Raw genomic sequence first — 72,089 nt, forward strand, 5'->3', positions numbered from 1 at the left:
AGAAATTAGGATAGAAACTGATCTATAAACACCAGATGAAAAACTGACTTTCCCATGGATTTGGGGGGAGCCTTTTTATTTCTGCTTTAATCTGATAAAACTCACTCTGAATGAAGTTTGGTCTTTGCACAAGACAATACAAGATCCGGTCTCTGGGTAGCAATGTATTGTAGAGTTTCTACTGGCCAAACCCTGCTCTTTTCAGAAGATAAATCGGCTTGCAATGGGCCTGGGGCGGGGGGTGTGTGTGGTACAAGTTGGGCAGAGAGAGGACAGGCGTGAAAGAGAATTCATCCTCCCAGTTGCAGTGGAGAAACTGCAGAAAAAGCTAACAATTTTAGGCTGTTTTTTTATGCCTCACTCCTGTGATGACAGAGTACACTGACGGAGCCAGAGGAAGAGCTAACCCAGGAGCAATGAAGGGGCGTGTATCCTCCCAACACTTGTGTGCTGCAAGGGAAAGCCCTTCCTTTCTTCTCCCACCAGGAAACAGGCCAAACCTCTACGTCTCCATAAAAAGAACTTCTCGATGACTTCATCTCTCCAGAGCCTTTTCCACAGAGGAAGAGACCTAGCAGCCCTGTAATCTTGCCCCTACTCCTTCTTTTCCTATGTGGTAACTGCAGAGAAAGCAGATTAACTGAGCACTGGTATCTCCTCATCTGACAGAAGCACGGTCACGACACAAAACGGCAGAGCTGCCAAGGCGGCGGCAGTATTTAATCTCACAGCAAGCAGTATGCTTTTTGCAGTCACGTTGTGCTTACAGATACAAGTTGTGCGCGCACGCACGGATGCATGCATGCATGCACGCTCACGAAGCACACGCAGAAATACCCAGCTTAAAAAAATTAATAAAAGTAGAACGCTGTTTGCATCCCAATGTGCTATGGGCACAGGTAGCGCCGCGCTGGCTGCTCGGTAGCAGGTGAATCACGTCCCTACAGGAATGCCAGAGCCCCCACTGTCACCGCGGGTCGGTGGGGCAGGGCTGGACCGCAGCACTGCTCGGGGGGCAGGCGGCCCCCCAAACCGGCCGCCAAACCCGACACTGGATGCCGTCGTGCCATTGCCTTCAACCGGGCTGATCCTGTCCGAGCTGCGGGAAAGGGGGCTGTGCCTGAAAACAGCACCTTAAAACTGGGCTGCACTTGAGGGAGAATGACAACAGGCAGTGTGGTGTCATTTTTCTTTACCGGCATAATAGCCCCCAGCTGTAATAACTGAAAAAGTAAAAACAAATAAACCCTTTTAATTTCCACTCAAGATTATTCGAGTAATTTTTATTGAAAATATAAGATCTACAAAGCCATGGATACCCAGCGTGGAAGAACTCATTAAGTTAGCACATTCATCTTTAAAAGGAAAATTTCAGGTCGACCTAAGGTACAATAAGGTTCAATTTAAAATCTTGGTTTTCCTTCTTTAAGTTTCAAATCTCTTTTCATTAGGAGGTTCTGTGCAAGAGCTGCTTGTCATGAAAGGAAACACTTTACAATTCATGAATGTGTTCATTATATAATAAATGAACAGCAACAATATACTAGCCTTTTTTTTTTTCCTGTTAACAGTCGTGTGTTAAAGTAAACTCTTTTTTTTTTTTTTTCCATGATTTGGAAATTAGTTACATATGCACCAAAGGAGCTAGTAATTTCTGCTGCTTGTCAGCTACACACAATGAGTATATTGCTGTGTGCTTTCCCCAACAATGAGGATTTTAGTAATATGCAAGGTGTATAGAACGTAATACCAAAACCTGCATCACAGAAAAGGTTAATTGTTTTCTTATTCAGCTGCCAGAGTTTATAACCTTAGGCCCCCCCCCCAGAGCCAAAGTAGGGGTGGCCATCCATTAGGTTATGTAAATTAAACATATATGTTTTCCTTGTTGGCAAGTTCCAAGCAGTAAGCGAGAGTGCAAACAAGGATCTGTAAGCTGCCACAAAATGTATTCGTATTTCTACTCCGTGTTGTAAAAGCCAAAGGGAGGACACGTATGTCAGATGTTGAAAGAACAACTGAATCTTTGTTTTTGATCATTATGGTCAGTCTGTCATGAGGTCTTGTATCTGAATGCTAAAAATGGCACCACACTTGGACATCCCATAGCCTTACACAGTACGTTTGTGTTTCCCTAGCCACTGAGCACTGGTCTCACAGAGACCCTGACTTTATAAGCTAACAAAATATAGATTCGGGTGCTGAAGAATCCAAGGGAGGGCTTATACAAAGACAAATTAACCCTCGCACCAAAACCTAATTTTATGATTTTACTTAAAGCCACACTGAATCAGTTGTGAGAGGGTGAAGATATAAATACACCTCTCTGCTTCATCCATAAGAAGGTGGACAACTGACCATTCAAACAGAGGGTCTTGAAACAAAGCTTAGTTGTCCTTTAAACAATGAAAAGGAGAGGCATACATAAATGGTCACCAAGGCACAATATGACAAAGGTGAAGAGTCCCTGAGACTCTGGTCTGGGTCTGTACCATTCCCCTCCCTATACAAGTAAATGAGAACATTTAGGAAAATATAATACAAAATCTCTTACAGGAAATATAGACTACACTTGCTAAAATCACTTCCCTAAAAGTGTTTATAGCTTTTTTCTTTTTTTTTTCTTTTTTTCTTTTTTTTTTTCTTCTTTTTTTTTAAAAGACCTTCTTTAAACAGATAATGCAAAGACTGGTCCATTTTTTTCTTACCCGGCAAGCCAAGCTCTAATGACTTCACTAAGCAGAAGTTGTATTAAAATACACCTTCATAGTATTGCTACAATTTGGGTAAATATGTTCTGAACAGCTTGATGAGTACTAAATAAACTTTGCTGTTTTACAGCATACATTTTAATTTTTTTGCACTTTTTTTAAGAATAGAAAATGCAATTATAGTGTGCAAAAGAAAAAAAAAATTAATTATCTTCTAGCTGAATACTGTAATTTTAAGCCATGCCTTCCATAAAAAAATGTATTGACATGTGTAAATAGAAGAAAAGAAAAAAAATACAAGCAAACAGAGATTTCATTTCCTTGCAAGGAAAGATTAACTATCACAAACTGGATCACTTGTGTTCTGTATTCTTCAGACAAAGAAATGAAAAAAACAACCCAAAAAACCACTGAAATGCTTCAAATGTCATCCATTCCACGATAACAGGTTAAAATTGCAGTGTTGCTTTCTACTACTCCCATTAACACGGATAGAATGATTTGCTGCTGGTTGGATATTGAATACAAAAAAGCAAAAGAAAGTTGAGATCATCCCACATGAAGTCATTATTAGAGCTGGCTTTTCCCCCGTTTTGAAGTACAGTAGTGACTTTTAAATATGACCTTTTCTAAAGATCATCTGAGATTTGAAGATTTACCTGCCTGCTTCACCCAAACAAAGACTGCTGAAAGAATTTACTCTACAGAGCCCGCTACACAGCGTTCAAAATGTTTTGGGTTTTTTTTTCATGAAAAAATACCACAAAAAGTAGTTTTAGGCTTTTGTATCTCTGAATCACTAACACATTGTAGATTCCATTTATTCCTCCATGTTTGAAAATGGTTTCTGCAAAATCAAAATAACTGTCAAACTCCCTTACGCCATGCTTCCAACAGTTTGAATTTAATACTTCTTGAATGGAATGACATTATTTATTTTCTTTAATTTGCAGTATGGCTACATCAAGCTAGCTTTAAGTCACAACTGTACCTAACCACAGTTCTCTGCAGCAAACCCATGATTTACAATATCTAATATTGTGGTTACAGTGCAGGGAACCGTGGGTAAGAAACCTCCATGTCAGAGTACTGTGGTTGGGGTTTCCCGGAAGAGTGGCAGTTGACACCTCTGGAATATTCATATATAAGTGCTTCAGTCAGATGGTCCTGAGTTGAACGGGTAACTCAGGCACTATGAGAGCCTGGCATTCAGTCTGCGGGAATGTGTGTAACCTCCGTCACTCGAACCGCTTTGCAAACTGTAGTGGTCTTCAGCATCACTGGCACTTCCAATACTGTCCATTTCACCTGGAGTAAACTCCATTCCTTCAATGTCTACTTCTAAAGAAAACACAAGAAGGCACATTTTCAGAAAGGCAGCGGTTGTAGCAAGTAATCATGGGCCAGTGTCAACCAACATTCAGGTGAAACCTGAATCAGACTTCATTTTCTGTAATTAAAAACAAAGAACTGGAACAGTAATTCCTGAGGAAAGGATCATCTTGTCCACCTGAGAATTAAAATCCCTTCTGTCCTCATCCGCATAAATATACTGCATGACATCAATACCAAATGCTGTCCCAGAACTGTTCCAACCTGTGCATAGACACTGATTTTAAAAAAAACCCAACCCTCAAAGGCCATAATACTGCAGCACCGTTCATGGTAATTCCAACCTATACAGGTGTCGGCTAGTAGCGACCGTGGTGTAGCCATCTGTCCACCGGTAACTGCACCGTGACCGACAACTCATCTCCCATACGCACTGAAAAAGTCAGCCTGTGCAAGTGTTCAGGCACAGAAAAACTTCAAATGAGAAAATAAGAAATGGTGACAGGCAGCTTGAAGAGCTCTGTCTTAAATGAGAACCAAATGTAGAGAACACTTGGTGATCGTTACACAGAAAATATTTTAAAATTTCACAATAAATGATGTGGAATTAATTTATTCACACAAATGAATTAAGACCAATAAGATCTTTTTTTCCAAGAAGAAAATATTATGCCAGCCTTACCAATAATTACACTAAAAATTCAGAACATTAGATGCTAATTGTTTAAAAAACTGGCAAAAACACATGCAGTATAAATAGCTTTAAAAATACACACAGTATTAATAGCTTCAAAACTGATTAGAAAAAAAAGAATGTTTTTCAAATAATGTAAAAAAGATGCAGTAGTTTTGTCTTCTGCAAATCGCATAATGGAACAGTTTTGTCTGGGTTTTGTTGAAAGCTTGATTTTAGTTCTAAATAATGTTTTCTTGCTTCCCTACTTCCCTTTTCCTTCCTGCTCCTCCAACTCCCTTTGGGAAGCCCTCGTTCAATTACCTTGTTCAGAGTCAGTGGATATTGTTGATCCCATACTGTCAGTGCGGATACGCTCCATGCCCTGCACGGATAGCTGCTCCAATCTGCGTTTGAGGTAGCGGTGTTCCCGCTGTAATTGTTCTTTAATATTTAGAGCTTTTCGGTCCTGTTCTTCCAATTTCTTAAACGGAGAGAAAGATAGTAAACTGACAGTTTTTACTCATGTTAAAATATAAGTAACTTTAGATCTTCTCCTAAACAGTAATTTTAAAGCAATTTAAATAGTATAGTTAATTTAAAGTTAAATTTAAAATTTTAATATTTGTTACCATTCTACAGAGGTCAGTACAATTTAAGCAGGCTAGGCCAGAGCTGAATTTGTTTCACAATAAGATACATGGATATGGAGTTGGAAATCCCTCAGAGACTCTTCTGCCACTAGCAGACGTTCCTCAGCTAAGATCAAATTATTGTTGCCTTGGTTGTGGGGAACATTTAAATCATTTTGTCAGGCAAAACTGGCATCATCTTTGATAACTAGAGCGCAGCTCAGGTTTCAGTCAGAACGTAATGCCTCTTTAGGTGAAATAAGAGACTTATCACCATAAAGGAACCACTGCGAGCCTCCTGAATGCTACCGCAGGCCATGGAAATTTTGACCATTTAAAAAGCTTCATTAACAATAAGCAGTATTAATTATATATAGTAGGAGGAATTTACTAACAATTTTCTTTATTCTTGCTTTTTTTTTCCCTTGAACTTCTGCAGAGCAAATAGGATAATTCTGTGATAACCTCCTACAAAATCAGTGGTATTAATCCAAAACTTCTCAGCAAACAGCCTGTGAAAGGATTCTTCCACACATCTACCTAAAATCTCCCCTCTGCTTGAATAAAAGAAGGTATTAGTTTGGGGAATAAAAATAATACTTCACACCTGGTAAAATGTGCAGCACTGTTGGTCCAAATGCAGTAACAGAAATAATATGTTTTAAGATTTCAACTGAACCCTTTTCCAAATCACTGATAGCCATTTGAAAGAACTGACTGTATAATTAGGGAAGAAAGCGTAACAAGTATGATGGGATCAAAAGCAGGAAGGACACACAAATCAAAACATCTTATATTATTTAAAAAAATGATCTAACTGATGAAGTAAATTACAGGTTGTAGCAGTAAAAGCACTGATAAGAAAGGCCAAATTTCTCTGTGAGCTGTGTTTACATGACCACTGAGATTTAGGAGATGTGCAGGGAGTGAATACAGCTGCTGACAACTCCTCCCTACCATCTGAATGAACCTATGTTTCGTTTGCTGAGGAGAGCAGGGTGGGACAGTGCACAGCAAACCACAAGCAAAATGATTTCAGAGCTTTTGCTGTTCCAATGCAAGCCTGAAAGCAAAAGTATTTATCTCTGAAAAAATAATTCACACTATTGAATTGGGCAGTTTCCTGGCTGAATGAAATCTAACTTCTGCAGCCTCGTGTTAAGCTCCCTCCCAGGCAATACTCTACGTAGATATGCATCATACGTGGATACACAATGTTATAATAAGAAAAGGGATTGGTACATCCATGTACACAACAAACCAAATGTGCCCAATTGATCAGATTTCCTTTTCCTGTATTTTCCTGGCTGCAATCCTAAACTCTTAACAACTATTTTAGGCATGAACTCAGTGATTCATATCCAGGAGACTCAAAACCACCCAATCTTTCAAGGCAAGTTTCAATAGTGTGTGTGTGTGTGTGTGTGTGTGTGAAGTTCAAAACTAATGACTGTATTAGAAATGGCAGACAGGCATTGGCATGCTCTGGCAGTGCAGCAGGGAGGTAGCTGCCCTGACGAAGGGGAGCAATTAAGTGGCAACCCAGTTAGGGTAGGTTCAGTTAAAATCTTAAAAAGACAGTTAAACTTCAGTTTCAGTTTTCAGAAAATGAGTACTTGGTACCATGCACGATGGACTTGGGAAAGAATCTGTTCCTCATTTTTTTTATCAGCAGCTGAAATGGTAACTACATGGCTAATCTCTCACACTTGCCACTTGTAGAAACAGTTTTTCAATTTGTATGCATAAGCCCATGATAAGGGGGCAACCAAAGACAAAAACCACATGCAGTGCCTTTCACGCATGTTAGCCTGAATTATACACAAGAGGCCAAAATCTCAAATGGTAAAAACAGGGGTTGCCCGGCTGGAGTAAATGTGCTTGTAAGAGCTGAGGAAGTAGCTCAGTAAACTTGTTCACAAGAATGGTTTTGCTTAAATTAATCTTTAATTCTTCATATGAATTACACTGATTTCTGCAACTGCAGTGAATCTTAATGGTGTAAAACAGCAGGCTGTTCTCCAAAATATTCCAAGATTGCTGGCAGTGTTCAACCTCTCCTGACACTTTTCTTGACCTGTTTCCCTATAACACTGAAAAAATGCCAGATGAGTAATTACAGTCCTGGACACAGCAGCAGAAGCCTGTTCTTTAACTTTTACAATTGAATACCTGTTTGTCATATTTCTGCATATAACACCATTTCCCTGAAACCTACAACAGTGAAAATGGGAGTAAAAGTGTCTTTGGAGAGAGGAGGCCTGAAGAATAATTCCCTTTGAATTACCTGTGCAAAAGTATAACCTGCACTGCTGCTGGATCACAGGTGAGATTTTGGGTTGGTTTTTGTTTTAAATTTGTTACACCCATGAAACATGCAAGAAGAGCGGCAACTCACAGGAGATTGCATTTCATTTTTGGTTTCTTTTAAATGATTGTCAAATGCTCCAGGATCTGGTCATCAAGATGTGGGATGGGGATAAGGCTTACTAGTAGCTGGAAGCCCTTTGACTCCATTAGTTTTTTTGATCAAGAAGGCATCTGGCTTTTTACATCAAAATCAATGCAGTACAATGCTGCTTTGCTCAGTCCTTAAAAAATATATATATTAATCAAAGAACAGCTTTGATACATACATTTATGTTTGGGGCTTTTTTAAATACAATGTAAACCATTAGTAACTAAGCAGAAATCACAAAATCACCGTTTCATATATCTGAGACTGCAGGGTAAATTGCAAAACACAAAACCTTGATACTGTGACTGAAATCCTTGCAACTAATAAAGGCCAATATATCCAGAAGATCAGACATACGGATATGGATTTTGTGTGAAAATTAGTTTCCTCTCTATGGATAAACATTCTGGAAGATTCTGCTTTAAAAAAAATAAAAATATGGATGAATTTTTTTACCTTGATATGCATCTTAGCTCTTTTCAACAGACTTAGAGTGGTGTGTCTGGTGCTGTCCGGCCCGAGAGGCACAAGCTGTTTTAGCTGTTCCAAATATAGCCGGAGTTTAGCCCGCCTGAAATTATTAAAAGTGAAGAGCTCTGTAGTAAAGTTGCACCCGAACAGCATATCCTATATGCAAACACCATCTGTTTGCAGGATCTCTGTGCAGAACTCGATTCAACGGTGGCTTCCTTTCCCCTCCCTTTGGCAAAGTTTCAGACTGAAAGGTCACTTGAAATGCAGTAACACTGCTTGGCACATTCAGATATTAGTTTCATACCTATATTTCAAAGCAGTTTGCTCAGTCTGGGTAGTCCCATCTTAATGAAGGGGGGGGTACGCTCAGAGATCTGAGAAATACAGGCATGGCTGCACACTGAAACTATGGCTGGATAAGGAAGAAAAAACTGGGACTTCACTCCAACCCAGTGATTTTTGCAGGCAGAGGTGGAGCTGTGGGAGAGAGCAGATTCCCCTCTCCCCCATTAGCCCTGCCTGATAGGATAGGACACACTCCTGCTACACAAGGCAAGAGCACCCATGCAGCTCTGCACAGCTCAGAGCTGCTTCCAGCCGTGGTTTATCAATATAGTGTAACCAGGAGGTCCTGATGCCGCTTCTCCTGCCATCTACTGACCCACAGTCCCTCCGAGAAGGAGACATTCCTCCTCTCACTGTACAGCCAGGACAACCTTTACTATAAACACACAAGAGAAAATACTTCCAGCCATATTGGGTCCTGCCTTCTCTGCTACGCCTTTGCAAGTATCACTACTGCTGCTCTCAACAATCTCTCCTGTACTAATGACATTAAATCTATCAGTAAAAAGAGGATAAACAAAGTGGTATTTCTACAGATACTTGGTTTCCAAACTTTGTCTGTCTTTGAGAAAGAAGCTGGCAATACAATAGTCCATGAAACAGTTACTTCAACTATCCAAAACAAGGCAGTGGCAAACCAAAGAACAGTGTGTGAGTGTTTCTACAGTTAAATCCAGAAGAAAATCTCTCCTGGTTTTAATGCACAATTCTTCAACAGGAATCCATACAGTTTTGCAATGAGACACAAATGGATGCAGAAGCACTGACATGAGCAACATCTCTAATATTTTCCTTTCTGCCAGCCTGTTACAGATAGAACAAAGCGATGACCTGGAGCATGCCGACATCCCGCACAAAGCAGTAATAATAAGTGAAGCGGATCAGAAGTGTGAGATGAATAATCATCTTTTTCAAATCTGTTCGATGCTGCATGAAGGAAACAAACTTTGCAGGAAATGTAATGCTTCTGGTCAAGAATGAACTTTCTTTTGAACGATCAGTTCAAAACCAGAATTCAGCATCAGTTTTTGAAAAGCAGCTGAAGAGGATTTAATATCCACCAAATGACAAATTACACAAGTGTAATTGGAATGATTAGTGTAATGTGAAAACAACCTGAGAATTAATGGGGAAAAAACCCAAAGCAAAATAAAATCTAATTAAAATAGAATACAGTAATGACTACACACTCACACATTTAGTTCTGGCTGCCTCTAAATCAGCAATGTATTAGGTAGGAAATCAAAGAGCATTTCTATAAAATTGTTAATCCTTTCTTCAAGGCACTTAGGGAAAAAGGAATGTTGGTGAAAACGTGATTCTCAAGAGAAAACTGATGACAGATTTTTTGTTTTGGCCTGGGGTTTGTTTTTAAACACAAGGCTCTAAACTTAACCATCTAAATGCTTTTATTTAAACAACAGCAACAAAGACTAGGGTAAGTATTCACAAAAGTAGCCCCATCAGATCACAGAGTGCCCCTGTGGCTGCTAACTTCAACTGGGACATTGATCTTTAAAACAGTGAAATACCAGAATTAGGGACTACTGGTATTTATACAGAAAATCCTAATCAAGGAAATTTTTATTTCTGTGTCTGTAACCTCTAACAACTACCTAGCTGGTTTTGTGTTTTAAATAAAAAAACTTTCTTCAGGGACTAAACTAAAATAATCTTTTGGGTTTTTAAATGGCCTCTAAACACACATGCAATCATCTGCGTCACTCAGCACAACTTGGATGCAACTGTATTTAGACAGCTGACAAGAAAGTTGGGACTGAAGATAAAGGAGGATATAGCAAGAAAGAGGACAAAGAATAGTATCCAAGTAGTAAATAAAGAGTTAAATACATTGAAATGGAACAATCAATATACTTAAGAGTAATTAAAAGTCTGATAAGGAATATACAGCACTGTTGATCTGAGATCTGCTTAATATTAATCCTGGAAAATGTTAATGAAACCAGACTACATACTCAACTTATCTGCCGTTATTACTATTTGAAGAAAGTCTGCTTACAACAGGGAGAAAGTAAGAATTTAGTGCACTTCCTTACCATTAACTGGCGAGTTAAATGGACGATTACCAAGATCCAGAGGGCACAGCTGTGTGTCTTTTTAAAGCACTAATTTTTTTATGTTACCTGCCAACCAGGTAAAGCAGGACATTACAGAAGTGTCACAAAGGACACGGGACTGAAGCTAAGAAGAGTATTTTAACTGACCAATGAGAAGAATTAAAGAGCTAAATATTAAAAAAAATGCTTTAAGGCATTCTCAGCACTATCAATTGATATCACTAAATGTAATAAACAGATTTGTTAAAAGACCTGCTCTAACTTCACCTTTTTTTTTTAAAAAAGGGACTTTTTCTTTCATTTAATTACTCAGCACCTATGAATCCATTAAAGATTTTAAAGCATAAGCTTTACATAGTTCTTTACATAAATGCAGGCATGTTTATATGGCTAATTCATATATTATAACACAACAGCATAATCGATGGCATAGATTGTGAACGTAAAAAAAAGAAAACCATCCCACCACAATTCCTGTGGTACTGGAGTAAATATCCCCATGTTTTTCATTTTGTGCATCTTAGAAAAAACTGTAAGAATGTAAGAAAACATTTCAGGCATGTTATGTTAACAGATCACACCAGCAGGAACAAGGGACTCAAACTTCACAGCAGATAAATTGTCGCGTACAGACTCTGCCAGCACTAATTTCTCCCTTTTTCTGCAGGGATCTGACAGCTTTCGCTGTTCCTCGGCTGACTGTGACCGCCGGAGGAGGGAAAGGCACTTACAGAGGTAATCGCAGCCAGAGCTGCCTTGTGTTTTGCAGCTCATGCCTTAAATTCCACCTATAAAAGAAGAAAAAAAAAAAAAAAAAAAAAAGCAGCCTGGTCTCAGAGCAACAGAGTAACGATCTCTGTGTATGAAATGTGGTTGAAGTTGGGTAGTTATGCTCTGCTCCAGCTTCGAAACCCGACTGTTACACCTTCGCCCACACAAAGCATGATGTCAGGCCAGGACACCAGTGCCTACAGAAGCGGGCACTTTTCTCACCTCATGCGGATGCACAGAAATATCGCCCTCGTCACTGGTACTGAATTTATCAGGGAAGGTAAGGATCTAAAAAAAAACTATCCAAAATCTGAATCTTCAAGCCTGCAGCTCTCCGTTTTGGGTACAGCCCCATGCATGGAGAGAGGTACATGGGTGACCGGTCTCTGATTTACCACATTTTCCTTTATGCCAGATAATAAAGGGGTTTCAGATGTTCAAGACTTCAGTGTTTCTCCGTAAGCGAGCTCACAACACGGTCCTATAATCTGCATTATAGCTCTTCTAATGCTTAATAAACATGAATTACCAAGCCCACAGTCTTGGTCAGTGTTCCACAGCAGTGGCCATGTCCATGAGCAGTTGGGTGGTTCATCACGTTCACATAAAGGAAAAAGCAACTTGCTGACAACTAATGCAACAGCTACCAGCTAGAATTGCCTTGAACTGGTTTTGAATCCATGGAAGCCATGATTTGCAATATTGGCAGGTATTCCAGAACCGCTAACAAAATCAACCCTGGAGCCCCACAACTTGGAGGGACAAAGCAGCAAATCAGTGTTGTTTACAATTTCCCTGTAGTACAAGGACATCCACCAGAAGTCATTTGAAGACCACTCACTGACTCTAGTCCTCAGAGACTCCAGTTTGCTCCAGTGCTCGGCTATGAAAAGGCAGGAGCAATGCTGGCCAGAGGAGCTATGGTTCACCACTTCTCCAGAAAAGGCTGCCATGCAAAAGTAAATTAAGAGCTTTCACCCTAACCAATTTCGAAATTGTGTTAAATGAGTCTATTAAATAATGGCCAGTAAGCTTCCCCATATCTATGAAATCCCAGATGCAAATCCATTTTATAACACCAAGAAATGGAATACTAAGATGCAGAGAAAAAAAAAAAGAAACAAAAAAGCTTATTGTTCACACAGATAATCTTCATTCCAAGGAAACTGCAACAATTCCAAGATATTCCTACAACTACTTGATGGATAGTTGCAATGGGAACAAAACACTTCTCAGTAAGGCCAAATAATATAACAAGAGGCAATGGCTGTGAATTGGGAGGTTCAGGATGGACATTACAAAACAAATTTTTTACTAGGGCAGTGGTGCACAACCAGAAGAGGTTGCCCAGAAAGGCTGTAGAAGTCCGGTCCTTAGAGGTTTTTCAATATTTACCCAGACAAAGCCACTGACATTCGGAGGTCCCTCCAATCAACATTTCTATGAACGTATAAATCAAAGATTGCTTGTAACGCTGTAGCATTCAACTCACAGGATTGTTCCCATTCATTTAATAGCAAAACACCCCCAACTGTGCGACTTAAACCTGTGCCAGTCTGATTGATAGGGTACTGGTAGGTTTGTGGAGTGACCTGACCCACCTGTGGTTTTTCCACAGGGGCTCTCCAGGGCTTTTTTAGGTCCAGCACAGCAGACAGAAATGGCCTGCAGCTAGTCAGACAGCAGACAGTTGTTCAGGCAGTAGTTGCAGTTTTTTGACAGCAGCAAAGGTGTGTTTCCTAAACCATTCAAGTATACAACTAGAGACTTTATTTGGAGGCCACTGATCTGCACAAAGCCAGCTAGAAAGGCAAAGTGCACATCCAAAACAAGCTGCTTAGTCCTCAGCAGGGCATGCCTTAGCCAGGCCTTGGCAAAATTAAATGGCCATGGACGCTCATGATGCAGGGTGACAGTGTCCTGTTTGTGTGAAATGTGTGCTTGTCAATCCTGCCACGCTGGTTGGGCAACCCATGCAGACAAAGCTGCCAACGGCCTTCCATGCATTTATGGTAGGTAGCATGGGGTAGGCATTTTCTTGAAGCTGCACCTGAAGACAAAAACAACAGCTCCCACTGTTGACATCATGCTGCTGACTGCCAGAGACCACTTGCAGGAAGTGTCAAAGGGGCCATGCTCATCTGTTTCTCAGCAATTGTGGGCAAGAGCATAAAACTCACTAGGGAGAAGTCAAATTCATGACAGCGTTCACCTTGCACATCCTCAAGGTCTCAGTCCACAGCCTCCCCAAATTACAAGAATGACTCTCGCTCACATGTACCCATTCTTTGTTGACCCAAAGCTGGCTGTAGAAGGGAAGGAGCAACTCTATCAGAAAAGTTTGTCATCCTGTGGGAAGTCCCCGAACAGCTCTGTCTGGTCCACACCCACTCCCTCCTACCAGCAGATTGCCCAGTCAAGACATGGAGCTATCTTGGCCACACTGGGAGGCACCTTAGAGCTGCAGCATCTCCAGCTGATGGATGGCAAGGATCTGGAAGGCTAAGAAATGGGCAAAAAGCCACTAAATGTCCATGTTCCCATACCGCATGCTCTGAATTTCCCTTCATGCTGGCTCCAGCAGAACTTGGCTTCAACACCCACAGCCCTCCGTACCTCTCACACCATAGTGCATCACCAAAGCACGTATGGGCCCAAAACAATGCTTGCCTCACAAGAAGGCCTTAACTGTGCTTTCTGCAAGATCCTTCAACGCTAAAAATGCTTGCGTGGCTGAACATGTGTCTGTATTTCAGATGTCCCAAATTTAGCCTAGTAAACTAGCTCTGTGTACAGGAGGTTGACATACTCTCGAATCAACTGCTAAATATACTTGTTTGGTGATGTTCTGAAAAGAAAAGGACACTATAGATCAAACACTCAAATGACATTGAAAATGCAATCATTACAAGCTGCACTAGTGAGAACAACAGATATAACTGAAATAGATGCAAAAATTAAAAATTCGTCATTTCTGTACATTAACCATTTCAGTCCAAAAACCAGACAGCCTCAGACCCTATCACAAGGCAAATCCAGTACAAATTTAATACAAACAAAACCCCCACTTCCAAGAATATAAACCTATTTGAAATGAATCTAGAAGAAAACATATTATTACAAATTGGACAGAGTTACCGAAGCATTTCAGATTCCTTCTCTCATGTTTCACATTTTTTTCCACATTCAAACCTATCCTGGCCATGGTGCTGTGCAATGAAGTTAATACACAAAGGTTTAAATATAGAGCAGTTACTGAATTTTTCATTGTTGCATAATGACTATGTAATCTAGCTTAATAACACACATCGGATAAAGTCAGAGAAGAATCTCTGCACCAAGAATTCACTTCTGGAGTCAAATGTTCTCCAGGTACATAGTGAACCAAAGCAGTCTGGGTTGAGCCCACAACTCTGGGTCAGAGACGCCTCCGGTGAACTAATAGTTTTGTTTTCTCCCTAAAGAAAGGTGATTTTATCTCCCTACCAGGCATGAAATTCAGCATAAAATACAGAAGTGAGCTAACTGCCATTGTAAGACGCTCATGTTTTTACAGGAAGACTCTTCACAGTTTTATTTATGAAATGCAAATACCTGTGTACAGGGAGCACTCAAGTTTTAGAGAGAGTCAGCAAACACAGAAGCTCAGGATCCTTTGTGACATGCACTGGTCATGATGAACACAGACAGCATCATTATTCATAAACTTATCATTATTTCAAAGTTTTTAAGAAATGCAGATCAGCAGTAAAAACTTCCCCATTGCGACTTCAGGATTCACCCGCCAGCAAGGTAAAATCAGAGAGAGAAACTCTGCCTGCCTTCTGACTCCAATATCATCCCTTTCTTACTAGAGCTTGACACAGCAAGTCAAGATCTTTTAAGGGCTTCAGCTCTTTTTATTTTGTGCAGTCACACTCTTGAGCAATGACAGAATTTTGCTGCAAATGGCTTTAATGGTACTGAAAATTAAATGTGTTCATATTATTTTGTATATTCCTGGATATCATGGCCATACATATAATGTAGGTAGACACATAATTACATACCCAACTCTGCTTAGTAGCAGTTGCTACTCAAGCATACTTGCCTCACTCCTCCTTAAGCTAACACTTTTCTTAAAGTAAGTGTCAGGAATTATATATTTACAGCTCTACAATACTTTTTATAAGCTACCAACGATGATTCTGTACTAATTAAAACATATTTGTTTACAAAGGCATTTAAAGAGATTATATATAAACTTCAATCTTAAGAAATCATAGAAATTCAATCATATAAAAATGGTTCTAAAGAAACCTATTTATTAATGGTCCAGACAGAATTTAGCATATCTTCAGCAAAACTTTAAATACAATGGAAGATAACAACGCTCCACTGAAGTATAAAATCCTGTCTCTTCCATATTTATCTCAGTCAGAAACACTTTCAATACTTTCTACTCTACAAAGGATACCTCAAATACATTTTTTTTCCAAAAGAGGCTCTAGCTCATACTTGCGCTGCACAATCTATTTCAACTACGCAACAAATTTGCTTTAGTGAAAAGGAAAGAAAACCTCTTAGTATTAAAGCACTGTACCATAGCAAGGCACCCAGTGTGCTGATTGCTATGAGATGTGTGAAATGCTTGCTCACAGCTGAGTGCCTCAGAGTCAAAACCAGAAAATTCAGTAGCACCCTTACAGCAAACCTCTTGGCTTTTTATTATCCAAGAAAAGATGAGCCAAACAGCAGTGTTCTGCAATAGATGCCTTTTTTCCCCATATTAAGAACAAAATCCTGAAGTTTGTGCTGCAGGTGAAGATTCATCCAAGGTTTGTTCCACATGGCATGTTTTGCCTGTGTCTAATACCTTATAGAGGCCTCTGCAACTAAATTCAGCAGCAAAGCCCGGGAAGGCACTGGGGCAACTAACAGGCAGAAAAAGCTGCGAGTGCTTAATTGCAGTGATTGTTAGTGAATTAAATGCAACAGCCCTACAATCAGTGCAACCGCCCGCTTTATTTACTTTAGTGTTAACTAAGAGTTTCATCCTCTATATGCATTTTCAGTGTGCTGAATATTTTTGTGCATCTGTCTTGCTAAATTGAAACCAGCCAGATAGCTTTAGCAGCCAGGTAGCTGGTGGTCTTTGGGTACCTCTGAAGTATCCAAACACAAGACATCAACTGCCTACGAAGGCAATGGCTGCAAGTGCATCTTAACCACCACTAGCTTTCAAAGAGTCAGTGCTGCTATGAACTTAGTCATCTGCAAGTTTTCATGTGAATACAGCTCAGAAATGCTGCTCTTCCTAACGCTAAGGAAGACAGAAGAAAACCTCTGCTGCCTGTCATACAGCTTACCATTTCAATGTTTTGTGCATTTTATCACTCTGAAAAATATCTAAGTTCTCCATTTCACTATATATAAACGTACACTGCAGCACTGACTGTGCATTTTACTTACTTTCACTCAGCGCCACTTCAGCCCACTTGCTGAGCCAAGACTGCACACTTTGCCTTTTTACCCTCCAAAAGTTGCAGCTTGTTCACGTTTTAGAACATATGCATGAAACCAGAACTTATTCTGACATCCTTCAGCAAACCTAAGTTAAGGGAAGTATCTGCAGTGCCACAAATTATGCATTTTTGGTTAGCTAAGCCTCTTGGCAGCAGTGTGCAGAAAGCTAGCTGGGACACAAGCTGGGACAGGTGAATATCGGCTGGTATGCGAGAGGGAAGCTGCTGACTCCCAAGAGAGGGGATGCCTGGCAGACTTTGCTGCCCATGTTGCCCTCTTCCCCCCTCTCTCCTTTCCCCATCCCTCCAGTAGCTCCCTGCAGAGTGCAATGACAGCTGCCTGTCCTAAATTATGAGTACTGGGCTACATCAACATTTCTTCATCTCTCAAAATGCCTACAAGCCAACTTTAATGCTCCTCGCATTCTGGTTCCCACCAGAGGGTGAGCTGTGGTGGCCCATATACTGCCATAAGCCAGGGGCAGCAGCTAAGACAGGCAAATGACAGCAACTCCTGAGGCTCGCTTTGGGCTGGAATGACCCTGTAAAGCAACCTGGACAACAGCAGTGTGAGAGACCTGACTGGAGCCCCAGCAGCTGGTGGCTGGCCAGACTGCCCAAGTGCTGTCCCTTCAGGGGCACATCTGACAGCCAAAGCAGACAGACAGACTGATTAGGGTGCCAGAGTCACATTTGACTTTGGCCAGCAGAAGAAATAAAAGCCCTGTGGCACAGGTAGTGCCTGTTGCTGTATTGTTCCTCGACCTTCTTCCACTCAAGTTCTCCTCCTGCCTCAGAGAGCGAGCACGAGCTGTCAAGAGAGGTGTGCGAGGTGTGACACAGGCCTCTCCCCACCAGTGCCACCCCACCGCAGGCTCTTCCACGTGCCTAAACTGCCTGCAGACCAACCCAGCAAGACGACAAAACCAAATACAGTGGTCGGCTTCCAACCTCTCCTTTTCCTTCACGAGCTTGTGGCAGGCACTCAGAGGAGCACTTGTGCAAGGCAAGGCACAGGCAGGACCACAATGAGCAAGGACTCCGGGGCAGGCGGGACACCAGCAGCTCTGACTGGTATTGGTTTTAACTGCTGGGGAACCGTAGCTTCAGGCTCCACAGTATGAAGAGCTACAGGATTGGCATCTGACCACCCTCATCTCCTCTCCCTGTTTTTTTCCAGGCTCCTCCCTGCAGCCAGGCTTGATCTCACAGCTTTCCCCAGGCTTCAGCCATCCCACTGTCTTAAGCTGCTCTTATTTGAAGAGCAGCTGTCAAAGGTTTAACAGCCCTTCATTGTCTCAGGTCTCAGCGGTAAGTAACAGCAACATGCAGAAATTTGAGATGTGCTTCACAGGAAACGTCAATAGGAATTTACAAGCTATACAGGGATTCCCAAAACCATCACAAGCTGGATACCACTTGTCTTCCCTGGATGGTGATCATCTCAAATTTAAATGTATAGGATTTTCCATCCTTTGACCAGCGGCAATAAAATCTCTGACTTTGCAAGAATCTAAGGCAACAGAAATCAAACATTATGGAAACAGCTGAAATCCCCTGCAGTATGTTTTTGCCCTTGCATGGCTTTCTTTTCCTCTGCAAAAAAAACAAAGGAGATTCCGTTGTGTGTTTTAGCATTTCATCCTTCAGGTTGTGCTTATCTATGAGGAGCAGTTTTCTATATCTTAAACCTTCAAAGTCAGACAAATACAATTCTTACACCTATAGAAAAGGAATTTCTGTTTCAAGTGTCTTCTATTTTTAGCCCTGTTATCTACCGATTGCCTTTTAACATATACTTCTCAAATAATTTTAAGCAATAGCAAGAGAGGTATCACCTAGTACCACCAGCTCAGCATCACATAGTACCTACCTAATACAGGCAGATGAACAACAGTGTCTTGTGGGGAAATACACGAGTGATGGAAATACCATTCTACACACTTGAAAACGGAGTCCATAAAAAAATAATCAGCCATGCCTTTAATAAACTTATTTGATACTTCATTCATCCAGCCTTCTACCCATTTGTTTCACACATTAAAATGCACACATTGCAACTTAGTAGTCCTCCTAAATTAGACCTCTCAAACCCATCTGTCTTACTGGCACTCAAGTTTCTTAGATTACACTGCAGGGAGACTTAAGATTTTGTCTGTTACCTCTGAATAGTGTCAGACCCAATTAGATAAGGGAAGTGCCATTGCAAGATCATGCCATTCCAGTATCAAGCAGTTTTAATTCCCACTTGAAGTTACACTGGGGTACACAGGTACTTACACATGCTCCCCATAGAAACCCCAAGAGTCGATTAGGACTCGCCACCATTTACATGAGTGCGGTAATGCTTTGGTCCTTGCCGGCAGTGGAACACCACAAAGTGAATTTGCACAGCAAATCCAAACCCACAGCATCGGTCTGCAGTTCTGCAGCAGGTGTGTTTTCATTCGCCACCTTTCATGGTACTCTTGCAAGCAATTTGTTGAGGACTGTAAAGCATAGGTCAAAGAGAACTGCATTTATTTAAACAAGGAAAAGCTGCATAACAACAACAGGTTTGCATTGGGTTTACACACAGAGGTGAACAGCATGATAACTTTCCACAAATTAACCATTCACCAAAAGGTGGTTGGAGAGGATGCAGTCAGTCTCCCCCACAAGTGGCTCCCAGGAGTGTGTATGTCCCTCTCACGTGGCGCTTAAGGCACAAGGTGCAGTGTGTCTCTGCGCACACAAGCTACACGTTTATCAACTGACAACACCCCAAAGCAAGTCACTGCTTACAAATCAGCTCATGGCTTGAAACCGGCTTTAATTATCAGACTGTTTCCCCACATCAAAATGCTAAGCAAGAACATCGTGTCTCAGGACAGCTGCCAACAGGAAGGATCTTGAAAAAAAAAAAAAAGTGGGGGGAGACTACAATGCTTAGAGAAGCCTAGAGAAGTTGAGCTGTAGCACAGCACTAAGTGAAGAGAGCACACTATGAGGCCTAGTGAGCTTCTTCTGCCTAATTTTAAACCTCCCTATAGACCTACTTATTTTATACATAGTCAAATGAGGGGAGAAATGTGTTCAAGTTTTGGGGTTTTTTTTACACCACTGTATGATGCCAAATTAAAGGAGAGGCAAGTCAAGCTGAATTATTTTAGCTAAATTAGAAACATGCATTGCCGTCACACACTGAGCGCGAGGCCTTGGGGTGGCAGACAGACGGAATTAAGCAGCCTTTTCTCGCATCAAGTTAAATGAAGAGTATGAGGCATTAATATCTGCAGTACTGGATACCTGTGACTGTGGTTTTATTGTCTATTGTACCTCTATATCCAAATGCCAAGTAAATACCAAGCGTCCAATTTAACTAGCCTGACAAATGCTGTAGGGACCCATGTGCACGAGGTACCAAAAGAAACAATAGCAATTCACGCCACAGTTCTGTACCTAATCAGAGTTAAGGCAACTCTATCTCCAATCCAGCACCTAAACAATCACTTTCTCATTCTCAGAGGTAGGAAGCTTTAAGCTCTGACTGTGAAATTAAGTATCAGAATGGGATTTTCAGTGCTATGTCTTACTTCAATTTTTGCTTTTGCTAATACTTCCTTAGCACCTGTACCTACCAAAGCTTTGTGGCCATCTCAGAGGGAGTAGCTAATGGTGGCAGCTTGAGCATGCACGAATGAAGTTAATTGGCTTTTGGGGGAAAGGAGTTGGTGGGTGTTGCTGTCTTTTACTGCTGTAGATACTTGAGATGTCCTCCAATGAGACAGCTGGGGTGCCCTGGGATGACACCAGGGTGCCTGTTCCAGCCAAACAAAGGCTGGTTCAGACCCCAAGTGAGAACACCAAAGGAAAAGAAGAAAAGACATCACCCTGAAGTAATTAAGAATATACGTCCCCAAACGTCTTGCTGTACGTCTCCAACCCCATCATTGAAACCCTGTAATTAAAGGTGGATAGAAAAGACAGAGTGAGGTGTATATATAAACAAATTTAGGGGAAGGATTAAATGCACTGACTGTAATTAAAGATGGTCTCTTCCAAGGCTACAATGGGTACTCTTACTTTCATATAAATTAAAAACTGAGCAACACTTATGTAATATTTCCCTCCCCAAACAGTGACAAAATCTGGCATCATGGGACAGTGGAGAGCTGCAGATATCTGACAGTCCTGCCTCAAAGTTTAGATTTAGCCTGCCACAGCACAGATAGTGCCTTGTTTATAATTTAATTTCCGTCCTATTTCCCTTTCCATTGAACAGTACAAAGCTGGTTGTCTCTGTGCCAGATGGTGCAGTCGAGCAGAATCTGAAAATGATCCATTTTGGGATGATACGGTATGGAACAGCTTTTCAAACCTCTTTCCCCCTTTCCTCCTTCTTCTTTCTTCCCCACAAAACTCAGCCCAGATTTCTTAAGTGCAGTGTCCTGAGGTTATCTGGGAATGGAAGGAAGAGCCAGAAGTTTGGACCCACTTGCCATGTGAGTATGTAAAGTCGGGCAGTGGGAACCAAGACACCTGACAGTCTATTTCAAATACCTGTTAGCATGTAGACCCAGCAACTGCTTCTAGGCAAACACACACAACAAGCTCCCAAATTTCCCTAGCAGAAATTATTTGCTCCACCCATGCTGTTCATTTCAGCAGTCAACACAACAGCACTTACCCATCGGGATTAAGTCAGCTTTCTTGGGGGAATTATAGGGTTTGCTACCTTTATGTTTTGTAAATACCAGCTAATGTGGTATGTAACACATAGAGCGTCTGCGCAGCCGGTATTTGCAAACACTGATGGTACTCCTAACTTCAATAGAAGCTGCTGAGTTGTGGCAGCAATTACATGCCAGGCAGGCCCCTTATTTAGCACCTTGTATCTTCACTTAGTTACCTAAATTGAAACATCAATGAAAGAAAAGCAGACAAATTTGTTAGGCATTAATCCCAAGGTGGCAGTTGGGAGGAGAGGACTCACAAGTAGTTCTCCAACCTTTAGAGATGTTTTACCATGTTCACATGTAGTCGTTGACTGTTCCCTGAATCTTCTGCTTTCTTACTATAAGGTAGAATCTAATAGAGGCTTTCTTAATGTAGGGCATGTAGCCTGCAACTAGTTACTAGTTTTCAAGTTAGAAGCATTGCAACAGATGACCTCGTGTATATAACATCCAAGCCCACACCTCTTCTGTGTCAGCTATGCCAATCTCCACGGACTACACAATTAGTTATACTATCCCTTCCAACCCAAACTATTTTATGATTCTATGATAATTTGTGTAGAAAAAAATTTGCCTAACATAAACTGGAATTAAACAATAATATTAGCCACTTGACATCCTTTGACAAGTCCTGTCACTGCTCTATTCTAGCAGGATGTGTACGTAGCTCAGTATATGTGTTTCAGTTTCCATCTCAAAACACAGCACTCTATGAAGTCCCAAAACAACTGTCTCTTTCCAAAAATGCCGGGGCAGGGGGGGGGAGGGCAGCGAGCAGGGGGGTAAGGAATATCTTATCCATTCTGGTGAATTGCACAGTTCTTTAGGACAAGAAAAGTCCATCTTAACTGGATCACATACATGGAGTTTTTGTTTGGGTTTATTTTGGTTTGAGTCTGGGTTTTGGAGGGGGGGTTGTTTGTTTGTTTCAAAAAAGGCCCAAATTAAACTGCTGTGAAGGAACAGCATTATGCTTTTTCACATTTATGATCTGCTGGCTAAATGTTCATGCTCAGTACAGTTTCCGGAACCTTAACTGCATCCTCTCTAGCTGCCTGGATTGTGATGTGGGGTTCAGCTTGCAGGCAGGGATGCACAGCTCCTACTGATATCCCGAGTGGGGTGCAGAATCGGGCCCACAGCCTGCCACATGCTAAACCACCCTGTGTACCAAGGGGAAAAAAAACAGATTAAAAATTACTTGACCTGCAAAGGAATTCTCTGTAGTACATCTAAGTACAAGTGTCCGCTGACAGAGACCACGAGGGGAAAGCAGCATGAGCTGTAACAGGAAAGTACACATTGTTCCATCCAGAGAGAGACATTTTGAATTTGGGACCAGGCCACAGTATATCCAATACTCAAACAGGGTAAGCAGTCCATGGAAAGGAGCACTGAAAATAAAGCTACAGATGCCAATACAGCATGGAGGCAGGGAGAGGAAGACACAGGACAATCAACCCACAGAATATAGCCACCTCCTCCAGCTGAGGTTGATCCCTTAGTGTCTACTCCAACCAGGGACACTGGGTCATGGAAATTTTGTGCTCATGACATACTTGGGAGAAAATAATCCAGCCTCCTGCAGATTTGGTGTGAATCCTGAGTGCAGAGGCAACCTTGCCTTGAACAGCTGGAGCCACATTGCTGGCTTTCAGGTGCATTTGCCACCTCTTCAAACCATGGCAGGTACCACTTCTGTACACCTAGTTTTCATCTGTGGGCTTCCACAGACTTGACTGGTTTGGATTCAGCCAAGGATTCCCATGGCGTTACGTATGACTCACTTCAGAGGCCAGCTTCTTAAAGCCCATTAGCTGCCTAAATACCTTTAAAAAAAAAAATCAAGTTCCAGCTCACTTGCCCAGATGTAGCTAAGCAAGCTTAAAAAGAAAACTTTTTTTTTTTTTAAATACCTAATTCAACAAATCTTTTTCTCCTCCAATCAAGAGATCAGTCACCACCAGGCATCTCTTTCCCTGTTTGCAGGGAATCAGCACCTAACTGTTGTCTGTACAGTCCTGAAAGTACCTGGAAGTCTGGCCCATCTATTTCCATTTTGTACAAGACCAGCCCACTCTTTCCACCACAGGGGATAACAATTGGCGAGGTCAATTAGCAGATGCTGAGAACATAAACCACCTTTCACATAGTCCATTAGACGCCAACACATAACGGACTTATGTTTGGAGAGAGGGATGAACAAATTCAACTGGAAAAAATGCATGCACTTGGTTTCTCGCCCATCTGCTTTCTGCTGGCTGTTTGACTGGCCAGGAAGCACATGGCTTTCTGGAGCCCAGACCCAAGACTGCACTTAGGCTCCGCAGTTCAAAGCCAATTTCAGCAGGAAAAAGGACATTACAATTTAGTCAAGACTGTATTTTAGTCCATTTTTCATTGCTGAATAAAAGCTCTGTCCAGAGCACGAGGATATGTACATCTCTGACACCTGGAATATAACTTCCTGAGCAGATTAACTTCCAAGCTTCATCTGCTTAATATACCTCTCCTTTCCAAACCAGCAGTCTAGGTGGGAATACGCTGTTGTTGGGAGTGCATAAACGGGCGAGCTGCTGTGGGCACTGAAAAGACAGGAGTTCAGTGCATTGGCATTTATAGTAGCTATTGCAGCATGTAGTACAGGACAAGCCACAGGTCTGGACATTTGCAGACTGCCAAAAGGTGGGGAAAAAGTAAGGAAAGACTAGCATTTCAGCACTAATCTTTAAACCTTCTAATTTCTTTAATTCCATGGATTCATCAGACTCAGAAACATGGGACATTTCAACAAAAGCATAGGATTAAATTTTCAGTTCTGTGGGTCCAGTTCTTTATAGACTTTGCTAAACAAGCTCCACAAAAAAACTTATTACAGCAATTTAAGACACAAATACCACCATATACTTTCCTCCTCTGTTGGAAACCTCGGGTTAAATTACAGGTAAAAGGGGGTTTGAGCTGAGACTCAGCCTTGCACTGACTGAGGCAACACCATTCACCTGACCACCACAGCGAGCGTCCTCAGGGAGGCAGTCATAGCTGGGGGGGAGCAGATGCCTAAATCATGGTGGCTGTCAGCTCACAAAAAGCAAGTCAGACTCTTACGACATTACCTTGCTTAAGCAGTGCAAAGGTATGTTTATTGCAATTCACTTGAATTGCAATAAACCACTTCACACCAACCAGATGGTGTAAAAAGTTCCTTAGTTGACGAGAAAACCAGAAGAAAAGAGGTTAAATTCTGCTAGTAAGACGACGTGGTTCCCACCACTAATGTAGCAGCCATATTATCTGGATGGTTTATGTACAATCTGGACACATCCTAGAAATGGCAGCAGTTTTTTATAGACCCATTATAACAATGAGATCTGTACCAGGTCAGTAAGACCCATCCAGCACAGCACTCTCCAGACATAGTGGCCAAAACTGGATGCTTAAGAGAAATATTAAACTGACAAAGAAGTGAACTATACTGCTCTGTACTGTAAATTAATACTGTCACTCAAAGAAGCCATCCCACCCTCTCCCTGTGCTGGCACTAGGGTGTGCCTGTGACAGTGAGCTGGGTTAGGAAAATGAACTGGCTGAAGAAGCAAGCTTCTCCCCTCCCTCCTGCGCCAGCAGGAAGCAAGACCCAGCAGGAGCAGCACACAACCATGCTGGGTTAAAGTCCTGATGGAAGCACAGCGGCAAGACACATACTGGGGGATCTTTCCCTGGACGTACTTTACCTCCAGCAGCAGTTAGGAGGTTTCCTCAGCTAGTGGCGACACTGTAGCCATTCAATGTGATGGATCAATGCAGTTTTATCTTTATGCTGCATAACAGCACTAACTGCAATGGTAATGTGCAATTTTGAAAAGGCAGCCCATAATAAAAATAAACATTAAGCACTGTTTTGGTACACTATTATTTCAATGACCTTTCAGTTCTGTTTCAAAACTTCCAAGTTTATCAGCAACTGGCAATTACATGCTTTCCATTAACCCTGCAATTTAGTAACATGAAGAACCACAGAGAGAATTTCAAGACATCCATCTGTGCACTCTCTCAGCTTATAGAAACTTTAAACTCCAAGTAACACTGGTGGGTGAAATTAACGTACTAATGAATGTAACTGTGCTCCTAGCATCTGCACTTCCTTCATAAGAAAACTGACTATCTATTAGAACTTAACTTCAGAGGCACCCACCCTATTTATTTTCTCAGCTAATGTTGTATGTCGTAATGCTCCCATCAAAATATATATTTTTCATCAAAATCTACATTTATGTACAGATATCTACTTCATACACATTATGATGCAATAGAACAACCCTTTTCTGGCAAGATTTTAGGTTAAAGGACTACACAAAGCATTACCCAAACCTCAGGACAGGATTACCTTCTGCATGCATGAGAACACTTTCAGTCTCCCCCGATCAGCACTGTAAACAATGCATACATTAGACTCATTTGGGAAGAAGGAATGGTTTGTTCCTCCAAAAGGTTTTGCAAGTCACTGTGTCTCATGTATTCCCCATCCTGTTCTTGCACTTCTAAAAATTCAGGGCTATCCCACTCAACTGATCCAGGCCATCTCCACAGCAGTCTCAACTTGCTGCAATGCAAACTAGTGAGCCTTGAACAAGAGAGGACTGTTCCCTGTCCCACCTGATACCCAGTGACTGAGCTAAACACTTGTGCACTTCTCCTTCTTGGAGCAACTTCCATAGCAAAGCAGGAAAATGCCCCTAGAGCCCACCTCTCCCAACAGCAATGCTTGCTTTTTACGTCCACCCGGCTCAGCTCACCGGCTTTTGTCAAACCTACACCTGGGGACCTGGGATGGAATCTGTTGATTCCTCCAAGCAGGAAAGCAATTGCAAGTCAGATGCTGCAGTGCTTGAGCACTGCCATGCTCAAGATCACCAGTCCATCCTGCCCAAAGACATTAATCAGCTCCCTCTTCTAATTATACTCCCACTGCTTGCCAGCAGTTTACTACTTTGTGGAATGCAGGCAGGACAACTTTTACCACTGCTGATCTGCCCCTTCCCCCTTCTTGATTAAAAAAAAACAACAGGAAAACCCCACAGAGAATAATACAGTTTGACAGAGGCAAGAGATAACCGTCCATCTAGATCAAGCTGTACCATGGTCACCCAGCCAAGGCACTTTTTCAGCTCACACAGTGCCAGTTTGGGGACAGCAGCATGTGGCTTGCCGATTTTGAGGCACACTTTTATTAATTTCCTCACTAATGCTTAAAAGCTGTTCTTTAAAATCATTCAGTTTCACAGGCTATTTTCAAAGACTTTGCCATAGAAAGGACAAGATCTTGAACTCCTCCTACAGCAGAGCTCCTCATGGCCAGGCAGGAGTGAAATGACTTTGTCCCCAAAGGAGCCCTGATGGGTTGGTCCCAGCATCCCTCGTCAGGGCTCCAGTCGCTTCTGACAAGAAAGGATGGACCACAGCAGGGAGGTGTCACTCCCTCCCCCAGTCCTGCGCAAGCTGGGGGGACAAGTCCACACATGAATAGCAGAGGGCAGATGACTCACCGCCTTCACAGAGCGGTGTGAAGATCTCAGTACAATCCTCAAGCCAATATAGCTTGTTTTTTACATTGTAATGCAGAACTAGTATAAATTGATGCAAATAAATGAGATTATGCGTGTCTTTTTAAGAAGCTTGAGTCTCTCATGGATTCTTGGTTTTTTTACACTATGAAAGCTGAATTCCTCTCTACAGCTGTCAGGTTAGGTTGATTTAAAGACTGCCTTGCAAAAAGTCTTGATTACCAATGTACTTGCTATTTACATTGCTCTGTGAAAGCCTACTGATATAGTGCTCTGGCTGGACACAGTAATAAAAAATAATATACATTAAAATATATATATATATTTGTCATTAGGAACTAGTTATATCTGAGTACCACTCTGATTGACCTGTCTGTAATTATTAAAATATCTTCTAGAACCTCATTTGTCCTTAGGATAGAAGATTTCCTGCCTTCCTACTTTTTATTTAGGGGGTTTCCTGTTTCATGGCTCTGAGATGCAAACCTTAATCACACAGGACCAAAACAGGACTGCCGTTAGAGGGATGAGTCCTTACAGAGTTTCACTATAATGAACAAACACTGAAGTTCTGAGCAGTGTATTCCAGGGAGACTTAAAGCTGAGAAAAAGAAGTTTTATGTATGAATTGCTGACAAACACTTTACCATAAATGTAGTCTGAATTCTATCATATAATGAGACTTCTTGTTGGAATTATGTCTCTGCTTCCATTTGTCTTTCTCTGAGCATCCCCTCAAGAGCATAGAGAAAAGAGACCCAGCAGCAGAAAATGCAAATTAAAGTAGTGGTGCCAAACGGCTGAGTCTGCACACACAGAGAGATCAACCACTGCCATTCCCACTGACATCAAAACCAGAGATAAAACCTCTTATGTGCAACACCAATGTAGAACCTGAACAGCACTGTGTACCAGTACACGGCTGCTATGGCTTTCTGGTTAGTGGTAGCTCTGGCCATCCTCATCCAGGACACAAAGGCCCTGTAAATGAGGAAGCCATTTCCCTGCCCTCCAGCGCTCAGTCCAGCCCACAGACACCACATGAGGGACTGGGCAAGGAGGAGGATATGAGCGGCCATCTCCTTTCTTCCTCCTTGACGGGCTCCTGTGAGATAACCAAGCGTGCCTCAGCCAGAAGCTTCATGGCAGTGGTGAGTCAAAGGCGATGGTCCTGGAAAGAATACACCTCCAAAATCAACATCCAGTGCTTCATAGCCAGCAGGGCAGGGCTGCGCTGGGGGAAGAGGATGGGCTCTGCTGCAAGGATCAGCTGCTACAGGGACACACTATGGCTGGGAATCTTCCATCAAACTTTGCAAGATGCTTGATGGATTTTAATGCAATTTTAGTAAAACAGAGTGAAAAACAGTACAATTGTTATTATCAGCTCATACACCCACAGTGCTGGAGGAGGGGGTTGTTAAAAAAAAAAAAATATTACAAGAGTGCTTCACACCAATATATTAGGTGACTAGAATTGTATACACCTCACTTGCTTTTGTGAACACCCATTTGCACATACAAGGATCTTGTACTAATTCGCAGGTTCTCACCAGGAATAATAAAAACCTGGCTTCAAGTATAGTCTAACTGTAGAGGTACAGCAAGTGGCAGCAGTTACAAATATTAGTTGTATAATCACAAGACATACCTGGCAGTTTACCTATTTTGACCTTGAGATGGCAGAGAAAGAAAAGGTAGCAAGGCAAATGCTATATGCTCTAGCTACTACAAAGATACAACACAGAACTGAAAGTGAGAACAGAGATTGAACAATTAACAGATCCTTCTTCTGCCCTTGCATCTGCTGCAAATACTGCTGTACTTCATTTACCGTGCTGCTTAAACATGTTAAGGCAGAGCAGAGGGAAGAAGAGGCAACTCCATGCTTGGGTTAGAAAAATGACTTGAAGAAAAAAAAAGGAATATGCAGTTTGGATCACAACAGGTCAGTAATGATGGAGCAGGGGAAAAGGAAGAAATGGAACAGGGTATCTAGAAAGAGGATGGAAAAAAAATGAAAGTGAGAAAGAAGCACAGTTGGGGCCAAAGATTTTTTTCTTCTTTTAAAGAATTGTGACTGAAGGACAGAATTTTGCATCAAGTTATCTTCCTGAAGACTCTGTCAGCAGAACTTCTGCCAGCTGATTTCACTGCCTTAGCCAATGCACTGCATTCCGCAGCCCAGGCCTGTGTTTGTGAGCTTGAGCCTTCCCCAGTTCCTCTCATCTCTAGGACGACCACGTGGCTATTAGGCAGGGCTATAGTTTACTCATATTACAATTAAACTACAGGAAAGCATGTAGGCATGCAAGGGAAGTGATGGTCTAGCTGCTACATAACTGCGGCCACAGAACAACACACAACCGCCCCCACCCCAGTGAGTTCAATCTTGTTGTGCCATCAACCATGTTTCAGGTATTTAGAAGCATGCAAATAGGTTTAAGTCATATTCACACATACACCCCTTGCTTTCTTTGGATGCATGAAAACCGAAAGACCACAAGCTACACAAAAAAGAACAAAAAACTACCCGAAAGAGAGTTTGTCCTGCTGCCTGAATGATAAGTGAAAGGCAGCGATCCTGCAGTGAGGGTGCCACAGCGCTGCTCAGCCGGGGAACCGAAAGCCAATGCAAAGATGGGCACCTTTTGTACTCGGCAGCTCTCTGTGTGCACCTTCAGAGCAGCGTACCCCAGGAGACTTCCTACAGCTAAGGAGCCCATCTGCAAACAAACTCTGACAAGATACAATAGACAGTAACACGGCCTCCAAAACTGTGCAGACATGTTCTCTAAAAGTCAGGTCTTCAGGGTCTAATGAATGTCCTTTGTAAGTAAGTACAGCTTTTCACAGCGCTGGATACACAGAACCAGGGCTGCAGCTCAGGAGTTGCTGATTTCTAGCTCACACACAGCTCTTTGGACAGGACATGTACCAGCAAGGAAGCAGACGGAGGGGAAAAACGTATCTGTAGGTACTTACATGCAAGATGAAAATTAACTGCACTTTAGGCATACTTTAAAAAAAACATAGAATAACCCTGTGTGACATATTGTTCCCTGAAAATCATCCACCTTAATCACAAAATACTTTGATTGTACTTAAAGCATTTAACACCTCTAGCAACAAAAGCTGCAATCAGATTCTTTATTAGTAACAGTATGGTTAACCAGTTACAGTATTAATCAGTCCAAAGCTAATTATCAGGGGTGTTTCAAAAATAGCATACCAAACAACAGAAAAAAAGCCAAATAATATTATACCTGTTAGATTTTAGTTGATAAAAACCCCCAACTTAAACTATTCAGTGCAGAATCAAAACAAATTCAGCAAAATATTCTTCAATAAGCATGGTAATTCTAATGTCAGCCATACATCTTTTAATTTGCTTTTTTCTCAAGACTTACCTATGTTTTTCTAGTTCGTTGTGTGACGACCTATTAAAAAGAGAAAAGAAATATTAGAGAAAAGGATAAACAACCCAAAATTTAGAACATTTAAAAGCCAACACCTGCGTAAGTTGCAAAAGAGCTCTCTAAAACATGTATTTATATGGATTATGAAACAGCTTTGCTGTTAAAGTGCTTCACTTTTACATCCCTTAGATACTTCAAGGTATCAACTTAATTTCCATGAGCAAACTGTGGGTTTGGGGGGGAATTATAATAAATTTGCATTTATTAGCATTCAATAGATTCAGAGACAGAATTGGACATAAAAAACTGAGCAGGTTAGTAATAAAAACAGCCCACAAGATTTTTATCTGTGAAGAAAAATTATGAGGGGGCAGAAAGTGTTAGAAGATCTAAATGGTAACAGGTAAGAGTAAAAAGCACCCAAAAAGCCAGCTTTCAAGCCCATGGAGAAGCAAGAAGAAATATCAGCAGCTAACCACTGCTGTTGCTGTTGCCATCTTAATGGCAAAAAAAGAGGAATCCTCTTAATTCTCGGTCTACAAACAGAAAAAAAAAAATCACGGTGCCTGAACTGACCACATCAGTATGCTATTCTCTTCCAATCTACTAGGATTTAAGATCTATTTTTTTTTCCCCAACCGATGCCTCAGTTTTTTTGCCGTTAGAAGGCAGCCCTGACTTCTTGGAGGATTAATTGATTCAGCTGGAAATACTAATTTTATTTATACAGCTCAGATTAAAAACATTCCTAAAATGAAGTTATTGTCGCCCGTTCAAAACCAGCAACTTCCCAGACTTTTAGTTTTGTCCCACTGAAAACACGTCCAGTACACAAGGATCAAAAGATACAAAGGTGGTGGCAGCTTTTAGAGCTGGCAGATTACATCAAAGCAGCTCTCCTACAATGTGCTGTAACCCCTGCCTGCATCTGGGCATAATGTGCTAACCAAGACAGCTTTTTGGAGGTGTAAGCCCACAGTCCGTCGAGTAAGCAGAGACATCACAGGTCAAGAAAGTCTTCCTGCACAAACGCACGACCTGCCTGGTGGCAAGCTGTTCTGCCTCTCACCACAAACGCGCATGCAGCTGGATGCTGCTGTGTACCTAGGTGTTACTGATGATGAAAGTTATCTCTCCAGCCATAGAGAGGGGAAAATGCAAGCAAAGCTCATGCAGAGAAATATCCAATGAAAAAACCCGGAAGCAATTTATTTCAGGCTGGTGCAGCTCCTGATCCTGCAAGGAATTAAGCGAATTGCCCCTCTGCAGGTAAAGGAAAACTCAAATGCTTACAAGGTTCAGCACTAATGCTAATCCACTGTCACTGGAAAGCATTCCAGTGTTGTTACCAAGACATCAACGATGTCAACCATTACCTGGTACCTTTTTCTGAAGAGACTATGAATTCTTCATTTATCTATTTTTTTAAAACTTGTTCCACCAAGTGAGCCATGGTTAGGTAATGTATGTATTCCTACAGTGCCATGTAAGGACTCCTGACCAATGTAGCAACACTGAAAGTGTTCTACACCTATTCTGTGCTACATTAATAGGTCAAGGTGGCCTGGGTTTGTTGTGATTTACTGTCTTTGCCATTTGACCATAATAAGAGGATATTGTTTTTATTTTCTACTCCTACACACAAAGAGATCAAACTTTTTCTTCACAAACATTTATCCACACCAATGTTCACAAAAAGTTACAAACACTATGCCAAATCTGCCTACACATAGAAAATGTAAGTTCAGGTGGGAACCTTTCTCCCCAAACACCAGCAATGGGCCTGTCAAAGGCACAAAGACACTGTTCGCAGGGAACTCTGGAAGAGACAGGAAATACAGGCTGGTCTAGATTCATCCCTATGGCATGACCTCCCTGCCCTGATGTTTTTGACAATTATACACAAAGATGAACACGATCACTGTAACTAGCCAAGTCTCAGCTGCCTGCTGTAGCAGAGCTCACACCCAGCTCCAGTGAGCATGCATGGTGACCGCTGCACCAGCAGCAGAACCACTGGCCAATAAATTCAGCCCGCAAAGAGTATTTTGCTGGATTAAGAGAGGATGCAATGAGTCGCTGGAAGTCCTTCTGCATGCAGCACACCTACAAGGCACCTCTGGTTCATGAAGGGTGATCCTGGTGTTCATCCAGGATATGTCCTGCCAGACCAGCTCTGGAGGGGCACTGCTGCCTGCCCTGGTTATGCCAGTTACCAAACCAAATGGTGACAGATGTGTGCCTCTTTGCAGAGCTCTTTGGGACACAAAAGCCTAATTGACGCCTGCAGTGTGCAAACATGGGCACCAGCCACACATTTCACGAGGTGTGGGGAGGCTGACTAATGCCTCAACTATCAGGCCTTATCCAGGAACCAAAACTGAGAGTTTTGACATTTACCTGACAGTTGCTCCATCTACAGAGCAAGTTCAATACCCTATTACAAGAATGATGGGGGGTTTTTTGTTGTGTTTGTTTTCAGAAGAGATGAACCTCTCTCTAAATATTGTTTATTCTCTCCTTCACTGTCTACAGCACAGTATATTTCAAGAATATCCTTCTGCTCTTCATGCAACCTGAAGGAAAAAACCCTAAGAACTGGTCTGCACACAAACCAGTACCCCAAGCACTACCTCTGTTTCAAAATGGAGTCTTCTGTTACTTGAGTAAAAGGCAAGATGTAAGCCAAGACTAAGAAGATATATGTATATATATATATTTATATAAAAGAGACAGATGTATGACTGTGGTTTCAGACAAATGGTCTGTGGAGCCCTTCAAAAGCAGCTGCAAGAGAAGGAAGAATATTGGTGTTTAGCTTAAGTTCACTATATTGGGTTCTGTATCTTCAGGCAAAACTTGGGGGAGTTGGGGGTAGCAGTGATGAAGGAAAGGTGTCAATAAAAAGGTTCAGATAAAAATAAAGGGAAAAAGCCAACAATAAAAAAAGTATCAGCAAAATCATAGATTCAGAAGGAGGAGGTAAGGAATGCTGCTGCTTAGACTACATTGTTGACCTGAGACAGCCCTAATACCCCTTTAGCAAATGCCAAGCAGTTCACCAGCTATGAAGTAGCAGTTACATTTTCTTTGTGAATAAATTGTCAAGATTTGAAAGAAGGGGAAGAGCCAAGTAAATGCAGATGTTTGCAAGATGCTGTGCCACTTCCAACAGCACATCCCCAGAGCTGCCCCTTCCACCACCCTCCCTCCCCTAAACAAGAATTCTAGGTATTGGACTTGAGCATTTGGTTGATGCAACATTCAACAGACACATGCAAGCAATTTCGATGGGTGCTAATTGAGACGGTAAGACTAACACAGAAAAGACAAGTCCCCCCCAAAGTCCACTTTCTACCAGTTTACAGGTGAGTCAGCAGGAACTGCCCACATGGGTACTGGGTTGACATTTCACTGTATGCACGGTGCACTGCCTGTTTCATTATTAAGACACCTTCCCCTACTCCTCCATCCATTTGCCCCATCAGACGGTGCATCTTGTCAGCAGGAAACCAGCACACCTCCTAACAAAAGCAGGGACTTACTGGCAACACTGCTGAAATTTCTTCCCCAATGCTAACAGAAGCCAGGTCTAGACCTCGAGTCACCAATATGTTACCAGTTGCCAATGCATTTTAAAGCACCATAGGGAGCAAAGCAGGCTAGTTAATGAAGTGCTTAAAGCAGTGGCAGGCACCTTGCCCGTGCCAGGGCTTTCTGGTGCAGGCACGGCTGGCAGGGTGTTGTACAAACCATGTGCAGAGGACACAACTCCACCTAAGGTCGCATGGCACTTGGAGGGCCACATGCGAACTACATTGCCTGCACTTCACCTTTTGTCCAGGCTGAAAGACTAAGAATAAACAGAGCAAGAAGTTTTACAAGGTGCTACACATTAAGTGTCTGCATCCACTTCCCACTCCCAAGCATGCCGGTGCATAGGAGCACACAGCTCATATACCCACAGTCTGGTCTGGATGCGATTGCTGCACAGCTTTTTGCTGGTAGGATCCCAATTTGATTCCAGGGAATTCCCTGTCTACATATATTACCTGCTGTGGGACACACCTGAAAATATTACAGCCACCATCTGAATCACCAAATACGAGGAGTGCTGCAAGGCTAAACCTGAGCATAAGCATGCATTCTACCCAGTATTCCCTGTTCCTGAGCTGTTGGGTTTTTTCCATTTATTTTAAACTGAACACATCGCTTACAGCCTGTCAAAGAAACAGCCTGTATGGAATTAATCCACTAGAAATTACTTTTGCATTCTCCTCATAGCAAAATTTAACTGGCCCTGCAGATTCAGCTGGGATCTGGGAACCAGGCATACTGGCACAGCCTTGATGCAGAGCTCTGGCTCCAGTACCTCATTCAAGTTTGTGCTGCCACATGTTTGCAGTCGTGAGGTCCGAACATGCTTCTAATATGGTGGCAATTTGTTTTCCTCAACTGCACAAGCACTGCAACTCCCAGGCATCACAGACCTACTGCAGTTCCTCAGGAGTGACAGACCAGTTGGTAAGATCTATTATATTGGGACCAAAACGCATCAGTTTTAAAAACAAGCACGGTGGTATCAACTGCTGTCCCTCTGCTGCCAGCTTTAGGAAAGCAAACCCAGAGGAATCTACTGAATTCAGAAAGCCAGGCAAAAAAGCAGAGGAGCCGTGTCTGCACAGTCTGGTTTGCAGTGTTTTATTCTCAGCCTCCCACAAAAAAAAAAAAAAAAAAGGAAAAATAAAATAAAAATCAGGCTCTGATCCCTAAGCTGCTTTGTGTAGGCACAGAATAACATCTGCAGAGACCAAGGGGCTTGCTCTGCGGGCCACAGGTTGACCCTCACTGTGAGCCAACATTAACAGAGGAATTCGGACATTAAGCTGTTTTCATTTGAAACACCAAATGCAGCTTTCATCTTTTTCTAGATATAACCCTTCGCCAGAACACAGCACAAAGTACAAGTCTATTTATATAACACATGAGAAAAATATTAATTAATAGATACAGAAGATATATTTATAAACCAGCATGTATTTTGCTCCCCCTCCTTCAATAAACCAGCTCCTAAATTAACAGGCCAAACACACTGCACCACCGACGTCCAATTCCTTTCTCTGCAAGTAAATTTAACTGTGACCTCAGTAGACAGGCATCTAACACTAAGATTTTAGTCTTCATTTTACCTTATTTCTGACCCTCTCATGGCAAAGCAGCTGCCTGAGCTCCCCTGCGCACGGGCGGACATGAACCTCACACCCACACATGGCTTAAGGCACCCCACACCTGGTGAATGTCATTACAGCCAGGGCAGAAAAAAGCACAGTTACCTGCAGGCTAGCGTGGTTTTCTGTCAAGGTGCCTTGCCACGTGAGCAAATGTCACCAAATTTCAGATTTGCGTTGTACTCCTCCTCAGCACATTGCACATGTGTTACCTATCCATTTCCTTGGATCAAACAGCAAGCTTGGGGAGACTTTTGAATATTTGTTTTTAACGTTTCCGAGGTTCAGCTGCACTAAATCCAGCTGCTTGGTTTATGCCTTTTCTTTAATTCCAACTACACATTAACAAGAATTATTAGACTGCGTGGCACTGCTTTAGGAACTACAGCCACTGCTTTGTGAAGAGGAGACCTTTATTATACTGTGGTCAAGTACCTGGTAAGTATTAGTGTAACAATAAGATGTGACCCAGGTTTACCTCCCCACAAAAGACAATCTTGTGCCTTTCTCCAATCTCCTGTCCTCTTTGCAGAACACTGCAGAACAGAATCCAGTTTCATTTGCCAGAGGATTTTGGTCAAAATTACTGGAGGGGAACAAGTCTGAATCTCAGCTGAGGACACGGTACACACGGCAAACCGGAAAGAGAGAGAAAACAAGGCAGTTTGGTTTGTGCAACATGGGAAAGGGCACATCATATGAAACTGAGTGAAAAGAAAACACATAAAATCAAGTAATTTTCATGTGGAAGTGAAAAACAACTGGCTAAAAATTGCGTCTGATGATTGCTACCAATAACCCTGAGAATATTGTTTAGCAACAAACTGCTAATGACCACTTCCAATTTTGATCCAAAGCTATCAATGGACAAAACAAAAATGTTAAATTCCCCATGGTAGACAGGAGTCTTAAAGATTTCCATTAATTAAGCACAATTCTGCTGGTATTTTTCCCTGCATGAATCCAAACCCGTCAAAATTACTTTTCACTTAATCGCAGTCAAGAGGGCAGCAGCCTTTAGCCCAGACCTGAGCATCCTGTCCAAAGGGTGGGCAGTCTTCCTCCCCTTTCTTTTCCTGTGGGTCTGAGCCTTGCCAGCCTTCGATGAGAGGATGGAGGTCTCAAGATACAATTTCTTACGTGAACATCACCACCACCTCGGCAGAGGACGGAGGCGTCCATCAGTGCCTTCACTGAACAACAGGGCAGCTGTAATCCATCCCTGCCCAGTCCCCCAGCCCGCAGCAGCCGGTCAGCACACCTGTACTACACGAGTATGCTCTTTCCCCCGCACCGGCAGGCAACATGGGGGAGAAAATACAGAACAAAGAAGGGTACAGCACACCAGGCTTCCTCACATCTGATGGTTTTTCTCCTCCTCCCTTCTTTTCTGATTTTCTAAGAATGAGGAGGAAGATGTTTTTCATGCTTTTATATATGTATAAATCATAAAGCATAACCCCCCCCCATATATATCTATCTCACTTTTTAATCTGATCAAATGCTGCAAGCAGCAGGATATAAAAATAGATAATGAAAACAACAACAAAACCCCTGCAGTTCTGAAACGTGCAGTTATCTGCTCCTTTCCTACTCCTCCAGACTTAAGTATGTATTTTTATATGTAAGAAAAACAATGCAATAATAAGGAGTAAATTTCAGACATGTACACAGTTGTGCCTGCCTGCATCCAATGCTCCAAACCCACCACGTCTGGAAAATGGTTAAAGTGGAACAATATGGACACTTTGCCCGGTGGTTCACATCACCCACGACCACTCCAGATCCTCTGAACTTTGGCCAGTCGTCTCCCTCTGTTAATCTTTGAGTTGCTTAGGAAGGCTTAACTGTATTATCAAAAATTCAGACTCTAGTCTGGGGCTTGGACCCTATAGCCTATAAGCTCCAAATAATAATAAAACAGCGATGCTAGTGTACTTCATGCATTTCATTTTGGATGTTCAAATGTAAGGATAATTCCTCCCCCTCAAGTCTAAGCTCACTGGCAGACTTGAGCAGCAATTGCTAGATGTGGGTACAGAGTCAGTGGGTACAATGCAGAGGTGCTCACAGGGCCCTGCTGCTGCACCTCTGTCCCTGAAATAGCACGGTGCTGCATTAAAGCAATGTGCCTCTGTTTCCCACACCAGCAAGCAAGCCCAGTGCCCGCGCTGAACCAGGCAAACCACCGTCCTGGTGGCAGCCACCCCTGAAACCGTTTCTCGACAAGCATTATCCTGTTCTGTAACACAGACGACTCATCCCTAATCTAATCACTGCCACTAGAAGAAAAGAAAGTGTAAGTAAATGTATACATTGCATACCGCAGGATGGCATTTTTGAAGGTTGCCACTGCTAGAGTGAGAATCAGAGCAAAAGACTGAACAGGTAAATATAAATCTACAAGCAGAAGAAAAGCAGGAAGGCAATGGCAAGCAGACGTGTATGCCTCAGCTTTAATAACGCTAGCAAATCTGTAACCAGAAACCTTTTAATTCTGCTGTATTTGATAGATTACAAATCCTCTCCTAAAAACTCCTAAAAGCAGCTTACATTTCAGACAAATAACTATTTTGCAGTGGATGACAAGAGACCTTACTAAGAACGGAAACGATGGAATAATAGCTCTGTAAGTAACACAGAGTTCTTGAATGCAAGAGACAGAAAAGAAGAAATCTGTGCAATTCAAGGGCCAGTTTACAGCTGGAAATCCTATGAGACCAGTTTTGGTTAACTGTGATTTTTTTTTAAAGGCAGTGAGCATACTTTATAAGAAAATAATTTAAAATCTTCAGGAGCAAAGTGTCTCAGGAAACAAGACACGCCTCCCACTCCTGATGACTTTCTTTTTTAAAATGAACTGACATCTTCTCTATGCTGCAAAATGAGACAAAGAATTCAACTAAAACCAAAGACATGTAGGAGTACTGCAATTAATACCCCCCAAAATGGTTGCCTTGCTTGGAGCAGGGGCATAGGGCAACAATTCGCCCCCCCTCAGTTATCTTCAAGACACATTGCTCGGCCGCAGTAGGCACGAGCGGGGCGCTCATCAGCTCGTGTCTTTCTCAAGGAGGGAGCTCGTCAGCTTTTGATTTCAGTTTGCACCTCCGGTGCCCCACGAGCAGCCGCTGGCCCTCTGCCCCGCACCTCCCCAGCGCCAGCAGACCCAGCTGCCCACTGCCGTGCGGGATGCCCGCTGGAGGAGCGAGAGTGGAGTGGGCCCGCCGAGACTCGCTGCTCGTTTGGAAAACAAGTCACGTGCAAGCCGAGTTCATTTTAGGCTATTCTACAGGAGCCACCATCCAGCACGACCGTGCAGAGCGGAGCCTGCGCTGGGGAGAGCATCGCCGCTCCGGGGCGAAGCAGGCCCAGCTGGGCACGGTCCTCGGTCCTCTCCGGCGCAGCCCTGGAAGAGCAAAGCAGAGCAGGCACAGCACAGGGCTGGAGGAGCTCCCAGGCAGGGGCCGGCACTGTCCCTGTAAGACAGCCTCCTGCACGTACACAGCCGCTGCCCGAGCAGCAAACAAAGCTGCAGAGAGCCTGCGCACAGCAGCCCTCTGCTCATGCCATCGCAGCACAGGTAGCGGCTGCGGGGAAAACAAGAAAACCACCGCTACCACGACATAAAAGCGGACGATAATCGTGATAAATAACGACCGAGTCATGCACTTTGACGGATCTGCATGCGGCGGGCGGGTGGGCGGGCTGGCGACCCAGCGGTGCAGCAGAAGCCCCGGAGAGGTCAAGTTCACTCCAGCACCTTCTCACTTAATGCCGACAGGAGAAGTTCAAGTGCACGAGTGGGTCTCCCCCCACCGCCCCGCATGCTCCCCCTCCGAGAACCCAGCGCCGCACTGCAACCAGAGGCTGCATCTGCTCTGGCTGCGATGGGGGAGGCGGGCGGTTCGCTGCCTGTGGTTTATAAATAAATGCCGGGGGGGGGGCGGGGGGGGGAAATTAGTGCCATGCAAAGAGAAGTCTGGGTGGCGATTATGGTGTTAAGATCTGCAGTAAAAGCCGCCGTCGGTGAGCGCGGAGCAGAGGGAGCAATGAGGGCGGATGGTTTAGAAGTGCAGTGAGTACTAAGGAGATGGTGTACGCGTGGCAGTGTTTATATGAGAGATCAAAACAGAGCCAAGCCCATCCAGGGAAAAAATGGCGACTACCGGGATGGGGGAAACTAAGACACTGGATTAGTTATTATTTTTAATAAATGTATGCACTGTACATAAGCTAGACACATTGGAAAAGCTGCCGATTCATTCTGAAAAAGCGGTGCGTCTATTACCTGTTATTCTGGGATTTTCTGGCCATGGTGCCTGCCTTTGTTTTCTTTCTGGAATAGTCACTATCGAAGGGTAACACTGATGCATAGCCATGTTCTGCTTCTAGGGACAAAGTCAGCATTAGTGGCAATATATTTTTTCCATGCATTTTTTTCCTCCTTTGCAGGAACGCTAGGGTAAAGAACAGAATTTTTTCCGGTTGATTTGTTTGGATTTTATTCTGGCATCTCTTAAAGAAGCGAGACAAAAAATATAACAACTCGGTAAACCAAAAAAAAAAAAAAAGAGTGCCGAAATTAGGAGGATTATTTGAGTGCACATTAAAAACGAGGCGGATCATGCAAACCCTTGTCACGCTGCGCTGGGGGGGGGGGGGAGGGGGGGGAAGCACTGCCATACAATTAACGACTGCCACACACAGAGAAGTGTGAGGTATCCTGAGCGCTGCAACACACACACCATCCCCATCCAGAGCTTGACAAAAAAAAAACCGATTTTTTTTTTTTTTGGTTAAAAAAAAAAAAAAAAAGACAAAGAGAAGAGCACTGTTCCTCCCCCAGCGCGGAGCCTCTGGCGAAGCCCGGGTCAGTCCCCCGGCGCCCGGGCAGGTGAGGGCTCGGGGCTGGTCCCCCGGCCCGGGCCGCCCGCCGCCGCCGCCGCCGCCACACAACAAAGGCCGAGAGCGGCTGGGAGCGCCTGCGGGTGACTGACTGACTGCCCGCCTGCGCCCAGTACCTCGGTCTCTTCTCTCCAAGTACTCGGCCGCTTCCAGGAGAATTAACAGAGAGTTCAATTCCATGGCTGCCTGTGCCGAGCCGAGCCCCGAGCCCCCCGTCGCCCCGCGTCGCGCACCGCGCCGAGTTCACGCGCGGGGGACTTCCAAGCCCCCGGTTATAAGGCACCTCTCTCAACCTACATTTGACACACAGGCGACGGGCGGCCCGCGCCGCCAATAGGCAACGGCGATTCGGCGCGGGGGCGGGACGCGGGGCGGCAGCCGGGCCAACCGGCAGCCAGCGCGCCCCCCCTTTTCCCCTGGCTGGGGCAGGGAATGTTGACAGATCCCCATCTCCGCCTCCGATTGGCTGGCCACTATAGTAACAATTTAGAAGCCGAAGCTTAGCAACAGCACGTGGTGGCCCGGCCCCCGCGCTCGCTGAGTGGCCGGCTTCTTGCATGTTAAGCAGGCAGCCGCCGCCGATTGGCGCGCGGGGCGCCATGCAAATGAGGGCGGGGAAGGGGCCAATGGGGTAGGAGACGCGTGCCGTGCGGCAGAAGGCGGGGAGGCAGGAAGGGGGGAAGCCAATGGGCGGGCGGAGGCGCGGCGTTGCCGTGAGGAAGAGGCAGGCGGAGGGGCGGGGCGGGCCGAGGCTCCGCCCCCGCCCTCCCACGCCGCCGCGCGCGACACGGTCGCCGGCCTGAGGAAGGTATCGGCCGGTGCTGGAGCAGTTACTAACGTTAACGGCAAACCCACCGCCCGCAGCGCGGGCTTGCTGAACTGGGGGGGGGGGGAGAAAAACACGACAAAAAGAGGAAAAAGGCGGGGGGTGTGGAGGAGCCCGGGCGCCCCGGAACGCCGCGGCAGGGCCGGAGCCAGGCCTGGGGAGCGCCGACTCCTGTGAAGAAAACCCGCTGCCGCCATAACCGCGCCTGCTCGGGACTCCGCTGAGCCCCTGCCGGCCTGGCGTTGCCCCCCCCCCCCGGCGCTGGGCACTGCCCCTCTTCTTCCTCCTCTTCCTTCTCCTCCCTCCCCATTACAGGCCCGGGTCAGCCCTCCACCCCTGCGGCCTCCCCTGGCTGGGCACCACCGCTCCCCAGCGACTCCCTCCCGGGACTGCCCGCCCCCTCGCCGGCGCTCTGCCAACGCTCCCCGGCCGGGCGCTGTGGGATGGGGAAGCTCCGCCCCTGCCCGGGAGGGCTGCGCATGCGCGCGGGGGGGGGGGGTGTGTGTGTGGGGAGGCCGGGCGGGGCGGGTCCCGCTTCACCGGGAGAGCGGCGCGGGCGGAGGGGCAGCGCGTGCCGGGCAGGCCGTTGGTGCAGGCGCCTCCTGGCCGGTGAGGGCCGCGCCAGCCCCAGAGCCTGCGGCGCAGCGCCCCTCGTCCCCTCAGCGTCGGGCGGTTCTCACACAAAAATTGTTCTTTTTTTTTTTTTTTTTTTTTTTTTTTCCCCCCCTGTAAATGCGAGCGCGCTGCTCGCTCCGGGCCTTGGGGAGGGGAGCGGGGCTCGGGGTCGCTGGTAGCCCTGGAGACCCCTGCAAGGAAGGTGAGGGGAGCGGGGCAGCAGGCCATGAGGAGATGACTCCTCATGACGGCATCCAGGGAGCTTGGCAGGCGTCGGGGGCAAAAAAACCAACCTCCTCCTCAGGCGTTAGCAAACGGAGGGACCCTGGGCATCACCAGGCCATTGGGTTGGGCCCTTAACGCATCTTGCTGCAAGAAAGGGGCTCTTGGTGTGCCCACCGTGGGATTTTTCACTAGCGCCAGTGTGTGAGGAGTTTTCCTAAAGCTAGTTGACATTTCAAGCAGATTTCCGTTCTGTTTCTCCTTACCACCAGGCCTGTAAGTTAGAATGTTGGCATATGACTACAACCGAAGGAAAAGCCGCCTGCTCTCATAGTGGAAAGTATGGCAAGAAATGAATCGGAATGAAAAAGATGGTACAAATGGGATGCCAGAGGTGCTGTAAAAATGTGTCTGGCACGTACATCTGTGACCCCTTACAGTGTGCAGGCAAGAGGAAGACAGCCGTACTGTAAAAACATGCACAGAGATTTAAAGGAATTGCTAAAGTCTACACAATTGTCTAACCTGCTGAAAAAAGAAGCAGTGGAAAGCTCTCAGAAATGCAGTCAGTTACTGCCAGCTTTCCAACCCTTGCCAACATATTCAGCTGCCTTTCGTCATCTGGATACACAGAAGCCATCTACCAGAATAGCCTGGCTCCTGGTATACAGGCGGAACAGGAAGGAGCTCAGCACCTTTCCTGTCCACACTATCCTATTTGCGCTGTTAACTTTGCATCCTTATCTCAGTTAGCTGCTGCACAGCTGTTGCCTAAAACTGGTTGGTTTTAACATGAGCAAGTAGTTTTAAAATAGGCACATTTTAAGCTGTGCTGTGATCACACGTTGGTACATCTTCAGGCCAAAAGTGCTGAAGCCTGTAATCAGTCCTCCTGCAGAATAGCACTTACGCACACAAGTGGTCCCATTGATTTTAATTGAACTATTTGAGTAAGAGCTATTCAGCATATAGGAGGGTTGCAGAATATTGTTCTGTGTGTTTATTCCTTGGCAAAAGATGTCAGCTACAGTTTCCTTTTAAGAGGATAATAGCGATTCACATTAAAATAAGGATTATGCTTTACTCTTTTTACAGGATTGTGGTAGAACTACATATACATTACACCTGATAATTTATTAGTCTATATCTTGTTGTCTCAGATACGCAAGGGTAATGTGGTTCTTGAACATTGCTGAAACACAGATCACATTTTACTGCCATTTGGTCCAGGCATCAGGGATAAGACAAAAGACAAGGCTGAATTTTATATCTGGTTGGAAAAAGTCCAACTCCATGAATTACAAGGCAAAAAAGAATTTGGTGCATAGATTGCAATGGTAAAAAAATTGCTGTAACATTTTCCACTTGCTGCTTGAACTGTTGAAATTCTGCTGCATGTGGGTGGGAGTACAGTTTTCACTGTAAACCCATTGAAATTTATGGCAGTTTTGCTGTTGACTTAACTGGAAGTAGGTTTAGACACTAATGCTTTCTATTACGAAATAGTGTGAAACCATATATGCATAGGTCTGTGTTGTCTACACAGGAAAGAAAGTTCCCTTTGCCTGACCGTGTGCAGAGAGCATGTAGTAAAGAAAATGCAAAGATGTACAGGTAAGGCGCTGTTGTTCTCTAGTGTAGCCACAGCAATCTAGCAGTACCTCAGCTTTTCAGAGCACCTATGTTTCTTTGTATATGTATCTCAATGTATCTTAAACTGTTTCGTACACATGCTTTGGAATCAATCATATGTCCAGAAAGGAAGATGAACATGCTAGGTATATAAATGCACCTGGGTGAAAGTGGGATACACTTGTACAAAAGGCCAGGATTCAGGTATGGATTTACTGAGGCTCTGAAGGCCTGAAGCTTCTCCTGCTCCTCCCCACCATACTATGAACACACACTGTTTGTCTCTAGAAACACAGGAGTCCAAACAAGCATAGCACTGCGCAGGGGCAGGGCTTCAGGAGGGTGCATAGCCTGTGCTGCACACCCCACCAAGCACTGTCCTCACCAGATGCTCCTCTGTGCGATCTGACTGCTGGGTCTCGCTCCATGATGGCTTCAGCCCTCGCCCTCCCCTGCACCCCCTGGACCCAAACCCAGCAACCTAACCTCTCCTGGAGTACAAACCATCAGACTCTATGTAATTGCTCTTTCTGCTTTTAAATGTGGACAAAAGTATTTCGAAGACAGTTGTTTTAAGGTCATCGAAGGCAATTTCACATTGGTATTGGCACTTTCCGGGGCCCTGTGCTCCCACCCTTCCCTGCACAGAAGGGGTGCTTTGGGAAAAGGGGCTACTGAAGCCACCTAGACTATGTGCGTGAGTAAGTGTTGTGCAGTGCTGTTCAGGCCTGCAAAACAGGGACCAGTGCAGTCACAAAGGCCAGCAGATTTCTGTTCATGGTGGCTCTCGGCTCAGGAGTCATAAACTGTATTAGTCTGCTTGAACTATAAGCATGTATGTAAGCCCAGCTCCCCCCCTGGAAATCCAGAGTAAACCAACATGCATTTAGGAAGGACAGTGTATGGGTTGGCTCATACCAAACAAGCGCTGACACATGTTTACCTGTAGTTGCATCGAAGGAGCTTTCTGTACAGTGGGCAACAATGTGTTAGAGAGTGCCGAGTAGTTTTACCAAGATTATTCCTCCTAGAGTGAATCCAACTGAGTCCTTTTCAGGAGGCACCATAACAAAGTTTTAAAAATACCTAGAATGAATCGTTCTGGATCTTTTTTTATTTGTGCCAGTGAACCTGTACTAGCTTTGGTGGTGCCAGCGTGGGTACAGAGGTGTAAAATGGGTGTGAAAGAAGATCAACCGAATTACTTTAAGAACTGAAGGCCAGGCTCTAAGATATACATGTGCTCAAAGGCTTTGCAGATTTGCGTCTCTAAATAGCTTTTTTCCATTTCTACGAGCAAGCACCAGGAACAGCTGAGTGCTAAAGAAACAGCTGGCCTTCAGTGATAAGGGGTAGCTGTCACTTCATGATGAAGTTTGAAAAACTTTATATTTAGAAGCAGAAGGGAGAGCCATCAGCAGCCACACCCCAAAACCTGAACTGTTTGCGGTTTCTTCGCTGCCTGCACTTTGTGATTGCAGTGGTAGTATTTACGTTTTTAAATGTTACAATGCCTTTCTTTTCCAAAATTCATCCTGTGGCGTGACATGGCATGTGAGATCAGTGACATCAGAACTGCTGACTGCCCTGAGCTGTGATGAGGGCAGAGCTCTGAAGTTGAGGATCCGTAATTCAAGAAACGTCATTCGCTATTCCCCACATACGGCCTTAAAGAAATAATTAGGCCTTCCATGCTTTTCAGATTTGGCTTATTGCAGCTACTGCATGTTTCTTTCTTCCATCTTTTAAAATTCCTTACTGTGTGTTATCCCTACATCCAGAAATAACCTCCTTCACTGTGCCTTGGCGTCCATCCCCCTGTTTCCTTGGGTGTTGCAAGGCTTAGGTAGTGAGCAAAGAGTTAGTTGTCTTCCCACACAGGAAGGGATCTACACTCGGAGCTGGCACTGACAAGTTTTAGCTCCCTGTCTCAGCATCTCAAATCCCATTTAATCTCTCATCTCACCTGTGATTCAGATCATTAATTCTGTTTCCTAGATGCAGAAACCAAAACACCTGAAAGTTGAATAGAAGTTTCAGAAGTAACAATTTTGTCAGTGCCCAAGCCCAATTTGAGACACTCTGATTATATCTACCCTGCCAAATAAAGCAGGGCCAAAGACTGTTCTCCATCCCTGATCTCAAATGGCAGATATCACTGCAGCTGCTTGGCCCTGCATCTCCTCTGGGCTGCTACTGGTGCACATGTGGCTTTTAGTCATCACTTTATTTTATGTGTGGTTTCCTTTTAGTTTGGAGTGGGTTTTTTAAGTTCAAAGTGCCTAAAGGTATGTGGCAGCCCATCACAGAGCTGCTTTCAGAGCTTAAAGCTGAGGTTAGGTCTCATGAAGGTATGTGGGGTATCGGGTTAATGAGTCGCTGCTACAGTGTTGAGGGACTGTGTAGTGTGGAGCAATCATGTCTGTGCAATCTCATCCAATGTGCCTTCTGGACTGGTGCTCGACCTGTCCTGCCCCTTGAACTGTACCCAGGTGTTGGCTTGGAGAGTAGCTTGGTGTGCTGGTTTTGGCTGGGGTAGGGTTAGTTTTCTTTGTATTGGCTAGTATGGGCTACATTTTGGATTTGTGCTGAAAACGGTATTGATAAGCCAGAGATGTTTTCGTTACTGCTGAGCAGTCCTTACACAGAGTCAAGGCCTTTTCTGCCCCTTACCCCACCCCACCAGCGAGCAGGCTGGAGGTGCACAAGAAGTTTGGAGGGGACACAGCTGGGACAGCTGACCCCAGCTGACCAAAAGGATATTCCAGACCATAGGACGTCATGCTTAGCATATAAAGCTGGGGGAAGAAAATGGAAGGGGGGACGTTTGGAGTGATGGTGTTTGTCTTCCCAAGTCACCATTAGGCGTGATGGAGCCCTGCTTTCCTGGAGATGTCTGAACACCTGCCTGCCATGGGAAGTGGTGAATGAATTCCTTGTGTTGCTTTGCTTGCATGCGCAGCTTTTGCTTTACTTATTAAACTGTCTTTATCTCAACCCGCAAGTTTTCTTTCTCACTTTTACTCTTCCAATTCTCTCCCCCATCCCACTGGGGAGGAGTGAGCAAGCGGTTGTGTGGGGCTGAGTTGCCAGCTGGGGTTAAACCACAACACTTGGTCCAAGGACCATGACAACAAATAAACAGTATAGATACTGTGGGGTCCTATGGACCTGAGTGACTCCCACACATTTGGGTTGGTGGGCGCTCTATGGGATGCTCGCTAGCCCAGCTTGCTGCCTGCTCTTGACCAGTTGTTTGCTGTACTGTTTGAATCACTGGCTTTCCCAAAACAATTGAATTTTTCCTCGTTTTGTTTGGAATTTAGTGAGGGTTTATGAAATGCTATGGAACAGACATGTTTGAAAGTCAAATCTGAAAAAACCAGTATCTTCAAACCAAATGCCAGTCCCTTGTAACAGTCATTTCTTGTTAATTGCTGTATTATGAAAGACAACATTTGTATCTTAGCGTCCTTGAGGGTTTGGCTGCAGGGACCTTGAATGCCCCTCCCCGCCAGCACTCCCCGACCAGTGAGACATGCAGTACCCTGCCGCCAGGCCCTGGAGCCATTTCTGTGATCAGGCATGAAATTATTCTTAACTGATTGAGGTGAGGCATAGATTGAAAAGCTTGAGAGACACTGATTTACTCCATCATTCTGCTCCGCCTCAACTCTATTTCACCTAAACCATGCCTGGCAATTTTGCATAGCATCATCTTAAAAGTCTTCACTGATGCTGCCGTGCTTGAAGCACTTTACAAAAGGAAAGTAACACTGTTTTCATTTTGAAAGACAAAAAAGGAACAAGACATAGGCGAAACAACTGGTCAGTGTCAGTCAGCAAAAGCAGGGGAGGAGCTGGGAGGATGACTAGGTGTCCCAGTCCCCAGTCCGGCATGTTCAGTGTTATGATACACTGCAGAGGAAGGATTTGTTATATGATTTCGGATCTGAGTCTCAGACATGTCATGGCCTTATTACATTCCCTTGGTGTAGGAAAGGAGCCTTGTGTATATTTGTATTGCATTAAGCTTCCACAAAATATATAGACTAGTGCAGTGTAAAGAGGCTTTGAAGAAACCATGACTCAGACCCACTTTGTGTTAGAGTGCTTTTGGGGTCATGGGCATCTGCCTGAGGTTACTGCTTGAACGAGCTGATAAATTAAACATTCCTCCTTTATTTGATGAAATTTGCAGTCAGGCCTTCTTGTTAGGTAACTTTGATATGAGCACATCATATAGCAGTAAAAGCATGTTCTACCTTGCTGTGATCTAAGCTGCCTTGATGCTTACCACTGTTGCAGTCCAGGACAGAGAGAGAAACAGAGCATGGTTGTGCAAACGTGCTAGCAAACAGAGCTGAAACCAGTCTGCCTTTGGCAAACAGAATGTCCACTTTAAGAGGACAGGGAGGCAACTGTGGGCTTTATGAATAAAATCAGTCAGTGGTAACACAGTCTCAATGACATCTACCCTCTGAACATAAAAAAATAACATTTTCTTATGCAAGGTACTTGCTTCCTGTATATCTGTGAATCATGTTTGCTGAGTTTATAGGAAGAAGCTCCAAAGAAATGATAGTGCTCTGTGGTCTGAAAATCCATCTAGATATGGAAAAAATGAGTTCGTGCATCCTATGGAGACCAATAAAGTAGTTAGTGGCCATTAGTTTATAGAATATTTATTGCAGTTGAGGAACCAAGAAAGGAAAATTTATATTTACAAATTTAAGCATGGAGATTGCTCACCTGGGTGTTTGGACATCCAAAATCAACTGAGATGTTAGATGGGTAAATCAGATTTTGATATGAGAAGGAAATTAGAGGTGGACTCCTGATGTCTTCTCATACAGCCATTCTCCAGGAGCCAAGCTATGTGCATACATATATGGGAGAAGAGATTTTTGTTTATCAAAAAATGGGTATCTGTAACATATTGATAGGCCTGATGTAAGCAAATTGTTGAGTTCTATTCCCAGGAGGGAAAAATTAATGCCTAAAGTGGCTGATGCAAATCTACTACTAGCCATAAGATCCTGTCACTTACTTGTATTAGCCATGATGGATCCAAGTGAATCTGTGACGGGAAGATCATGGGTGCATCCTATGTTGTACGGTAGTGATAATACCGTGCATTTCTGTAGCCTATTGAACTCGCTCATTTTAGACTACTTAGTCAAGATTTGCCAGTTCAGGCACTCAACAGATATTAGTAATTAGGTAAATAAAATGCTGTTCAGCTGAATAAGGGAGGAATCAGTATTGATCCTGAACCTCATACTGCTAGTATAGCTGGACCAGTATTATCATGCTAGAGAGAAGAGAGCTCATACATCAATACACACATTCAAGAGAAGATCACAACAGCCCAGGTGGTAAATAACCTGGACAATTGCCTGCAGGACCTAAAATTAGCGATCAGCACAAAGACTTGGCAGGTGAATAGTCAGCAGATGCTGTCTTATCTCTCTATTTGCTTTGGAAGATTGGGTCCGACCCAAAACATGTTGAAATCAATTTGTGTCGTCTTTATTTTGATAGGCTATGCAGCAGGCTCTAATCAGTTGTGGGCCTAATTAAATGATTTTCCTCATTGCAAGCTAATTACTCCTATGGAGAAATGAAACTGAATCTTAAATGAGCACTCTATATGAACTGTATTTGTAACGTATGGTTTAGAATAAAAAATTATGGGCTTGATTTCACACTGCCTTACACAGTCTCTTCTTCCACATAAAGCAAGTACAATTTCTCACTCTCTTTGATCGGTATAAGTACGGAAACCGAGTGAAGAGTCAGGCAGAATGACTGTAACAAGCTCCCTTCCTTATGCAAAAAAAAGCTAGTGCAAGCAGGAGATCATCGTCTTTCAACATCCAAGAGAGGAAGAAGCGATTCATTTAAATTGCAGCAAGGAGGCTGGATATGAGTGAAATGTTCTGACAGCGAGGACAGAGAGGCACTGGGCTGGGTTACCCCGGGAGCCTTTGGTACCTCCAGCATGAGAAGCCTGCGGCAGGTGGGGCTCCAGCCTCAGGCAGGGATGGAGCACCCAGAGACCTCCTGGGCTGCTCTTGCTGGTGCCTGGCTGGAGTTTTGCACCAGCTTGGGGAAAAATGCAAGGTACAGGACAAAGACAAATTCAGTGCCGTCACCTTGTGGTGATGGGCCATTTGCTGTTCTTGAACAAATGGCAAAGCAGGTAACGTGAAAATGTGAAACCTGCAGTAATTAATTAGATAAGGGGAAATCAATCATGCTAATGAGTACGTAAGTGTTGGCACACTCTATCACTGTGTGGATGGAATTGATTTAGTGAATACTTTTTTCAGGGATTGCGGGTGGGAGGCCGTTTAGATATCGTGGTTTAACCCCAGCCAGCAGCTCAGCCCCACACAACTGCTTGCTCACTCCTCCCCGGTGGGATGAGGGAGAGAATCGGAAGAGTAAAAGTGAGAAAGAAAACTTGCGGGTTGAGATAAAGACAGTTTAATAAGTAAAGCAAAAGCTGCGCATGCAAGCAAAGCAACACAAGGAATTCATTCACCACTTCCCATGGCAGGCAGGTGTTCAGACATCTCCAGGAAAGCAGGGCTCCATCACGCCTAACGGTGACTTGGGAAGATAAATGCCATCACTCCAAATGTCTCCCCCTTCCTTCTTCTTCCAGCCCAGCTGTATATGCTGATCATGATGTCCTATGGTCTGGAATATCCCTTTGGTCAGCTGGGGTCAGCTGTCCCAGCTGTGTCCCCTCCCAACTTCTTGTGCCCCCCCAGCCTCCTCGCTGGTGGGGTGGGGTGGGGTGAGGAGCAGAAAAGGCCTTGACTCTGTGTAAGGACTGCTCAGCAATAATGAAAACATCTCTATTACCAAAACTGTTTTCAGCACAAATCCAAAAGATAGCCCCATACTCGCTACTATGAAGAAAATTAACTCTACCCCAGCCAAAACCAGCAGAGTTGGTCTGGCCAGCAATGATTGTCTGTGGTACTTCCCTGTAATACTTCCCAGCTAAACCTTCAAGCTGGCTGTTGGTTTTGGTGCTTTGCTTGAGGCACTGAATTCTGGCAAAGGCAAGATGTTTGCTCAACAACCCTAAAACACTTTTGTGATGGCGTGGAGGGGAAAAGGAATGGCCTCCAAAAGGCACAACTTGCTGAAAGCAACCTTGCATGCAAAAAAAGTATCGCTTATGCTGCTCTGTCTGTTTGGGGACCAGAATCTAAGATGCTGTAGCATATAGTGGTTAGGACCCAGCCTTATGGGACCCACACAGCACTGTGTTTGCTAAATGCAGTGTCTGCTAAATGTGGTGTCTGCAAAATGCAAAAATTACAGAGAGCAATCTTCATCCTCAGGCAGATGTTTACCATGCAAGTGTCATGTGGGGTGCCATGTCCTTTGTGTTGATGCACGGATTTTAGCATTGGGAGAAAATTTCAGCAGCAAGGTGCAAGTGAGATGGAAGAAACTGGGGGGTGGGATGAAGAATTTAACTTACTTGGTTTATTTGTTTTCCTTCCAGCTTTCCACAGGTCTATTTTTTTGCCTTGTACTTGGCTCTGTGTCTCCGATCCCGTCTGTCCTGTTTTTGTTCGCCTTCCTTTGTTGCCGATGGTTTCATGCTGTTTCCATTCCTCTCCTTTCGTGTGACACAGATTCTCCGCCTGAGCCACGTCCAAGGTGTTGGACTCCCTGCAGTTACAGCACAGAGACTCGATGCCGAGGACACAACTTCCTGCTTTGCTGACAGTGTCTGCATTGTGTAAGTAAGCGTATGTTTTACCGGCCCACAGAAAAGAAGTTTCAGGGCATTACTTCATGGATTCTCCTTTTTCTAACTTGTCAGGACACTGTCAGCTCTTCACCTCTTCTTCATTGTTGCTGGTCTCTTGGTATCTACAGGAGACCAAGGTCCCACTGGTCTAGATGATCTACAAACAGTGAAAGCTTTTTTTAATGTGAAGACCTTACAGTCAATATGGAGAACACAGACAAAGGTGTGAGAATGCTGTCATGGATAAATCTTCCCTATGCAGAGGGGAGTAGAAACACAGAGAAATCCCTGGATCTCATTACTAGAGGTAAGGAGATAGCTGTAGTAACTTGGATACCTCGAGTCCGTTTCAGGGCTTTCACCACAAAAATGGTCCTCCTTCTCTTCACAGGGACCACTGTAACACAGGGATGGATTTTCACTTTTGCCTCTCATTCAGATGTGCTAAGGATTCTGGAAGGTGGACCTGTATCAGACGACTACCAGGACAGCACTAGGGCAGGGCATTTCACCACTCACTCGCTCACTCACTCACTCACATGGGCAAGTCTAAGTCATGCCAAGTCACTCTGTCACCTCTCTGGTTTTGAAAAATGATGAGGGTTGTTTAAAAGTGTTGTGTATATTGGCAGTTATCCCAGGGGGTGAGAAGATTAGTGGAAGTATATTCCTGTATATAAAAAGATACCTGTAATATTCAGAGGTGCACAGATGAGACTTAAAGCTTTAACTTCTTATAAGCGTCTATCTGGAGTTTGAAGGCACCCCTCATCTACAGCTATAAGGGATTGTAATTAACATCCAAACTCCTGTGAACTCAGTCCCTGAAGGCAGGTAAACTCTGATTGCTGAGCAATAGTACTGCTCACTTCTGAAATGCTATCATAAACTACTCTATAAATATGAATGAACAAAGGCTGGCACAACCCATACAAAATGGTAGCTTTCATCGAGACTGAGGTAGCTGGGACTGGTGCCAAAGGAGCCTGGGGCAGGATCTTGTCGTGGCCTCGTGTGAAGCAACACAGATCTTGCATCCGAAAGGAAAGAGTCAGTGCTGGGGTACGTTGGCCCTACTGTGTGGGTCAATGGTGCGGGAATAGGTTGTGCCTGGTGGGGGACAAAACCCCTGGGAGATGGCAGGTTCTTGGTCCACCTCAACTTATTCCACTGTGACTGGCCAAGGACCACACTATAAGTCTGTCTTGACATCAGGTAGAAAACCCCTATCTTAGGACTCATTCCTCTGTTCACAGGCTTGCCTTTGCTTCCCAAAGTAAGATACACGCTTTACGCTAGGCAGGCAGTATGATGGCTTAATGAAGAAGAGGTCAGAAGTAATACCTCAGCGTGACCTCTGCTTTCATTGTCTGTACCTTTGACATCCAATCAAACACATTAAACTACCCAAAATGCACACATCTGGGCTCTGTTTAGAGTATGTTTGGTTTATATTTTTAAAGCTTTGCTTACCTGTGGAGTCTACTATTTATTGTATGATGCTTTTTGCCACTTGGGCACTATGCTTAATCAGATTTGTAAATTAATTCTCTCCTGGGGTTTCTCTTTGTGTGTTCAGAAAACATAAAAAGTGTTTGTGACACGCTTCAAAACACACACTGGTTACATTAGTCATCCTCTCAGCATAATAGTTTTATGGAGAACACTTTAGGTTAAAAAAACCCACATTTCCTTTAATCCAGTTTCTTTCCTCCACTTTTGATCAGTAGAGTTATGTTACATGTTAGTAAATGGCTACGTGACACGCAAAGGCTGTAATTGTGATTTTTTTTTTTTTTTGCTGGAGGAAAAAAGCTACTGTTTACATCTTGAAATATCTATTATTACTTTTTATGATATATTCAACTGAAAACATTTTCATACAAGAACTTCACCGCCTTCTGGCAGCTGGAAAGCTGGTTGCAAAAATGAGCATTGCTGAGTCATGGCATGCCTTCTGCCTGTTTGCCATTTCCCCAGCTCGGCAGTCCCAGCCCAGTGGTGGGGCCGAGGCCAGATGGGAAAGGGCAGCTTTGATGGGGAGCACCAGACTCTCCATCAGTGCTGCCCACATCTTCATGGACGGACCATCCCTCACACCCACCGTGCCCCTTCCTTGTCACAGTCGTTTGAACTGCCTCCTAGTCAACAAGACACTTCTGTGGCAAACACGGCAATGTAGGAAAGGATGTGAACAGCAGAAAATGTTGCTAGTGTTGGTGAGAAAGAGAGGGTGCTCGTCAAGCACTGTGGTGCCCATTGGCAAGAGAGGAGGACTGCCATGGCCGTTGTACCACAGCCTGAGAGCTACGGTGACAACAAGCTGCAGAACATCACCTTGGGTGTGACGGGTGCTTTCCCAACAGAAGTCGCAGACAAATGTGGCTGCAGTCTTCTCTTCACACCAGTTGGACCCAGGGAAAATCTCTCCTCATGATACTGCACACTCACCCTTGCACTCTCCAGGCAGCTTTATCTACCCCCCTGCCCCTTGCACACACACCACACACACACATACACCCCTCTAATCTCTCAGGCCCTTTGTATTTCACAGGAAACAAGTAGATAAACCACAGGTCTGAATTTCCTAACTGTGAAAAAAAGTAGAAACTCCTAAACCTTCAGAAGCTCAAAAATGCTGAAGTGGTTGCAAGAAAAGGCAAAGAGAAGACCTGAAACCAAATGGGGATTTCACACCACGGATGTTGGCATCTCACAGACATTACAAAGACGCGTGGTGCTGTCCCAGCACACTTACTCTTGTGTGTGTTTGCTAGAAGAGGACAGCAGTGCATGGCAGAGAGAGCCCCATCTTTGAAGAAGGACACAGTGGCAGGAAAAATCTTTTATTTGACAGAGAAATCCATGATCCCGTGCTGACTTGCTGCAGAGAGGAACTTGCACAGCTCAGTGCGGGGGAACCTGGCTCTAGCACTGCTCTCCAGTGGGACCCTGGGGATTTCTAGACACGTTTTTGCCCAGGCCATTCCTTCTCTCTCAGCCTCCCTCATTCCCTGGATCTGTGCCTGCCTCAGAGCTGTGGGATAACCAGACCCCCCAGGACTTCATCCAGTCTGCACCAGTGCAGGCACATCACGCGACTGCAATAAATGCGTACGGTGGAGCCCCAGCAAGAAGCTGAAGGGCAGCTATGCCGGTGCTGTTGCTGCCCCAGTTCTGAGTGCCGCAGTCACTACCTGTCCCGCTGCCTTTGCTGTGGCTGGCAGGGCACATGTTTGTGTTCCTGGGACACCTGGAGGGGCTGAGCTCATCCCATCGGAGCAGCTGCTCCTTCCCCTTCTCCCTGGTTTCACACGTTTGCTTTCAAATCTTCTCCTTCTTGCCAGTTGGTTCACAGCACGTGATTTAACCCCTTCCAAATGTTCCTGCATTCAGAAACAATTTCAAGAGATGGGAAGGTCATCCAAAGAAATGCACCTGCAGGGTGGAGTGGGCTGGTAGCAAGTGGAGCCTGTCAGAGGGTCCCTCTCCCCACTGCTGCTAGCAGGCAATGCTGCAGCTCACGGTACCGGTACTGATGGAGCCCGTTTTTTTCCCACTTCCCGTATCACAACAGCCTGTACGTGTCTGTAGCTTCTCTCTTGCTCTCTCCCTAGTCAGACTTGTATTTTTTCCGTTCCCTTGGGGGACAGTGGAGTGACGTGGAGTAAGGAGGATTCCCCGATTCTGGTGAGTTCTGGGAAAGAGTGCCACAATTTTCAGCCAGATGCCGGTAAACCCATATCATTCACAGGCACAGCTTGCATTCATTTCCTTAGCAGCTCCTTTATTTGCCGGCACGTCATCAAGGTCACAGGGAGAGAGGAGGTTCATCAGGCACTGTTGGCCAGTATTGCGGGCAGCTTTGAATTTTAGGACCAAATCATGAACCATGGAGGATTGACTCTGGCAGCAGAACACAGGCAGGACTTTCTCTTTGCAGCCTGTGCTGCTGCCTTCTACATCAAACCACTCATGTCCTGTAGGTTGATATTGTTTCCATTTCATATGTGGGAAAACTGTGCTAAAATACCAGTTTGAAAGGCAGGACCGTTGGTGAGGACCTGAGCACCTTCTGAGAAGCATCCTTGACCCATGAAAGCCCAGTGGGCTGGGGCAGCTGCAGGTCCAGCAGAGCTGCACTGTCTGCAGGGCAGCTGCACCAGTTTGTCCTGGGTGAGGACCTGCTGCCCATCCCATCCCAGCTCTGCCCCAGCCTCCCTCTCTGTTCCCACACAGGGAGCAGAACGTGCGGGTGGTGTCTCTGTGGCTTTCCAGTCCCTGCTTTATCCAAGAGGATGTTTGTTTCCTGCAAAGGAAAGCACAGTTGGATGTCACGCTAGAGGAAAATAAAACAGATATACGAGAGGCCAAATGGGTATCTTTTACAATTCTATGTAGAGATTTCATCAGAGCTTAACTTGGCTCATCAAACCAAGCTCTGATTTTGTCTGTCACTAGTGGACAAGCTCAGGGGACTAACGCAGGGACAGGAAAATGCTCAGTTTATTCATGACGTTGTGTGTCACATGAGGCAGTCCCAGTCAGAGTGAGTGTTGGTTACCCTGTATTGAAAATGGAGTGCTGACACTGGCCACACAGAGCTCTGGGGATGGAAAAATGTGATATGAATGCTAGGGATGCTGCACACTCCTAGTGATCTGCTATTGAATGGTGCCACATGGCATCACTGCGTGATGCTCGTCCGGCACATTTGTCGCTCCAATGAAACTTCGTTCCTCCAACACACCACATATGCTGAAGTGGTACAGGTTGTCCCGTATGACTGTGAGAATGAGAAATTCATGGTAGTGTTAGCTGGATCAGGAAGATGGGCTTTTTAGGTGGGGAGGGACTTTACCATCCCCTCCCAACAGTGGCCTTGGGAGTGATTTGGAGAATCACGTAGCAAAGCATCTTGACTCCGCTGGGTTCCTGAATCTTCCTGTTGTCACTTGCAATTGTGTTATCTGTATCTATTGTGGAATGGCTGATAGTGCCCATTTCAGCCTGAGATTGTCCTGTTTCCTTTTAGTTTCCCCTTACAATATTACATGTAGGAAACATTTTTGGCCATGTACATTTTATTTTTTTTAAATTGAGGTATTTCTCGTAACAAAAAGCTTTCTAAGTCTGGTTACTGTTTTCCCTTATTGGGAATATTCATTCAGCAATTACCTTTGCCAAAGATGATGTAGTGCAAGCAGGTGTTACAGCCTTACTTGCAGCCGTATGGAAAATACATTTCATTTCTGACAGCGATCCTGCTGTTTCAGTTGAAGGCTACCCCATGCGGAGATAGGCTGGTTAGATCAAACTGTACTAATTGCAGAGTGATTTGGAAATCTGTTCCACTTGCAAACAGAATGAATCTAACACTTTGTAACATTGATTTAACAAAGGTCACATTTCATAAATATTACAGAGCAATTTTCATAGATAATGCAGCAGGCTAGTTAATGATTAGAGCAGTAAACTCCTGACGTAAATCTGTGATGAATAAGGGACATATTTTTACAGCTTCTGTTATTATTGCCTCAGGAATCTTAACCAAAGGCAGGAGAAGTTATTATGGTCCAACATACCTTTAAAATCTAGCCCATCAAATTATATCTGGTCTTCCCAATGGCTTTTGGATTAGAAACTAGAAAATTTAAGGTATTTTAGAACATCAGTCGGATTCTTGATGGGAAAATAATCATGTTGGTTTCAATCCAGTTCTACTGGATTCTGCAATTAAAAAACCCAGCCTCAATAACTGGTGGGAATTGGCAGAGCTCAGGCTAAGCAGGGATGCAGTTCTCCCTCTTGCTCCAGCTGCTGGAGTGGCTAGGTCAGGGCAGAAAATTTTAGTAAAGATTTAATTCTGCTCCTAGGACTGACCCCAGAGACTGGCACCTCTCATGGGACTGGGTCCAGCACCATTTCTTAGATGGAAAGGTACTTGAGCTACCTAAGCAGTAATCTTGCTGAAGTCTGTGGGATTAGCTCTGTAGGGAGGCAGTATTGTACATATTATATGTAAGAGAAGGCAGTGGAACGAATCCTGGGATTACTCAAAGGCATAAAACCAGAAATCTTGGGCCCATGTACAAACAGAGGACTTAAAACCAAGGAATGTAATTTTCCAGGATTTAATTAGGCATGTTTTATATCCAATAGCTGTGCACACACAGACAATCCATATTTCTCAGTAGGGTTTTATCTACTGAGCCATTCGTGTCTGAATTTGATGGGCTGGAAAATCTTGGTATAAAACTATGGGACAACTGTCATCCAACAGTGCTTAAGGGTGGAGGGCTTGGGAATCAGCAAAAGTCCAGCAGGCATTTTATATTTCCTTCATCCAGAAGAAACCCCCAGGGGACAGAAAGTGGCTAGTGTCACTCTGTAATGCATTACTGAGAGAAATTAAATGTAAAGCCCATTGTGGAACGTGCAGTGGTGTCCAGGCACTTGGATGAAGAGATGGAACCAGTTACATCTCCATTTGGGAAAGCTGTTTGATGAGAGAAAATGTGAATTGTCCATGCAGTGATGATTGCCGTTTGGACATTTTAGGTTTTAATTTTCAATTTTTAGATGCTCATGCTTTGAGGCCATTCAGAACCTAAACTTAAAAATATAATTCCTTGAAAATCTAGTGCAATTCAAGTGAAAAAAAAACCTACAACCAAACAACCCCCCCCAATATTCATGCAGGTAGCAGCTCAGCTAAACATAAAACAACTCAAATTGTGAAAACCAGCCCAAAGCGGCATCAACACCAGGGTCAGAAGAAACCTAGAAGGCTTTTCCCACAGCCAGACATGGGGGACCCCGACAGGCGGAGGTTCACAAGGTCGCTGGTCCCTGGAGGGCTCACCCTGCCCGCAGCCAGCACTTTCTCCAGCCCTAGCCCCATCCCAGCTGGAATGGGCTGAAAAATAACTGGAAGTTTCTTGTCAGAGCAGATGCACAGCACAGCCAGTTCTTCCATTGACAAACGAGCAAAAGAAAACAAAATATCACACTGTCATTTAAAAATAGCTTCAGTAAAAATACCGCAGAGAGTGCTTTCACCGAGCAGAGATTGGCGACTGATTACGGAGGGTTATCAGCATACTTTGTGCTGGATAAAACCTGATCCTGCTGCAAGGCATTCTCAGTCAATCGGACAAATTGTGGGTCTGCAATGAACGCCTGAGAAACTTTAGAAGTTTTCTGATAACACAGGAGTTTGAAACAAGGGTTTTCTACTCCTCACCTGCAATGCAACTTTAGAAAAGCTCCGTGTGGTCTCATGCTGCGAAGTGGCATTCTTGGAGTTTGGTGAGACAGGGCAACTGGGAGGCAGCAGAGCAGGGTGTAGATGTTATTCCTCTCCCATACCCATTCCCTGTTCATGACAAATGCAAGCTGACTTGGTCCACTGCCAAGGTGGGGTGGGCAACCCTGGGCCAGGGTGATCCCATCCTGTAAGTCAGAAGTGAAAGCGTTCGTGAAGACTGCGCACCATTGTAAAGTTCGGCCTAGGTTTGGAGACTTCCACAAGTGATGTCTGTGCCTTGTAGCCATGCTCTGAAGTGATATATTTTGATCACAGGCTTTACCATGTAATTTGGGGAAGTTGATCCATTGAGCGTTCTTGCAAGGTCATCAGTGCCATTTTTAAAACACTGCTTATATGTGCCACAGTTTTTCAATGGCAGAGCTCAAATTGCATGAACCAGAATTTAGGGTCATTGCAACTTTTAACATTCCTTCTGGTCTTCAGCCTCTTGATTCTGCTTATACAATGAATTCAGGTGTTAAAATGAATGTATTTTTCTTGCTTTGTTTATTATAAAGTACTTAGAGCATCATTTAATTTGTAACTGTTATTTGGATCTATTTGCATTATTCCGATTATTTCACCCAATAGGGGAATTAATGTTCACTAGCTGAAGAAAATCGAGCAATGAACCAATACCCATCAATTTGTTTAAGGGGCTCTTGAATTTACTTCAAGACAAATGAAGAAATGGATGGAAAGAGAGCAAGAGCAAGTCCTGAGCTCTTCTGGGATGGTGTCATTTGTTAGTTCACTGCAGTCCTCTCAAGACCTACCTTGACCCATCACTTGTCTAAAACTTCATAGCTGAAGACACTGCTGAAATCCAGAGGCTTGAAGCACTGTCAGTACTGAAGAAAAAACAAGTACATTAGAAGTAAAGCAACTGGAGAAGTAGCTTTGCTAGGTCAAGTGTCATTCTCATGACCCTAAGATTAAAGATCTTTCCTGTTTTTATGTAGTATATCCTGACTGCTTTTTTACACGTGACTCCATTAGCAAAGCACATCACAATGAAAATATGTGCAAAAACCATAAAAAACCATAAAAACAGACAAATCAGGTAACACAGTGACGTACCCCAAAGCAGGGAAACCCCAGGCTGGGGCTGCCCTCGCAGCCAGCACCTACCCACAACTGAATGTGTCCTCTGACACTCGGATCGTATCACGTGCAGCGCGGTTGGGAGGGCAGAGTCCCTGCCTCTGTGCTCGGGATTCAGGACACGGGATCTGCTGGCTTGCCAAAGCTTCACAAAGTGGCCACTTCACTGGGCAACACCCCAAGAGCACGGCAGTGCCCGGGGTCAGCGCGGCCCTCCCCTGCTCCTGGGGTACAGCTGCGTACAGTCATGTCATGCAGCAAGTAGCCCTGTTTTGGGACTCCTTTGCAGGGGTGCACATCTGCATGGGGTCGTCTTGCACCTCTCCTTTCCCCTCCCTGTACCCTATCCCCAGGATCTCACCCATGCAGATTTCCCACTGCTCGTGCTCTTCTAGGCTTTCTTCAAAATGCTTCCTTGGGTGATTCTGAAATCTCCTGAGGGAGCCGCGTTCCAGAGATTTCCTTTCCTGAGCAATGTCCCTTCCCTGGTGGGATCCACATGGGTCATTTCTGAGGACAGTGGCAGATCCATCACACCACTGGGTTTCCTGCTGTCCCATCCTGAGGCCAATTTAATAATAGGGGGTTATTTGGGACTGGTTCTTTACCAAAGCAATGAATACTGTTCTTCAAGCTGGGGGGACAGCAAGTGACACCAAAGACCTTTCACTCCCAGATCTGTTGCTGCTGCTTCAGGTATTGCCTGGAAGGGAAACCAGCTGCCCCCAGCTTACCTAGTAAACCATGAACAACAAAGGTGGGAAACGAACACTCCCGCGGCACAGCCCGTTGCCACATCTACTCAGCCTGGACCAGTGACTTGGACCATTTCACTGCTGAGATCCCCTGCAGGAAGGATAATACTTTATGTGTGTTGTCAGAATGCCTTTTAGCAATAGCAGGATACTCTCTGCTCCGAGCGGAGGAGGATACATACCAAGCCTTAAGCTGTTCCAGGCTTCACAGCACAGCAGACAGCAAAATACATGTGGCTGCACTGGGACACGTTGTTTTCAAATCCCTGTGTGATAGCACTAAATGGCATAAATCAGAATTAGCTGTCACAAATCATATTCCTCCATGGCCATTTCTTCATCCAGGCTGAACGGCAGCCCAGACTCTTTGAGGCAGTGGTTGCACTAGAAAGAAGGCAAAGCAGTAGCAATCCAGGAGATGGGGAGAAGGTAAAAAAGCATTGATGCTTGAAAAAAATGTTGAAATGCATCCCACTAGAAAGTTGTGCCGAGGTTGTTTTAGGGCAGGAACATGAGGGGCTGTCGTGGTTTAACCCCAGCCAGCAACCAAGCACCACGCAGCCGCTCACTCACTTCCCCCCCCAGTGAGATGGGGGAGAGAATTGAAAAAAAAAGTAAAACTCATGGGTTGAGATAAACAGTTTAATAAGACAGAAGGGAAGAAAATAATAATAAAGATACTACTACTACTACTACTACTAAAATGACAGTAATAATAATAAAAGAATTGGAATATACAACACAAGTGATGTACAATGTAGTTGCCACCACTCATTGACCAATGCCCAGTTAGTTCCCAAGCAGCAATCCGCGCCCCCCCAGCCCCACTCCCCCCAGTTTACATACTGGGCATGACATCACATAGTATGGAATACCCCTTTGGCCAGTTTGGGTGAGCTGCCCTGGCTGTGTCCCCTCCCAACTTCTTGTGCCCCTCCAGCCTTCTTGCTGGCTGGGCATCAGAAGCTGAAAATTCCTTGACTTAGTATAAACACTACTTAGCAACAACTGAAAACATTAGTGTGTTATCAACATTCTTCTCATCCTAAATCCAAAACATAACACTATACCAGCTACTAGAAAGAAAATTAACTCTATCCCAGCCAAAGCCAGGACAGGAGCTTTCCTGCTTCCTGAGAGCCTGGAACTGGCTCCAAGAGCTGCTCTCTTTAGCATCAGTTTCAAGAGTCAACATTTTGGCTTTTCTGCCTGAAGAAGTGGAGGACTCTGCCCTGATGTGCACCTTCTGCAGTCCCAGGGTGTCCAGTCTTCCTCTAAAACAGTCTGCAATACTTACAAGAGCTTTCAGTTAAAGCTCAGCCCATCCCCAGGGAACCTGTGGAGCGAGGCCAGCGGCACATCCTCCTGGAAGGAGGCAACGTCCGTCCATGCTGCTAAATACTTCACATTCCTCCCAGACACCAATCCAGACTTGAAGATGCACTGGAAACCTGACACAGAGGTTACTCAGTGTCAGACATTTGCCTCAGGGAGCAATTCTGACCAGCAACAAGTCACGTCAAAACCTCTGTCCAGACCTCACCTCCAGATCCAAGCCATATCTCAACCAGCCTCAACAGCCTAAATGTGGGGAGTCATGACCTGGGTGCTCTGCCTGCTTTGGAGACTTACCCTTTGGCTCGATATCCCAGGCGCTGAGCTATTGCCACCTTTGGTATTTGAAGGCATTTTTACTAATTTATCTCCACAGCTCAGGCTTCTGTTGTGGTGCCGACCTCTCTGGAAGTCTCTGCCTGCCTTGATTTAAGTAAGTAACTCATTGCAAGACACATCTCATCAGAGTTGTCTTAAAACATAGGTGTCGGTTTCTTTTCACCCTCCAGTTTGGGTGAAGTCAACATGCCCATTCTCCTTTGGTATGTGAGCCGGTTAGAGGTGAAAAGCGGTGTGGCTTGGACTTACCACTGCACGGTTTCTAGGCACTGTGCTCTGGTAACTAAACAACCCTGCCTGCATCCTATGGGTCTAATAAGTATTTCCCCTACCTGAGGTCAAGCTATTACAAGCAGATTTTGTAGAGTTCAGCACCAACATGTCCTACTGAGAACAAAAGGGGTTGCTGAAAAATCAAGCCAGAAGTAATTTGTCCATGAACATGAGGTTCAGTGCTGGCTGGGATCAGAGTGCCAGAGCTCATAGCTACTACCGAAGTCCTGCTGCTCCACCATTTGGGGGTCAGAGGCTGAGATCAGCCTTATTTTTGGAATGAAGAAGTCCTGTTCTTAGCTGGAGTTAAGCATACAGCAATCAGGCCAACTTCATCAATTTATTTCGTTCTCCCTGTCTCACTCCTCATTGACTTGTTCCCACACTTTTTGGCAGCCTCTAACACAGTTTTCATTTTTGCCCTCAGACTGATGTGCTGCTTCTATGCAGAGATAAGCTCATGTAAGAGAGGCTTAGGCAGACAGAAAACCAAACATCCAAGGTCTCTATTTTAAGAATTATTGAAATAGATTCTGGTATCACTTACTTCTTAGGACAAGAAATCATTTATGTATGTCAAAACCAAAAGAAAACCCTGAAGTGCTGAGTTTCCCCTTTCTATGATCATAATTATTAAAAAGAAGGTACCATTTGCCATCTGCTTCTGATGACACCTACGCCCAGGCAGCCTTTCCACCTGCCCCAAAGTTTGTCCTGGGGTGCTGCTGGGCTTTGCTCACTACTGCTAATGAGCTAATGACAACTACCGTTGTTATTCTGCAGGGTTATGGGAAGATGCAGCAACACGAAGTTTTTCAAATCCAGGTTTCAGAAAGAAATAAGAGACACATATCTCTCTAGTCTGTTGGGGGAAGGAATGAAAAATAAATTGTTCTGGTGACATGCAGTTGCTGGCTATTAATTCCTTGGAGGATTTTGCATTGCTTCCAAGGCAAACATAAAATTAGCTGTTGGAGTAATAGTGTAGTGTGGGATACAGATCTAGAGGTTCTTGTAACACAGATGTTATTTATTTAGCCAGTGCAGAGCAAATCTACTTAAAGATGAAATTTTGTGTTTGTATGTTCACCGTGATGTCTAGCTGCCCAGTAGCCCCACACTATAACCGGAGAAGGCAGGGATCCTGCCGTCGTGGGCCAAGCCCCCAGCTCGCAGGCAGGGATGGGTACCCCCTATACCCACCCCTGCTCGAGCAGGTGCCCCGTGAGGGTGTCAGCCCTTTAGGTGCAGCCACTTGTCAACATGCAGAGGTGAGCAGGGCAAAAAGCCGCGAGAAGGCAAGTGGATAACAGGACTCAGTCGCCTGAAGCCTTCCTGGTGATTCACCCAGCTGCAGGGGCTGTCCATCCCAGCTGCACCAGTCGGTGGTGGTGCTTGGAAGAAATGCCGCTGCTGTAAGAATGCCGCTATTTTGTAAAAGCATTTTCAGGACATTCCAGTGCCAGATATCCAGACGTGCTAATGCAAAATGCATTAGCCCAAGCAGCAGGAGCTCCGGGGCTGCTGGCGCCATTGAGTTCCACTCATTTCATCTTTATTATAAATACTGCATTGTCGTCTCATTCTTTTCTCTCATCCTCTCTTTAGAAAAGAATTATAAGGCTCTAGTTGACTGGTCCCTTTGACTTAGTACAGTTGTTAAACCACAGGCAGTAAATACCTCTTTCAATTGTTTAAGGCGGATGTATTTATTTCATTGGAACAACTGAATGAAATCTGTAAGAGCTAAAGAATCCCCCCTTCCGCAGCAGCTCTGCTTTTCTACCTCCGAGCTGAATGCAAAGGAAACTCCTTCTAAACCTGCCGTGTGAAATCAGCCCACCTTCGGGCTCGCTCCGGCTCTCAGCTTAGTTTTTTGTGGTTCAAGAAGTATTCCAGCCTAGAAAGACTCACCGCCCTCTTGTAAATAGTGATCTTTCACCAGGCAGATCTCAGCTGACAAATGTTAATTGTTATGCAAACTATCCAGAAGATGAGCTCTCCTCCCAGGACTGAAGGGCAGCCACCTCCCAGATGAAACAAGGCAGCTGTTTAAACAGTGCGGGGCTGCTCTGCCCCGGCTGCCAGAGCAGGGGGAGAGCCGAGTGGGGCGAGCGGAGCTGGAGCTGCGCCATGCCACCATGGTTAACACCCCCGCTTTCGGGGAGAAAAACCTCCACAACGCAACTCGAGAACTTTAACCGACCCCACGCCATCGGGAAAAATGATGCTACGTTTCAGCGGAAACCAGATATAAAAATTGTTTCTTTGGGCTCATGCAGTGGGATGCTCCCCCCTGCAACTGGGGAAAACGAATTCTGGTCGTTGGGACAGGATAGGGGTAGGAGAGCGATGCTCTGCCAGCCCAGAGGATTTGACAGGGACCAGGGATGCTGAAAATGCCGTGCGAGCCTTGTTCTTACCCGGAGGTGGGTCGATGCCCCGGGCAGGCACTGCTGCTGGGCCGTGGCTGCCGCTGGAGCCCCCCAGGGAGCCGGGAACCATCTCCCCTTGCTTGGGAAAGGCTCGTTCGTGCTCGATTGATGCTGCTCATAACTCCACCGTAGGCAACAGCTGAAGGGAAATTTGAACGTGCTATCAGCTCATTTGTCCTTCCAGTCCCATTTAGTCGCTGCTCCTTCCCTCCTCAGCTGCTCTGCCCGGTGCAGGGTCTTTGGGATCACTGTGAAGCATGGGAGTCACCCCAGAAAGACAGAGGGACTCACCACGGCCGCTCATAAAAACCGTCCTGACAGGGCCGGTGGGAATTCATCTGAGTAGCAAGACTCGCTCTTTGCCTGCTCTTGTCCAGCCCTCGGAGAGCATGGCCTCGGCGAGAAGGAGGTGGCTCATGGGAGCGCCGGGAGAGCAAGCTCCCACTTTCTGCTCTTACGCTGAATCTGTTGGACCAGGCTGTCTGCAGAGAAAATCTATGTTTCAAGCCCTGTATGAGACATGCATAGAGCCCACTAGTGGGTGTTGCCAAGTTCTGTCTGTATCAGCCACATCCTTGCTCTTCTCAGGTAAAAAAAACCACCTTTCTGGCCATCAGAGAACATGGGAAAACATGTCTTTCCCGGAGGTTGCTTAGGAGAGTTTAAAGGGGTTGCTGTGCTTCCTGACAACTATATGGACCAACGTCTACTTCTGTATGTGGCGGTGCTGAATTTCTGAGCACTGTATTTATCCAGGGCATCATGCCACCCTGTAATCCTTGTAACTGTTTTTTTTTTAGTTGGTTTTGGGGGGAGTGGGGTTTAATTTTTTAAGCTAGCTTTGTGTTACTGCAGCAGGGAACTTCAGGGTTGTTTTTAAATAAAATAATTCATCCCACCTGTACCTGCATAGTCTTCAGCTCTGTAGGACTTCATGACTTTGACCCAGTGCATTTTGAGATGAAAATACATAGAAGGGGAGAAGGAAGGAAGGACTACGATTTGAACATTCAGGCAACGAGGAAGAGTTTTCACTGATTCTTACTTTCTTTAAATTTAATAGCAACATTTTCATTGATTTCAGTGGCAGCAGGGCTGCAGTCTACTTAAAAGGGGAAAAAAAAGGCATTTGACCCAACAAATCTGTTCCAACCTCACATCTCCTTCCCAGCATCAGTTCCCAGTATCTGGCTGAGCAAAACAGCCATGTGCTATCTCCATGCTCCACTTTCCCCTTCAACAGCTCTGTCTGGCAACTTGTTTTACACAATATGGTAAAACTCCTTCCCCAAAGGGCCATAAAGGCATGGATTCAGTTGCCAGGGAAGGCCACTGATTCCTCTCAGCAAGGGCACTTGGCTCAGCTCACAGTGGTTGTTTTCATCTGAGACTGAGCTGATAAGGGGATTTCCTTTCAAGTGGAAAAGCATAAACTATATTTATATGCAGATAATTTCCTATTTGTTGGGTTTAGCGTAACAGGCTGAATTTCTGGCCTGTCTTTCCAGTGCTCTCCGACCACATGAAACACATTCACAGTTGTCTGGGTGGGAGATGTTTTGCCAGAAGCTGGAGAAATGCCACAGTACAGCTGGCTGTGGAAGGCAGAGGTGGAAGGACACGACCGGGCTTCTTTACTCTGCTTTTTCTAGAAGGAGGTAACAGAGACCACAGCACCTGCTTAGCATTTGCCACTGCGTTCATTACAGGAGCTTATGACACTGATCTATCGTTTTATCTGGGCAGACTATACATATTTTGATAAAATGATTTTTAAAAGAAACCCTTGAAGTGTAGCTTTCCTTCAGGACTTAGTGATTTTGCAGGCAAGTAGGACCATGCTCAGGTAAGGAGCAGGAGAGATTGAACTACATGTGTAGTAGAGGAAGGATTTACTGAAAAAGCTGGTAGAAGATTCTCAAACTGTTCATGCCCAGGAGGAGGGGAAGATCGAACCAGCAGTACTTCGTGTTCGTCTGGGAAACTTATCCCATTCCTCTCTGCAGGGGTTTCCAGAAGACGAGACCCCAGTTCACAGCAAACTGATAATGATTAGTCTTCTCTGTATCATTTAGAGTTGCAGAGCACCTCAGGATCCCTCCCTGCAGGATTTCTTCATGTTTATTATATTATCTGGGGGTTTTATCTTGCATTCACTTTAGTGGCTGCCATGGGAGTATGCTCTTGAGGTTTAAATATTAAGCTTTTATTTAAATGTATATTCCTCTAATGTTATACATCTGGTTTTGTTTAAAACCAGATGTATAACATTAGAGGAATATACATGTTACTCGTTTTAGAAATCCTTTGTTTACTGGCTCCTTTATAACAGGTCCACCTAAGTCTCAGGCTGCAGATCTTACGAGCAGCTCCACCTGAGCCAGTGTGCTTTCAAACATCTGACCTCTTCCAGTTTCAGCCTCCTGGGAACTCGTGTGTGGCGGATCAATGCACATGAAAGTTTTGCAGAGGAACTTCTCAAGGTCACCTTCGCTTTATACTCAAAAAGTCCAGCAAACAATAAAAAACATCTCTGAAAAAAAAATAAACACCTGAATGCCTTCCCCTTTCTGGGTTTACTTAGTGCTTCTTGAGTCCTTTGAGGTTTGGACCAGTGTCTTTCAAGAAACAGGACGTAGCTCTGGCCCACTCGTCTCCGCACAGTTTTCTAGTTCTAGACAAAGTCTTTTTGTTTTGGGGGGACTGTCTGTCCCTTCTACAGTAGAATCTGATCTCTGTGTATCTCTCAGTTTTGGAGATTTTCTGTTCTTCTTTTCAAGTAGAAGAGACTCGTGAAAATCCAAGTGCTCCGAGGACAGTGCTGATGGTTCCTGATGCCTTGAGTTGGAGCTGAGATCATTCTTCTGCTGTGAAATGGCCATTAATCAGCACTGAAAGTTAAAGTGAATAGAAGCAGAGTTTTGAATTCAAATGGAATTTGTGCAGACATAGGCAGGTCCCCTGGGCCGTGTGTGTGTATGCATATATAAACACATACATATGTACTTATGTATGTCTGCATTTATACACACAGAAACATGAATGAAAAAATATATATTTGCTGCATTCCAGAAAGAAAGGTAATCCTCAATATAGAAAGTAATACCAGAAAAAAATCCAGTTACCATCACAGAAGATACCATTTTCCTAGTCCTGCGCACTAGAACTGCATCACCCTAACTGTACAATGCTCACATCACATAAGAAATTAAATGGTGCAAAACAGCAATATTTTTTTCAGCTTTTGGGTTTCAGGGAAACTTTCCACTCTAGAGTTTCTCAGCTTGAGAAAATGTTAAACTGCACTGTAGATTCCTGTACCTTGTGCAACCATGTGAATTACAGTCTAGTTTTCCCATGCCCAGCTTGAAATACAGCTTCCATCTTTCTCCTACTTAACCATATCCTGGTGTGAGACGATACAATATTGAGAAACACTTCAAACTACAGTAGTAGTAACACAAATCTTTCGTTTTATCATTAAGCGGAATGAATCCCTGATGACTCAAGAGAACTCCACAGAAGCCTGTGTATGCAAAAAGAGAGGCTGGTTACAGTAAGTAAGGTTAGAGGTATGGGTATAGTCAACATGCACATTCACGCAATGAGTAGACAAACACCCAGTATGGTGGAGATTTTGGTGAGGGACACTTCCCTCTCACCTGTACCAGAGACAAAGGGGTAATATCCATCACCATTTATGAGATCTCAGGATGGAGGGATGTAAAAATATCAATGCTCATCCATTTGAGGCTGTATATGGACCCTGACTGAGCTACAGCAGAGACTGAAGTCTTTCACCTTTAGCATGTAAGGTTGCCAACGGAAAGCCAAGTGTATTGTGCCAGGTGAATGTTTCTTGTCCCTTTCCACTACTGGTGAAAAGTTCCTTTGCAGAGAGGAGTGGGCAGGTCCTAACGGTGAGAGCTGGCTGGCGTAAATGCCGTGAGGAGCTGGGGACAAGAGTGGATCCAGAGCTCTGCACAGGGAGAGCAGGAAAGGGAGGTGGCATTGCACAGAGCTCTTTGAAATAGGCAATGGAAATCCCAGCAGTAGGACCAAGATGGCCACATTCAGGCAATCAGAACAAGCATAGGAGCAGAAACAGGTCCAGCCACAGCCTTTGACCCCTTCCTTTCTGAGGACAGCAGGTTCGACTCTTCTGCATTGACATCTGCCGTAAATAGGTTTCTTTCCAAATGTCTCCAGTCCAAGAACCCAGTCTACAAAATGCCAGTGCTCATCTTCCATGGGAGGTAGATCAGTCCGGTTGTCAATTAAAAGCACTCGTTGAAGGTGAGCTGTAGATAAATTAATCTAATAGGAAAGCTCCATAGGTCAACAGCTTCCTGCCAGGGATGGGGGAATGTCACAGCACATTGCTTGATGGTATTGCACATGATGGTAATACTGTCCGTCATCACCTGGAGGCAATGTCCCTGGATATGTTAATGACACCTTTGCCTGCAATCTGCCTGGTGCTGTGGTTCATCATGTTTGAGCTGAAGTTTTGCTTCTGTAATGACCAAAGGTCTTGTGCTACTGAAATGCCCACATGAGCACATCATACAAGCATTCTGGATGGCTGTCTCCACGCTTGGAAAGCATCTCCTCCTCATACACCAGGAAAGCAATTGTCACACACCCAAGAGGAGATAAGGGTGGGTTGTTCTGTAGACAGTACTATATGGAACCAAGATTACAAGTGGAGAAGGTGCAGTCTGACATGGGGCATTACCAAGATACAAACCACTGGAGATGTTCACAAAGGTCAGCAGGATTTGGCAGCAGTTGTAGGCTAAACCTCTAGGGACGAGTGGGTCCTGTGTGCTCTGCAGTCTGCTCCAGGGCCAAAAGCGCCAGCCATGGAGCTAGAGTTGCTCCAAGGACCACACAGACTGAAGAGGTGGATTCTGACCATTCACAGTAAAGTCCTGCCCTCTGAAGCAGAGGTGGCCCAAGATGACGGAAGATCAGTTCATTAACCAGATATCCAAATAAGAAGGAATAATAATTTCCTGTCATCTCTGATAAGATGCAAAGGCAGAAAAATGTCTGGCCAGAAGCAACAGAGTGTAGGCACACTTGCATGCAGAGTGATGCTTGAAGGTAGAACCCATTCTACCACCCATGACCAAGATACGAAGATGACCCACATCAAACGTAGCTGAATTTGGGGGAATATTCAGCCTGTGTCTACTGAGTTCTCCAGACATAATTTGAAATTACAGGAAACACAAAAAGACATGATTGCACACAGATGTGGAAGAAGCAAATCTTCACACAACATACCTCAGAACTTCAGGAGAAGGGACGGAAAAATCTCGATGCTCGGCAATACACTCTGCTGGCCACTTCCCTCAGATGATGTTTTGTTGCCTAATATAATGTTTAAAACATCATATTATTGGCTGATGTTCCTCATCCTATCAGCTCACATCTGTTTTTTTGTAAAACTTCTTCATATTTATCCTTCCAGAGCCTTCTAAGCGGAAGTAGATGTTTTCAGAGATGCAAAAGGAATTCTGGATTAGTTTGGGGTTTTTTTGAGATGAAGAGGAATTTGAGGGTAAAAGCAGTTTATATTTACTCACCAAGCCCTTTATTTTGTAATACGGATACCAGACATGAATATGGAAAAATAACGTAGGTTTCTCTCATGAACAGAAAGGTAGCTTTTATCCATAAAATGTCTCAAAACAATTATAATCCAAGTAATGAAAAAAATCCTCTAATGGGACACAATTGGTTTGTCACAATTCAGACAAATATTTGTTATGCAAAAGTAATTCTTATTTTAAAAAGGCAGTGCAGGCCATTTGGGAATGTTCTGAAGAACTTTATTCCTATCTCTGCAGAAATATAAAATTACATGATTCAACCATTTGCATTGCAGCAACGGGTCAACCGCTGCAACGGGATGATGGCTGGGTAGAGGAGCTGCCTCTGCCAGAAATCGTAGACATTTTACGTCATGCACATTCTGGTTCTCAGTTTCCCGTTACTGTTTTCTTTCAGTTTAGGGATAATCCGAGATGTATGTTTCTTGCCATTTAAAACCAAGAGAAAAACCACAACAGTATTTTCCATGTAAGCCAAAATCTTTCACATGTGCCAACTGTCAAAGCAGACAAAAGAGCTTTGATCATGGTCAGACACCATAACTAGCTACTTGTGTTAATTACAGAAAGTTTTAGCTATTATTACATGACAGGCTGGCAGATTCAGCACATGACATAATTTTATGAAAGCTTTTCATTTCTCTCAGCAGAGCTCCAGCCCTAGGCTATTCCACTCACAGCAGAAGCATCAGTTTGAACGAAGCCAGGGAGATATCTCAGACCAAGACCTACAACAACCCCATTACACATCGACCCCGCTCCCAGCCTGGGTGGGAGACCGTCGTCCTCAGCGCCCCAGCCGGGGCAGAGCTGTCAGCCCACAGATCATGTGTTTTCTTTTGTTCTTTTAATTTTTCGGGATGAAACAATTCTAAAGCCCTGGGTTTGGGGACATAGTGCATATTGCTTTTACTTGATGTTTTCCTTCTATTTATAGTACACTAGCTGTTTTGAGTGACTTGATGAGCTAACCCCCAAAACATGGGGTTTTTTTCCTGCCTGGATCACTGTCAGACCACCAG

General features: G+C 44.4%; 1 protein-coding gene across 3 annotated transcripts; it reads right to left on the bottom strand.

Annotated features, from left to right (window-relative positions):
- Positions 1-1,268: 1,268 nt before the first annotated feature.
- On the bottom strand, positions 1,269-41,111 carry MXD4 (MAX dimerization protein 4). 3 transcript variants are annotated; one of them, XM_075019277.1, is made up of 6 exons: positions 40,932-41,111; positions 40,199-40,295; positions 30,671-30,700; positions 8,263-8,377; positions 5,041-5,200; positions 1,269-4,052 (listed from the first exon to the last, which is right to left on the bottom strand). In XM_075019277.1, exons 1-6 carry the CDS (start codon positions 40,993-40,995, stop codon positions 3,904-3,906), a joined length of 615 nt encoding a protein of 204 aa, XP_074875378.1. In that variant the 5' UTR covers positions 40,996-41,111; the 3' UTR covers positions 1,269-3,903. The 3 variants fall into 3 exon arrangements, with proteins under 3 accessions (XP_074875378.1, XP_074875208.1, XP_074875294.1); XM_075019107.1 differs by having other exon boundaries at positions 40,199-40,367; XM_075019193.1 differs by having other exon boundaries at positions 40,199-40,298; positions 40,932-41,107.
- Between the last annotated feature and the right edge of the window lie 30,978 nt (positions 41,112-72,089).

Source organism: Buteo buteo, chromosome 1 (genome assembly GCF_964188355.1).
Source record: "Buteo buteo chromosome 1, bButBut1.hap1.1, whole genome shotgun sequence".
NCBI lineage: Eukaryota > Metazoa > Chordata > Aves > Accipitriformes > Accipitridae > Buteo > Buteo buteo.

What these genes read in the sequence shown, in the direction of transcription:
- MXD4 (XM_075019107.1), bottom strand. Translation starts at nt 40,995, where the DNA reads ATGGAATTGAACTCTCTGTTAATTCTCCTGGAAGCGGCCGAGTACTTG. An exon ending in AGAAAATCCCAGAATAACAG is followed by an intron (nt 30,701 to 40,198) that starts GTAATAGACGCA and finishes TCTTTTTAATAG; the next exon opens with GTCGTCACACAACGAACTAG. An exon ending in AACGAACTAGAAAAACATAG is followed by an intron (nt 8,378 to 30,670) that starts GTAAGTCTTGAG and finishes TAATAATTTCAG; the next exon opens with GCGGGCTAAACTCCGGCTAT.